At 35.2% G+C, this 59,419-nt stretch overlaps 6 protein-coding genes and 2 non-coding genes across 9 annotated transcripts; 3 read left to right on the forward strand and 5 right to left on the reverse strand.

The window, feature by feature from the left end:
* Positions 1 to 9,067: 9,067 nt before the first annotated feature.
* LOC148209276 (U5 spliceosomal RNA) lies at positions 9,068 to 9,185 on the reverse strand. Its single transcript, XR_015787517.1, has one exon. It is a non-coding gene; the product is annotated as a U5 spliceosomal RNA (small nuclear RNA).
* A 2,013-nt stretch (positions 9,186 to 11,198) lies between these two features.
* LOC148209277 (U5 spliceosomal RNA) lies at positions 11,199 to 11,313 on the reverse strand. The gene has a single exon (XR_015787518.1). It is a non-coding gene; the product is annotated as a U5 spliceosomal RNA (small nuclear RNA).
* Positions 11,314 to 13,758: 2,445 nt separating this feature from the next.
* Positions 13,759 to 15,287, reverse strand: MAKR4 (membrane-associated kinase regulator). Its single transcript, XM_022283562.2, has one exon. The coding sequence runs from the start codon at positions 14,911 to 14,913 to the stop codon at positions 13,861 to 13,863; it is 1,053 nt and encodes a 350-aa protein (XP_022139254.1). The 5' UTR covers positions 14,914 to 15,287; the 3' UTR covers positions 13,759 to 13,860.
* Positions 15,288 to 18,524: 3,237 nt separating this feature from the next.
* Positions 18,525 to 31,632, reverse strand: LOC111010065 (uncharacterized). Its single transcript, XM_022283355.2, has 18 exons — positions 31,319 to 31,632; positions 30,366 to 30,587; positions 29,717 to 29,812; positions 28,634 to 28,686; positions 28,108 to 28,204; positions 27,374 to 27,447; positions 26,431 to 26,548; positions 25,830 to 25,940; positions 25,626 to 25,702; positions 24,814 to 24,880; positions 23,212 to 23,277; positions 22,666 to 22,773; positions 22,442 to 22,572; positions 22,202 to 22,268; positions 22,013 to 22,080; positions 21,844 to 21,934; positions 19,291 to 19,361; positions 18,525 to 19,168 (listed from the first exon to the last, which is right to left on the reverse strand). The coding sequence occupies exons 1-18, from the start codon at positions 31,466 to 31,468 to the stop codon at positions 18,796 to 18,798; spliced, it is 2,040 nt and encodes a 679-aa protein (XP_022139047.1). The 5' UTR covers positions 31,469 to 31,632; the 3' UTR covers positions 18,525 to 18,795.
* A 30-nt stretch (positions 31,633 to 31,662) lies between these two features.
* On the forward strand, positions 31,663 to 36,773 carry LOC111010171 (receptor-like protein kinase At5g59670). The gene is made up of 3 exons (XM_088117475.1): positions 31,663 to 31,738; positions 34,232 to 34,781; positions 36,047 to 36,773. The coding sequence occupies exons 1-3, from the start codon at positions 31,663 to 31,665 to the stop codon at positions 36,603 to 36,605; spliced, it is 1,185 nt and encodes a 394-aa protein (XP_087973601.1). The 3' UTR covers positions 36,606 to 36,773.
* Positions 36,774 to 39,224: 2,451 nt separating this feature from the next.
* Positions 39,225 to 40,565, reverse strand: LOC148209278 (uncharacterized). Its single transcript, XM_088117477.1, has 2 exons — positions 40,115 to 40,565; positions 39,225 to 39,880 (listed from the first exon to the last, which is right to left on the reverse strand). Exons 1-2 carry the CDS (start codon positions 40,563 to 40,565, stop codon positions 39,225 to 39,227), a joined length of 1,107 nt encoding a protein of 368 aa, XP_087973603.1.
* An 8,495-nt stretch (positions 40,566 to 49,060) lies between these two features.
* Positions 49,061 to 52,451, forward strand: LOC111010102 (receptor-like protein kinase HERK 1). The gene has a single exon (XM_022283419.2). The coding sequence runs from the start codon at positions 49,840 to 49,842 to the stop codon at positions 52,318 to 52,320; it is 2,481 nt and encodes an 826-aa protein (XP_022139111.1). The 5' UTR covers positions 49,061 to 49,839; the 3' UTR covers positions 52,321 to 52,451.
* Positions 52,452 to 53,410: 959 nt separating this feature from the next.
* Positions 53,411 to 59,096, forward strand: LOC111010059 (Pre-mRNA-splicing factor 3). 2 transcript variants are annotated; one of them, XM_022283338.2, is made up of 6 exons: positions 53,411 to 54,382; positions 55,584 to 55,868; positions 56,016 to 56,465; positions 56,555 to 56,749; positions 56,825 to 56,985; positions 57,711 to 59,096. In XM_022283338.2, exons 1-6 carry the CDS (start codon positions 53,549 to 53,551, stop codon positions 58,585 to 58,587), a joined length of 2,802 nt encoding a protein of 933 aa, XP_022139030.1. In that variant the 5' UTR covers positions 53,411 to 53,548; the 3' UTR covers positions 58,588 to 59,096. The 2 variants fall into 2 exon arrangements, with proteins under 2 accessions (XP_022139030.1, XP_022139031.1); XM_022283339.2 differs by having other exon boundaries at positions 53,411 to 54,364; positions 57,711 to 59,027.
* The last annotated feature ends 323 nt before the right edge of the window (positions 59,097 to 59,419 follow it).

Consider the following 59,419-nt stretch of genomic DNA (forward strand, 5'->3'; position numbering starts at 1 on the left):
GCTCTTCAAGAGGGGATATTCCCTACCATTACTGCGATGCCTCGACTCGGAAGAGGTGAGGTATGTCATGCGCGAGATTCATGAAGGGGTTTGCGGGAACCATGGAGGAGCTCGGTCCATGGCCGCTAAGGACGTCCGCCAGGGCTACTACTGGCCGACGATTGAGCGCGACACCAAGGAGTTCGCCAAAACATGTGCCAAATGTCAATGCTTCGCGAGCATTTTAAGACAACCCTCGGAGATGCTAACGCCGATCTCAAGCTCTTGGCCTTTCGCCCAGTGGGGGATAGATCTGATCGGCCCGCTACCGACGGGGAAGGGACAGTTGAAATTCGTCATAGTAGCTGTAGATTACTTCACCAAGTGGGTGGAAGCGGAACCTCTGGCGTCCATTACCGAGGCGAAAGTCGTCAGCTTTGTGTGGAAGAGCATAATATGTCGGTTCGGTATACCGAACGCTATCATTACTGACAATGGAAAGCAGTTTGACGGTGCCCGATTTAATCAATTCTGTCAACAGCTCGGCATACGTCACCTCAGCTCGTCGCCTGCCCATCCGCAGTCTAATGGGCAAGTTTAAGCCATCAACAAGATCATCAAGCGTGGTCTGAAGACGAGACTGGAATCTCTGAAAGGTCGGTGGGCATAAGAGTTACCAGAGGTATTGTGGTCTTACCGAACTACACCCCGCCGATCTACCGGCGAGACGCCATACAGCCTAGCCTTCGGGTCGGAGGCTGTTGTCCCTGCGGAAGTCGGCATGCCGACGCCCCGAGTTGAGAATTTCGACGAGCAAGCCAACAGTGAAGTCCTACTCGTGAATCTTGACCTCCTCGAGGAGAAAAGATCTCACTCCCAGCTCCGACTAGCAGAATATCAGAACCGTATGGCTCGGTACTACAACGCCAGGGTAAAAGTCAGAACGTTCAAGCCTGGCGACCTCGTCCTCAAGAAGGTAATGCAGCATGTCGGAGCACTTGAGCCGAACTGGGAAGGTCCATACAGAGTCCTAAAAATACTCCGACCTGGAGCGTATTTGTTGTCCGACCTAAACGGGAGACAACTCCCTCACCCATGGAATGCCGAGCATTTGCGAGTTTATTATCAGTGAAATGCGTGTAATCCGACGTGTAAAATTTCATTCATTAATGAAAGCTAATCTCCAATGACTTGTGCAAAATTTGACTTTATCCGTTAGCGTCGCCTACTACTACCGAGCTACATCAAATGGGGGCCAAGGAAGACTACGTGGTATGACCTATGCTAAACAACCTACAATAATACAAACGCGCGAAGCAATGGTCAACTCGTAAGAACCTGGTTATCCCAAATGCACACCGCCGAGCTGAAGTGTTTGGCTCGTAAGCTGTAGTGTAAGTAAGAAATTACTAAGACTTGAGAAACTCAGACAACGAGGCCAAAGCTAAAATTGAAGTTCGAGTTTAATTAAATTTCTCTAAGTATAGGGACCTCGGAGAGAACAGCTCAAGTTCGGACGAAGTTTGTTTTCATTGAATTTAAAGTTTGATGAAAAGCCGAGGTATTATTAAGGTTTAATTAAATTTCAACAAGTATAAGGACCTCGGAAAGAATAATTCGGATCTAAGCAAAACGACGTCATTTCATTTAAGATAAAAGTTTAATGGAGAGCCGAGGTATATATGCCTCGGCTCAGTACAGATTTGATTTAAAAAAAAAAAGAAGAGAGGAAAAGCAAGAAGCAACAGACGGCCGAGACGATCTACTCCTGGGGAGGGTCGACGGGCTTGCTGGACCCCGCCTCGGCACCAGCAACCTCAGCCTCTTTATCGGCCTCAGCAGGTCGCTCCACCCAGATGGACTCGTATTCTTGCTCGACGGTGGCGATGGCGTCCTCCGAGCAGGCAGTGTCGAGCCTGTTAATGGCGTAGTAGAAGCCCTTGTTTGCAATATCGCGAGCTAGGCCGTCGAACTCGGGGAATTCTTTGATTCTCTTCTCCAAGTAGGCCCAGCTCGCCAAGTTCTGTCGAGCCTCATTCCAGCCCTTCTCTGCGGTCTCGGCTCGGCCCCTGGCATTCTTCAGGTCCGTGCGTGCTTGGTCTATCAAGGCTTTCGACCTATCGACCTCGACCTCTTTCTCGGCTCGCACCTTTTCAACCTCGGCCTGGAGCTCAGAGATTCTTCGCTCATAGGAGGCGTTCGTCTCCTCCTCCTTCAAGTCCCGTCCGCCGAGCTCCAAGCTCATCATCGAGGCCGAGAGGCAGGCGTGGTAATGCAGCTGCAAAAGTTCAAGGTTAGATCGGGAAAGAGAAAGAAAAAGGAGCGAAGAGTAGACACGAGCTTACCTCCGCAGCAAGAGCTATGATCTTTCTCACCGCCTCCGCAGCATCCTCGGGCGTCTGAATAGCTCGTTCCGCCAGGTGAGAGCTCGAGGACCTCACTTTCGTCGCGGCCTCGTGAATACTGAGGCGGGAGAAAGCGAGCTTGAAAGGGAGTGGGAGCTCGGCGCCATGACCCCGACCATGTAGCGACCCCTCCTCTGAGTCGACCACGATGGGGGAGGCGGAGATCGGGAGTTGACCTCCTCGAAGGGAAGTGTATCCCTCGCTCGCTTCTTCCTCACCAGAGGGGTGGACGATCCCTCACCCCCAGCGACAGTCTGTAGGGGCTGAGCTTGGAGGGACTGAAGCTTCGCCAAGTTAGCCAGCCCTGGAGCTGGGACGTCGGCGCTGCTTGTGCGATGACGAACTTGGGGGGGCGCCGGCGGAGCAACCGAGGCGGAGGCCCGCTGCCGCTTTGTACTACTGAGTGCGAGGAATTTGGAAGCCATTCCTGCAAAAAGGACGAGGTTAACTCAGAGACTTCCGTTGAAAGAGTTGAAGTGCCGAGAAGAAGTTACCTTCAGGAGCTTTGCGTTTTTGCGAGCTGCGTTGCCGAGGTTTGGGGAGCTTCTTGAGCTCGCCTGGTTGATCGTGAGGACTGAGGCCGCTGGAGAAGAGGTGGGAGTTTGAGACGAGTGCTTCACCCCACAGCGCATACTTTAGTCTCCAACCTTGGGCTCGTTTGATGATCTCCCAAGACTTGTCGTTGATCCTCGGAACGGGGGATGGAAGAGCTGCAAAACAAGCCGACGTTAGCAACGAGGTCGCTCGAGTTAAGAAGACAAACAAAAACACACCCCTAGCTCGCGCCTAAGACACTCACCTACGTCCCCGAACTCTACTGGGACTTGGCAGGTCGGCTCACCCCCTCCGTCCCTCAGAAGCCACTCGCCAGAGACGAGGAACCAGCACCCCTTCCAATTTTTGTTAGAGGAGGGATTCCTGATCAGCTGACCTACGTTCCGCCGAGCTGAGAGGTAGTACCGACCCTCTCCCTCGGTGGAAGCTTTGACGGTATGGGTCGCTAAGAGCTGGTCCACCGTAAGCCTGTCCTCATCCTCGTCTCGGAGGACCTACCACAGGACGTAGGCCCCGAGCACGGTAGACCATCTGTTAGGGGAGAGCTGAGCTGGGGCGAGGTTGACTGCACTAAGGAACCTTTGTATAAAAGGGTGGAGGGGAAGTCTGACCCCCCTATGTAACATCTGGGGGTAGAAACTGACGAAGCCCGGAGGAGGGTCGTCGAGGTGTTCCCCGATGTTGGGCACCCTAAGCTCTATGGAATTGGGGATCGAGTAAGTTTTGCGGAGCTCGGCTAACTTGCCTACCGAGCAAGATGAAGGAGGAAGTTCAACTACAGGACCGAGGTCAGGGTTCCCCGAGGTCGAGGCTATATTGGGGTTTGCCGAGCTATCCTCGACGTAAGGGTTCCCTGAGGTAGAAGCCAAGGTCGGATCTCCTAAAACGTCGTCTGAACTAGAGGAACTAGACGACCCAGACGACGAATCCCTAGACGAGCTACTCATCGCCAGACCTGACTAGGGAGACTTAAAAGAACTATCTAAAGAAAGAGGGAAAGAGTACCTGACTTGGAAACGGCCGAGGTACACGAAAACTCAAGAGTAAAAAGTGAAAAGTGAAAAACTTTCGCCTTTTATAAGACAGCACGGAGACATGAGGGTCGTTCGATCAGGGAGGGATCAACGGACAGGATCCGCCCACGCCAGGCTGTCCCCACGACGACGTTTGGGTTCCCGAAGCAGAAGCTAGGGCTGACGACATCCATGGCGTCACACATGCACGCGTGGATTCGACCCGTCTCTAGTTAGCTCGGAGGACTTCGCCGAGCCGACCTCCGCCCCGCCGAAGTGGGGGCCAATTTTGGAGGCGAATCCTGGCCTGCCACGTGTCATGATCCTAAAGGTGAGCTGGTTGAACACGCGGGCAAAATGGAGAAGTCAACTCCAAATTACTCAGGTCGGCAGTCAGGGTAGGACCTATAGTGCCGAGCTGAGCTGAAACAAAATTCGTAACAGTGTCCCTTCCGTACCCGGCAACACGCCGCGATTTTAGGGTGTGTCAGAATCCCTGTCGGGCCCAGTTTCTATAAATAGAAATCTTTGCCTTAAATGCAAGGTATGCAATCTTAAGTAGACTCGGCAAGTTAGCTCGGACCAGAACTAACTTGCTCGTCGGAGTGCTAACTTTGTTTTGCAGGTCTCAAGAACTGTTCAAGGGAGGTGCGGGACTATTGGCTATAACTCGTTCTAAGCACACCGATCTGAATCGTGTCTGAGCCCAATCAATTTCGGGCTCAAACATCGACAAATTTTCACATTTCAATCAAATTTTATCTACCAGCATAGTTTTTTTTTTCAGACAACTTCAATTTGGAGTTGGATTTTTCATAACGAAAACATGAGGTTCACAAGAAGAAGCATCATAATTGAAAAGGATGGGCCATGGCTACCTACTTGTGGGACCCTTTTTTCATTTATTCTTCAAATTTCCAAGCCGACAAGAGTTCCAATAGGGTACTCAGATGTTCTTTTTAATTGAATTTAATATCCATATTGACAAAAACGCCCACATTGTCAAATTATTTAAGAAATTGGAAAAATAATAAAATCATTAATCATTCGTCCAGTACAACAGAGGGTCGGAGATTCAACCTCTGATCTCTAAAAAAAATGAACAAGATGTGGTAACATCATTAATAAATTACCTAAAGTAATAAATAATTAATAATTGAATACATATTCTCATTATTTGTATTTAGGTTTAAGTTGGTCTTGAAATTTCTCTTTTTCTTAATTTTACTCTCTGTTATAGATAAGTGAGTGAATATCGATCTCTTCTAGCTCTTCGAACTCATACTAGCTCCTCTGATTGCAGGAATTTCTCAAAAAGAGGAAATAAAGAGATAGGAATAGGAATAGGAAAAGGAAAGGTCCGGAGATGATTTCCTAGAAAAGTAGAGATGGTGGCTCTTGGATTAATTTAGATAAATAAAAAAAAGATGCCCCAACCCACATTGAGACGTAGACAACCACCCTAGAATACACTCCCTGACTTTATTCTATTTTAATTTCAGAACTTTCAAAAATTTTATTCAATAACTTTTAGTCCACTTTCAAATAAACAACTTTTCTTTTTTATCATTATTAGATTATATTTCCACCTAAAAATTTCTTATCCAAGACTTCAATCTATATGGTTTGAATTTGAATACATGCTCACGTATCCGAAGCCATGTTATCAATTTATTAAAATCAAACTAAAGGTAAATATCAAATTAAAGGTGGTTACTTTTTTAAATTTCAAGTTTAAAGATAGATCTTTCGAAAGTTTAAAGATCAAAATAAAACACATTTTGAAAGTTCATGGATCGAAATAGAATATTCTTGAAAACTTATGAACCTAAATTGAATTTAAACCTAGTATTTAAATCTATAATTTTTTTTTTATAATAATTTGAAAATATGAGAGACCAAACCTCGAGGAAATGAATACACGTTTGAAGTTGGCATCTATAAAATTTTATTACTTTATTATACGGATTGTGATGCGGTCATTTACTCTTAAAACTAGAGAGAGAGAGGTCTTTTCAGAATCAGAGCAGTCGGTATTTTGAGGAGAAACCATGGGTGGGTTTAGAGAAGATTGGTTTTTCATTGATGTGGTTATAAATGCTTTCTCATTCTCACAGTTTTTCAGATAATCAAAACATCTCTCTTTTCTCTTTTGTTTTCATGTGTGTGCGTGTATATATATTGGGAGAAAATAGAGATTATATACGTAGGGAGAAAATATAGATCAGACTAAACAATCGAAAAGATGAAAGAGAGTCGAAGGAGTGGACCTGAAGAGAGGTAAGTGGGTCGGGGCCCAGCAACCTGGGCCGGCCATAGCCGACCTGGGGTTGACATCGAGCAGGAGTTCTCAGCCCAATGGCCGAGAACCTCTCCAATGCATCCCACCCCCGTGCAGTCCGATCCGAATCGACTTTGTCCCGGTCCTAAATGCAGCATGAGATCACTCCGTCTATGATCTCCTGAATGCATAATGATTCAACTTATGTAAATCCATATAAACCCTGAAGGGATTGGGTTCGACCTTTATAAAGCTAAACCCAAGGTATGTCTAAAAATTCTACCCTCTATACTCGACTACTCCGATACTAATTTAAGCATTGGAGCCCGTGTGGCAAAAACCACACCGGTCTTAGCGTTATTCTGTTTTCCAGGTCTCATCGATCCCTTATTTCTAGGGGATTGTTGTGAATTTGGCTAGATCCTAAGAGGCCGAATTCTATCATCAACATATATAATATTAAATTATTAAATTATTATTGAATTCAAAAGTTTAAGATTATGGATTATGGTAAATTTAATCATTTATAGGATATTTAACCATTTATATTCAAACATAAAATTATTTATATCCAAGTTCCAGCTACTTCAAAAGTTTGATTATTGATAGAAAAACTCTTGTTGAAAACATTCGGTGATCTTAAAAATTTAATCTACCCAACTCATTACAAAATTTTGCTTGAGTTTATAAATTAGTTAAAATTAGTTTAGATTTGCCCAAGATTTTAAATGTGAGAGATATTAATTTTATGAAAATGTCAATAAAAGTATATCAATGTATATCGATGAAATGTCGAAGTGAAGCATATTTTTAAAAAATATATATAAAAATAAAGAATTCATACCGAATAGACATTTTACACTAATTTATTAAAAAGCATTAGTATTAATATTATTTTGTTGATAAATTGTTTATATTTTGTTGATTTTTTTTAATGTGGATTGAGCCTTGATGCCAATGTCCAACCCAAGAGACATGAAAATGTTGATGAAAAAGATATGGACAAAAATTTAATATCTTGGATTATTTTAATTAAAAGTTTTCCTTTCGTTTATGATCGAAATTGTATACGTGTGTGTATATATATATATTCATTTATTTTATTCAAAGCCTTTTTTTAGATACATATCTCCCTTATTCCTCAATTATTCCTCAAAGGTCATTCTGGGTATCATTTTTCATCAAATAAAATATGACTTCAAGATACTAGTGTCAATCTTAATGTTAAAAATAGGCAAATAGATTCTTAATCTTTCATGATTGATTTGAATCGAATAAATTTACAACCTGAACATATGGTCGGTCACTTAGAATAGAAAATTTTCATCTTACATGATAATCCAACATATCATCCAAGCACGAGACTGATAGACTGATAGACGTATAGACGGGACGTGCTTTTTCACCATTTTGTCTAGGCTTGATCGGGAGAGATTTAGGAGCTCTCTAATTCTCCCTTGGCGCCTTTGTAATGCCTTTTGAATATCAATAATAGAAAAATGGTGTTTCTATGGAAGACTCGCAGAAATTCAAACAAACAGAGATTACAATGTTGATATAAGGATCCAAAATCCATCCCAAAGCAGTGGTAAAAGCTACTGATATATGATATCATATATCAATCAGAACAAAGAGTTGCAGAACTAGCAATCAGGCAAAGATGTTTAGATCTTTTCTACTTTCTTACATCCAAAATCATGTCCATTTTTCCACATCCCTTCAAACCAAGCCCAAAATCTTTACATAAGAACAGATACTTGGACTACAATCAGGTGGGGATAAAGTAAGGCTTACTAGTTTTACAGAATGTCTTCAAGCACATTGCACTCGTAGTCGACATCTTCGACATACCAGTATTCGGCTCAGGGGCATGATTATGGTTGTAGTTTAAGAATGATCCGATAGAAGATTGGACGATTAGTCGCCTACCTAAAGAAAACAAATTATTGAACAGTCTAAACACGAAATACCTTAGTTTTCTCATCTCTTCCTATATAGAAAACATTCAAAGAAATTTATTTTCTGAGAAACAGTTCAATAAGATTATTGAAAATGATATGCAATGGCTCCTATCCATGTGTTAACCTTATCAGAGAGTATTGGAAATGATAATTTCAAGAAAGATTTCTCCTATAAACTCTTTTGACATAACTTTCCTAGAAACTTAGGATTGTTCTTATGAGGAATTTGTGTGAATTACTAGATGTTTTTCACGTTAACTTTGCACAAAAGTTGATCTTTGAAGTGAGTATGAACAAAAATTTACCAAACTAACAATGACCCAATTAACAAATGGTAAACCACAAAAAGAAAACAGATATATCTTGAACACAGAACATCATTTGGAATGCCATTTATCAATCTGAGTCTTAACAAGAGATCTAGATTACGGTTCAATATCATACTGAACCATCAGGATAATGTAGCAATATGGTTATTTTGAACTTCAAAAGCAGTAGTAATTTATCATCCGTTTAGGACTGAAAAAAAAAGAAAACTAAAAGAGAGATTAAAATACAAGATAAAAGCTGTTTATACAGAGGAATCACAGAAACCCAATAAACCAAACTTCACAATCGCAACCAATTACATTTCGATTCTTTCAATTGTTTCTCAACAGAGGATACGATAAAGGTCTGTTAAGTTCCGAAGCAATTTCTTCAATCCCCAAGTTGCTTTGACACTCACCGATTGACGTGAATTCTCATCACTTGAATCGTATACACCATTTTAAGAGGTTCTCATAAAATTTTTATAATCCTAAAATAAATCACAAAACTTAACAAAATCTAGAAAAGTAAAGGATTTCTTTTTACTAGAGTTGTGATGTGGAGACCGCTCCTGAGAGAGGGTCTCCTCCAAAAATAGGCGTATGCCGCTAAGAGCGGCGAGCACACGGTATTCTTTAGTAAAAGGCGAAAGAATAGTTCGCTCTGTGTTCACCGCACGGCTCCGTGACTTCGTTGAGAAACGTTGGTGCCTTTATATAGTGCTGGACAGTCTACTAAGACGCTCCTTTCCGATGTGGGAATTTCAGTTTCTAAGTTTTGTATGAAAAAAATATCCCACTCTTGAGTTTTTCTCTTTTCCAATTCCAACGCCAGTTTTTAACAGTTTCTTTTCTATAAAAAAAATAAATAAATAAAATCCTCTATTTTGGGAATCGAAACAATTGCTTTGGGAGACGACTTTATATCATTTCATTTTTGGTATTGTTAAGTCTATGAAATTTGTAGAGGTTATAAATCTAACCGCTATTGGAGAAAAAAGAATAGAGTGGGTGTTCAGCAAATATTAGTGTATTGTTTGTTAAAGTGACTCCAACAGTCCAAATTAGGGTGTTTAATATCTAATTGAAGACAAGATTCAATCTAGTTTTACTGTGTAATTACTCAAGAAGCTACCTCAAATGGGATTAAAAGACAATATTTTAAAGAGGCATGGAGCAAAAAATGTAAGGAATTCTCGTAAAAGAAATAAGGTAAGACTAAAGATTACATCGTGGATCATGTAGGTGAAGATATCATGCTACAGTGAGTATAATGTTTAGTGAATTGAATAGAAAAATTTACAAATAGGGAGCAAAAACGTGTCGATGAGAGCTTTGAACCAAATATGATAATATTTAGTTTCAAGTCATGTTATGTCAAAGCGAATCTTCTATTCATGGTGTTTGAACTTATTTTTGAATATTCATGGTGTTTGAACTTATTTTCTGTATTCAAAAATTAAGAGTTAAAATACTAAAAATTATTTTCAATACACAGAGGTATGTTTGTTTAAATAAATCCATCATTGAATTTTATAATTCCAATTTTATATGATTGCTTTCAAAGTTTTTTATTTTTTACTTTAACCTTCCACCTTTAAAAAAGTAATCTTTAGAGGAATTGAGTTTAATATTCATGATCAATTTGAGTTCATGCAGATATTGATTTTTGACCAATTAAATTAAAAAGGTAATACCAACAATTTTTCTACTCTGATAGCTTTAACCTCTCAATTTCATTTTTTAATCTATGACATTTCAGATGCGTGAGTTTTTTTTTTTTTTTTAACTTTTACTTTTTACTTCTTGGTTTTTTTAATACTTTTACTTCTTTTTAATTTCTGTCAATAAATCTACTTTTTCTTTTAAAATTTAAAACTCACACAATTTTCAAATATCTGTCCAACTTTCTAATCAAATTTATCTAACTTCTAAATATAATTTTTAATCAAATTTACCTACCTTCTAAACATAACATTGATCTTTAATTTACTAATTCAAATAATTTTCATGTATATATACATGATTTTATTCCGACGTTTTCATCACCATAAGTATATTACTTATATATTTAGTTTTAGTTCATCAATTATAGGCTAATTAAATTACAAGTAAAGTCTTATTAGCTATATTTAGATATGATACAGTGGATCAATTGTTGGCTAATTAAATTACAAGTAACCAGAGATATTCAATGGGCGATTGACAGATACATAATCTACAGTGCAAGTCGAAATACAAATCCAAAAGGAAATTCAACAAACAAGGACTTGCACCTGACAAGACGAATTGGAGACAATACAGGAGTTTGATGGAAGCCTCCCACATGCGATTCATCTTCTTCATGGACAATGTCAAGATCAAACTAAAATCAAACTAAAAAACGAAGAGGACAATGTCAAGATCAAACTAAAAAACAAGGTCAACTCCTCGTAGTTGGACAATTTAGTTTTTTTTTATGTAAAATTGTTTTCTTCTAAAAATATATACACACACACGAGTAAAATCTTATTTACTAATTTTTCCCAAGTATCGACACTATTTCAAACTTTGGTGTAAACAGACCAACATATCATGGCCTAAAGAAGTGAAATATTTAATAAACCTGCAACGCATGCTGCTGTTATAAAAATACTATTTCCATCGAAAAATGAAAATAAAGAAACTTGCATTTCGACTGAGATTGGTGTGGGGACCACTCCCGAGAGAAGGACCCTCCAAAAATAGGCGTATGCCGCTGTGAGCGACGAGCACGCGGTACTCTTTAGTAAAAGGCGAAAGAATAGTTCGCTCTGTGCCCACCGCACGGCTCCGTGTTCGTCCGTTACGCCGGTTGCCCATTTTATAGCGTTGGGCCATCTCCAAGACTTCGCAGCTTCACCGATGTGGGACAAATATTGAGTTCAATACCTTATTTTCATGCGTATTTGAGGGAAACACCCTTGAGTTTTTTTTTTTTTCCCTTTTCTGAGGATAATCTTGAGTTTAAATTTGGAAAGAGGGATGGATTATTCTTTTATTCAAGAATTAGACAAATTCGTTGTAAATAACGTTTCGGTATTTTCGTCTATATTTTTATATGTTAAGGGTGTGATGTCAAGATAAGAAGATGTGAGTTGATATTTGTATTTTATGGTAAAAAATCAAGGAAATATAAAATAATACCAATAAAATATTGTTGATGTAGGCATAGTATAAATATTTTTAACCTATTGATCTATCTCATTCAATCTATTAGGTTGATCTAAGATGATGGTTGATTAGAAAAAATATTTGATCACATTCAATTGAATATGTCTTTTAATCCATTTTTTAGTATAATAACATATGGAGGTGAAAGTTCGACTACACGACTTTTTAATAAGTGATACATGTCTTAACCAATTGAGTTAAGTTTAGGTTGGCAGTACATTGATCTTTAAATTGAATGATATATGACTACTCTTTTAGATGATGTTTTTCCTTTGACAAATAATATTGACTACCTATATTAAAATTTCGGGTTGAGTAAAATGATATGAAAGAGGACGTTTGAGTTCTCAAATGGATAAAAATGATGTAGGAACCATTTGGAAATTTAACATTCAAAATATAGGGAGATTAATTTAACTCTTCACTTAAAAATCACTTTTAAGTCCCTATATTTTCACTGAAATAGCGATTTAATTCTTATTCATTTAAGAATTTTCAAATTTGTAACAATTTAATCTCTAAATTTTAATATGGAACAACTTAGTTTTATAGTTTTCAAATTTGTATGATTCAATTTTCATCGTACAAATAATATTAAAATTATTTGATTTTTTATATATGTAAATCAATAAACTAAGTACTACATATGTGTATAAAATATAAATTACAAGGACTAAGTCACCACATAATAAAAATTGACATTAAATTTTAAATTAAATTTTTTACAATAAACCAAAGCGAACATAGCGATAATTTACATATTTATCAAATCAAGAGGCTGTAAGTTAGATCCCTACATGTTAGTACTCAACAAAAATTACGACAAGAAATTAAATGGTTATAAATTTTAAATTATAAACTAAATTGTTATAGTATAAAATTTAAGTAATACATTATTACCAATTAAATGTTAAATGGTCTAAATGTCAAAGCGAGAATACCTTCTAATGGACGTATATCTCCTCTGTGAGTTCGATTTCTACCTTATATGTTGTAATTAAAAAACATAAAATTAACCATCTAAATCGTTACAAATTAAAATTGTGACGGATAAAAAATGATTTTTAACCTTTATTTTGAACAAATTATACAATTAATTTACTTCCTTCTGCGATACTCTGCAACTGTAGACTAGAAAGTTATCATCTTCAAGTGATTCTTCTCTTTTCCTTTTTTCCATATTCAATTTCTCAGGCGTCTCGTCGTTGCTCTAATTCAGGGAGGCACAGAACTGGGTGCTCCGAGTCCTGATTTTTTCTTTTTCTTTGATTAGAGAACTCTAAATTGCTTCATTATCGCAGGATATTCTTTAGGAAATATAATTATGTCGCCGATTATTTGATTTTCTAGGGTCTGTTCTTGATCGAGGAGAAAGTAGCATGCATTGACGTTGCTTCTCATTTAGTTTATCGATAGTCTAGTTTGCACATTACTAATTGCAAGCTTAGAGAAATCTTCGTCAAGTGGTTGATTTGTTTGATTCTGTCAATTTTGTGAATGACTTTTTACTGGCCAATCTCTAGAGAGTAATTTAGTTTTTGGGTTCATTTGTTTATGCGGATTTCAGCTAGATCAATGGAGAGTGTATGAGATTCTACATAACATTATCTTTTCAAAACTCAGATATTTGTGCGGTGGAAATGTGCATTGCTTGAGAATGAATAATGTATGATTTTCTTCGGTAATCTTGATTCCCGAGACATAAGCCTGTGTATATTCGAGTAAAGGACCCCAATTCTCGACTTTACAATTTCAAGTTGTTCATTTCTAGAATTTTCAAAGGGGAGGCAATGATGGTTTCCCACATAATGGAGATTTTTACATGAGTGTTCAGCGTGAGGAGCTGGGGCTTCCTTCGTTCTGGGATGGGGTCGTCTATGAATTTGGTTGATTAAGTAAAAGAACATATGTGATACTTATTTACTAGAGACTTGAGCTTATATGATAGAAACATTGGAAAGAGTTGCTGAAATTAGTTGAGATAGACATGTTATAGGTTGCATTTCCATAAAGTCCTACATGTTTTACCAAACAGTACAGATTACAGATAGCTACGAACAACATTTTGCATTGACTCATAGCGTACACAAGATAGGAATCTTGTAAGAAGAAAGAAGATGTTAATATCTTATAACTCTGTACTTTCTCATTATCTATCAGTGTCTTTCAGCCCCTGCAAAGTTCTGGTATTTCCTGATCACCAGAAACTGCAAGGCTGGAAGATGATAACAAGTAAATCCCAACTTCACTAACTGTCTTCCTTGAACGGAATGGTTGCTGAGAGTGAGACTGCTTGCAGTGTGCAATTGCTCCCTGAATTGAATTCTCGATCTCTGAATTCACGCTGCCACATCTCTTCAGAAAATACGCGCTTGAATTGTGTGAATATGAAGAGGAAGAGGTATGTAATGATGCAGAAGATGATGGTTTTATATCTGGTTGTCTCTTAATGGTCATTGAGAATGATCTTCTGTTGCGATCACGGTTTTCTGTATTGCCTTTTTCCTTGTTGAAATTGGCAATAGAGCTTGGAATTTGTCCAAGTGGCTTTCTCTTTTCCACTTTAGCACACTTCTTTGAACATTCGTGGGCTTTTGAAGCTGATCCTTCATCTGCAATCTTTGTGGCTGCTGCACAGGACTCATCTGAGCAGCCTGATTTTGTAAACAAAGATTTGATGTAAGCCCTGGAAGCTTTCAGCTTGAGACCAAGGGAAGAATGCTTAAGCTTTCTGGTCCAAGACTTTTTCGAACTTTCACCATTCAAATAAGTTGCATCTGCTGAATACTCTAGAAGGTATTCATCTGGATTTAGTTCCCTACTAATCCGACAAGATTCAGAAGGAGAAATGTTGCAGGATTCAAAGGGGGTACTTGTTGCAGTAGGTGTATTGACAGCAGTGGTTAATGGAGTGCTGTAAAATTCTTCAAAATTGTCTTTTCTGCAATCATAATCAGAATTAGACTTCTGCAAGAGTTTCTCTACCATTTGCAGGCGTGGGGGATGGTGAAGGGGAAGAAGCTTTCCATTGTAGAAGAGCTCATCGGCCGGAGAAGTTGTAGGCTCTCTCCCCCGAGAATTCAAAGACATTTGAAACTCGAACTCTCTGGGACGCGGCGGAGAGCTTTTGGAGTGGCATAGAAAGTTGGTGTATGAACTAACTTCCATGTCTATATAGTCATCATCTGCTGGATCATAAGATGGGATGTCAACAGCCATATCTAGTAAACTCCCTCTCTCTCTCTGGATCTGCTTATATGAAACTCTGCTTTATCAGGTGGTTCAAGGGTAGGAGCACCTTTAAAACTGAGGATGCTCGACTTTATATTAGGTTTATAGAGAATAAAGTATGGGGAATTTATTAATGACACTCTTTTAATGCTTCCAAATATGAAATTAGAACATAATTGGAGCTCACCTACTGGACCAGCATTGACCCATATCCCAATTTTATTAATCCTCAGTGAACTAGTATTTTTTTTTTCCTTTTTTGGTGTGTGGCTGATTTCTCATTGCTTTTCACTATGCTTACTACAAAAGAATGCACTAAAATAGTCTGGTCTCTTTCTTTACAACTCTTCTTTATGGTGATGTAGAAAACCATTAAGAATTTAAAATGGTGAGATTTTGCATCTTTTTCATGGGGGGGTTACTTTCCTTACAAATCAGTGAAATTGGGTGAAATATTTGTCAGCCATTATTAAAGAATATCAGTTAACAATATTTTATCAAACAAAAACTGTACACAGAACATTAGAGCCAGCCAAATAAACAAATAGGGTTAGCTGAGGCATGAAACTTCATTTCAAAGTTGAACTCTGTAGCTTAGAGTAAAAGGGATAAACCACAGAGTTTCCATTCTAAATGCTAATCTAAGATTCTTAGGTGAGGCACCTGAAGATTAAAAAAATAGTTGGTATAGCCATCTTTTTCAACACCTGTCTGGCTTTCCAGACAAAGATCAGTTTTTAGAACCAATCCATACCTCAAAACCTGGCTTTTCTGCTCTCCAACACCATGCTAGTTCCTCCATATTTCCCTGTGGTCCTAAACAAAAAATTAATAAACAAAAACATGATTGAAGACAGCTCCTCTTTCAACCAGAACATTACTTGGAGCTAGAGAAGCACTTTTGTCTGATTTTATTTTCTTTCTACTGAATTCCTGGGTGTGTTTTCTTTTAACAATCTTACCAATCTGCATACACTGATTGATGAGTGTTCAAATCTCATTCGTTGCTTTTCTTTTTGTTTTATATGTTTTGTATCAAATGCTACTTTTAAACTGCCCCTATAAATTTCAGGAGATGGGAAAAGGGCCATTACCTTATGGAGAAGGAGAATTAACAATGACCCGACATTTAATAGTGGAGAAGGGAAATTCCGGATCAATTTCTTGAATGCTGCAGACTTTTTTTCTCTTGTCCTCTGCTTTTAATACAGTCTCCACGTTTTAGCTCTGTCTCTCACTCTCTTCAAAGATAAGTTACTTTAGAATCCTTCCTTTCCAAATTGCAAACCGTTTGATATAATTAGCCGCAGAGGACTGAACATGGACTCCACAACTTGTGCTATGCTAAACAAAGTATGAAACAGGAGATTGTAGATCCGTCAAGCAACAGTCTGTGGGCTCTGCAAATGTAGCTAAGGAGCATTATCATTGAACTTTAATGGGATGGTTCGTGTTTCGTTTTAATAAACTTCGAGCCTGGAAGCTCAAGCTCGGAGTTGTGTAATTTGTGTTTGGATTATACGAAGGAATAAACCGTAGAAATCTGAGTTTGTTTTAATATGGATTTGGTTTTCGAGTTTATAATTTGTAAAAGTACAGCATAAAAGATTAGTTTCATGTAGCTTTTGGATTTGTCAATCTCATAGTTGTAGCCTATGTTTTCGACAAAATCTTCTCCCCATTCTTAGGGTTTGGAAAATATGCAATTTGTTCTACTTTCAGTTTGGGTCTGACTTTTTGGTTATCGATAGTTTCTGAGGTTATGGATAAAATTGTGAGACATTTTATAAATATATTGCATTCTCTATAACAATCAACATCAGTTCATATTTAAAATAAGTTCTTTTTTAGAGTGGATTACAGGAAAATAGGATTCAAAACCTCAAAAAATTTTGTCGAGAATATGTTAATCGAACTATATTCAATGTGGCTCATATTTAAAATATATTAATTCTTTATAGAGTTATAATATTGGATCTAGAAAAAATAAAAAAATCTCATTCTAAATTTCTGCAAAATTATTTCATTAAAATATTGTCCATATTCATAATATCATCTTTTAAACAATTTAATTTTCAGAACCGCATGTTGCTAAAAAACGAACCATTAAAATAAATAAATAAATAAATAAAAACCCACTTGCGATTTCAAAGAATTTTCTACTTTGCCAACTTGTTCTATAAACGAAAAGGATAATTACACACTGCACCTTAATGATTCACTTTTTTTTCACTTTTTTGAGTTCATTACCATAGTTTATAAATTTACAAATCAAACCCAGTTCTAAAGAAATCTATACTTCATACAAAAACAAGCTCATTTAACTCTTGAATTTCACAAATTACACATTCAGTACTATCTTTAAAACAAGCATACGATTAGCAAGACAAGAAAATAAAAAAAAAATATAATTTATAATTATCCCTTTATAAAAAGCAGAGAATGTGAGAGGGCAGCTCACTCGCATCACAGAACAAAACAAAGTAACTCAGATTTTTAATCAAACATCGACATTGAAATTATAGAGAGAGAAAGAGGAGAGAGAGAGGCCACGAATAAGAGCCAGGAGAATGAGATCCAATTGAGACCCACCACCCAGAAAATCCGGATGAAAAGATTTCTTCTTATTGGCTACACAATTTAAACACTTCCTATCAAGCTGGGTTTCATAATATTGCCTTCTCTATCCCACCAAAAAGTCTGAAATCGACGCTTCCACCCAAAATAAATAAATAAATACCTGCTAAATTACAAATTTAGTTCCGGTATTTCAAAGTTGGTCATGCTGATTTAGAAGTCTCAAGTTTGAACCTTCTGGTCAGCTTAGTACTAAAAACTCTTGACGTCTCTCGAATTCGAACCTTAGGTGGGTGCGGTTGTGCCTAAGTATAGGGGAACAAAGCTTCGACTCCCAGTTATCAAGAAAATAAATTGTATCTTTCAATTTTATTTCTAATAGGTCCTTGAACTTTACAAGTGTCTAATAGATTCTTCAACTTTCGATTGTGTCTAAGTCTGGTAAAATTCTCAAATCTATTAGATAAATAATTTAAAGGTCAAAGTCTTACCAGACAAAAGTTTTCATTTTGCCAATGAACTAACTAAACATTTTTTCCCCCTTTTATAATAAATGTCGGGCCAAGTCTAGGTTATCATCCAATGCTAGAATGCAACCCATGCCTTTTCTTCAAACCCGTTGCTCTTGCTCTTAAAAACAATCTCTGTAGAAGAGGTTGCGAATGTTCAAAATGAACGGACTTACTAAACATTTTAAAGTTCATGGACCTACTTGACGCAAAATCGAAGCTCAACCTATTAGACCCAACAACTTTGAAAGTTGAGAAACTAAACTACCTATTTCAGAACTGCCTTTTCAGAAAGATTTGGGCCAGGCATGTTTTCAGCCCACTACTTCCTGTGCCCTACCCTTGAAGGCAGAGGAGGCACATTCATCATCATGTTGTCCTTCAAAAGATAAGACAAATTCCAACTACCATATCAGGAAACCTTTCTGAATACATCAACATTAACAAAAAATCTCACAACCCCACACCAACTAATTGGTAAGGAAACATTTGGGGTCTCCCACTAATGGATGGTTGCCTAAGCAAACTAAAAACTTGTATATTAAGTCTTTGATTTGACTGTTTCCTTTCTTGGCTTTAATATATTACAACATAAATGTTCCAGAATTTTTATACAAGTGAACAAATTAAAAAACCACAAAATATACAGAGAACAATTACAAAGAAAAGATTATGATCCAATTTTAAAGTTTTGGGGGGATGCCAAATGCAACCCTATCTCCTTTTCTTTTTCATAATACGTTAGGTTGGTTCATTCATGAGTATATAATATGACAGACAGTAGCTAATTATTTGTGTCACCTGATCTCAGTTCCTTTTCGAGCTCGTCGAATTCCCATTCACCAATGTCTTCGGCCGAGTAGTCATGACCGACTTTCCCGAATTCTGATTCCAGCTTTGCTAGCTCGGCTGCAGCATCTAGTGTCTGCTCTACCTTGGCAGCAGGTATTTCGGGTTGCGTATGAGTTTCACTTTTTGAGTCTTCGCTATCTCCCACTGGAGATCGGGGAACACTACTGTGCACCTCCTGACTAGATTCGTCTTCTGTTTTTGAAGGGGGAGTTTCGATTTCTAGATTGGGTCTCTCAATAGAGTCGAATTTTTCACGTAGTTTTTCAATATCATCGAACAACTCTTGAACCCTAGAATCATCTTTTCTGCATTGAGGTATAAAGAGGAAAAAAAATTTGGGTAATAATAGTGAAATGTGACATTCAGGAGTGAGGACTGGAGTACTACAATATAATACAAATCACAGAAAATACAATCCAGATCTTACCTGGAAACTTCAGCTTGTTGAGCCAAAAACTGCTCTTTCATGTTATCCACAACACCAAAGGTAGTAATAATCTGGAACAAGAAAACAAATCAAGGTGTAATTGTTCAATATCCAAGGTGAAGTCAACTTTACACTTGACAGGAAAATTGTAGGCAGCAGATATATGTCCTATATTTGGGACAATTTTTTTACTCGTTGAAAACAATGTAAACGAATAAAACAAAAACAAGCCAGAAAGTGCACCGGAAAAAAAAAAAAGTCCTATGCGAGATCCCACTTGAAATTTACGAGTAATGTATAACCATCCTGAATTATCTATATATCAAAAAAAAGAGAAACAACTCAAAACAAAGAGTAGAAACCGAAAGGGAAGCGTGAAGTGCTGTGCAGCATTCTAAACGTCCTAACAATCTTGAACGAATCTTGAATAATTCTCCTATTTCTCTCTACATAAATACCCCACACAAGGCCAAAGCACCTGAAAAACACTAAAACCTGCCTCTATTATGAAGGGATCAGAAGCTCATCCAATAAATCATACAAGACAAGTTACGAACAAAGTTCCCCAAAAAATGGAAGAATCTTGCCGCAAGAGGAGAAAAAATAAAGGAACAAATAACCTTATGATCCTTACCACCAGCTAGTAGTTAGCATTAGGAAAGGAGGCCAGAGGCATACGAAAACAGACCTCAAATTGATGGTGTTAATTCTCCTCGGCCAAATTTATTTTGTTTAATAAAATATATCATCTTTCACACCTTTACTTGGCATAAGTTCCGAACTGAGATAAAATTCTTGATGAAATTAATGGCGTTAATCCTCCTCAAGCTACCAACCATGTGAAAACACATCACATCTTTCACACCTGCTCAAGGGTATTTAACTGAGGGGAGGAAATCAAAATGAAAAATGGAGAAAACCCATTTTTCATTTTGGATTGGTGGATTCTCTTTTGGATTTCTCCCTTCGTCTTCCGAGTAGAATTGATGATTTTATTTTAGAAGGTTTTGGGGAGCCACCCTCAAAGATAAAGCTTATGTCCTTTGAAATTGTGCAGCGAGGGTATTGCTTTGGTTCCTTTGGAAAGAAAGGAATTATTTACTTTTTGAAAATAAAGTGGCATCTGTGGATTCTGTGTGAAATGTGAATATACGTCATATGGCTTCTTGGTGGACTTCTATCCATAAGAATGTTTTTTTATAATTACAGTCTACTTCTGATTATATAAGATAGAAAAGCCATCTTTGGGGAGGGTTCTCTACCCTCTGCCTTTAGGATGTTTCCCCATAGAGAGTCATGGTTCTTGAATATATTCCCTTTGTTTATAATTAAAAAAAAAATGGAGAAAATCCATAAACAGTCCAGAGTGGTAATCATCTGATGGAAAGCACAATAAAACAAAACAACCAGTAAGGTTCATTGTGCAACTCCTTCAGACGAGTTTCACCTCCTCCATAACCACCATTGCAACACCATGAAAAGACGACTGTGAGTCTGACTATCACAAATCCTCTCTTCAAAAACAAGGTCATTAATTTCTCTCCCTCTCTCTCTCTCTCTCTTTTTCCTTAAAACCTCAGTTTGAGTGCACCTCACACTTGGTTTTTTCTCTTTTAATTGGTCTCCGTATCTCTTCTCTTTGGAAGATGTTTGATAAAGCTAAATTTAGTATGCGGTATAAAAGATAAATTTTGTCATAATTCATATAGCTCATAAATTAGCATACCTAGTGAGTTGGAAGAAACAAACTCAAACTCAAATACCAAATACCCTAAGTTAAACTGAGCCAAACCACCCTTTTAGGCCTCTCTCTCTTATTTATGATTTCTCCTTTTTTTTTTCTAAATGAAACAGACATCAGTCATTTTTTTCATTTAAAGGCTTCTATTACTCTTACTTCTTTATTAAACAAAACGAGCAAAACCCACACTGGCCAAAGGAGGTACTCCTACATTTTTTATTATTTAGCTACATTTCTATTTTCAAGTTATTGCTATAGCCTATATATAACTTATTCATTAATCTTCCTTCACTCGATTTGTAGCCCCAAGGAATGGACATAATAACGTTTCTGTTACATTCCATCTCCTATTTGGTGGAAAAGGTTTGATCCATAAGCTAAGATGCTAAAAATAACTGAGAGCAAGATTCAAAAGTCTATAAACTACAATAGCAACAAAACTAGACTAGATTCATAGATTGAGAAATCCATTTCTGTTACAAATGTAAAACAAAAACTACTTATGCTGCCATTCCATCTTTTGAGCATGATAAACCTGACAAAAGTAATATGAGCATAATTATTGCTTATATCTGCCTACTTAAGTAATTATAAGAGGGTGAAAAAGAAGACCATTGATCAGCTTATTTTACTAATAAGCTATATATTAAAAACATCGTTATAACGTGATAACAAAATACCATTGGATAAGCTGTTTCAAATATATTTATATACAATTGGGACAATAGAATCCTTTTTTACACAAAAGCTATATATTCACCAACGTCATCATGCATTGAAATTAAAATAAAATTGGATGATAGAATATATACCTTGGCTTCATAACCTAAATATTCCTTTTCAAGATTATTTGTAGGGCTTAGAAGTTTTGACTCATCATTCTCCAGCACGGATTCCTTTGACCTGTCCAGAGTGATCTGATAGATAAGAAGCCATACTTCAGAACAAATAGAATCTTGATAACAAAACGGAAGAGGTTACCTCTGCCTCAAATTTTTCAAGTTCTCCACAAATTTTTCAATACGGCTGATCGACGGCTCCAACTCTTTCTATATCAGATCATCCACGCAAGGTTTCAAACATGGGGGGTCAGAGCTTATTCAAAAATCATAACTCATATTTCATGTGGCATCTAAGATACATGTATTCTTCAGAGAATATTATAAATACCTTATAAGCAGATAGAAGATCAATAGCCAATTTGACAAAGTAACCTTCATGTCTTTCCAACGCATCACTTCAGAAAGAAAAGAAGCAAGTATCTAAGTGTAACAAAACTCAATGGAGAAGAAATATTGCACGTTGCTTTTTTGCATATTTTCTCAATAGACCACTAGAAAAATCCCTTGACAAAGTTCTAATACTAACCATGTTGAAGAAAAATACCAAACATAGCAATAAAATACATACTTAACCTCCTTCTCCTTATTTTCTCTATATAGGCATTGGATATTCCACGTATCTTCCAGAAAATTAATCCACATATTCAAAACATTTGATTCTGCCTTACACGAGGCAATGGATTTTAACAGCTCATCTTCCTGAAAACATTCAGAGATACATATAATGAATAAAGACAAGAACTTTCAAGAAAATAACATAACAATACATCAAAATTAACCAAAAAAATGCACCCTTGTCTTTATATGTGCGACAATCTTGTTGTTGGCCTCCTCAAACTGCTCTCTCTCTTCCACTATATTGCGCAGGCGTGCATGGGCAGCAGCCAAGGAGATATTAACCTATGCCATATAGTGACAGCATATGTCAGAGTAAACACAAGTATGTGGAACATAAATAAAAAAAATATTTAAAATTCTATGGATACACAAACACGAACTTCATAATCCATTAATGAAACCATAGATGTGCAAATGTAGATTAAGTCCTATAAATGACAAAACCATGATGAACTTTCAATTATCATGGGATCAAAGATATCAATATAACATACACAAAAAAATAAGGCTTTTCTAACATTACATTTACAACAACGATACTCATTAGCTTATATAAAAATCTTCAGGCACCTCAGGCACAGGAATGTCTTATATTATCAATGATAAAATTACGGCATGCAACTTTGTACGAGTAGAGTGAATGACCAGCACAAGTGAAAAGGGGCTCAATTTTACAGTATATCATGGTTTTAACCAAGAGATAGGGGATAGAAGAAAAACCTTTTTCAATTGAGCTTCAATATCATCTCTCTGTCTTTCAAGTTCTGCAATTTCTGTAGCTAGTTCCTGTAAATAATTGAAAACATAAACTCAAATTATCTCCTTACAAAAGTTGAGAATAATCTGTATGGTTCTAATTATGCGTCATCTGTATAGTCTCTATCATATACGTGACACACAGTTCAAAATAGATATGAATTTTGACCGAGAACACACAATAAAATAATGTTGCAAAGTAGTTTCTTTTCTCATTACAATTTACAATCCAAAACACCAAGATACTGACATAAAATTGGAAATTGTTTTAAGTTATTTTTTCAAAAAATAGTTTTTAAACTGTTTTTTTATAATATTTTCCATTAATTTTAATTTTAAAAACTGGTTGTTACAGATTATATTTAATCATTGTGCTCTCTGATTTCAAAAATTATCCTATGAAACAAATTTTATGGTTGTTTTGATTCCCTTTGTCTGGCTGATCTGCTCGTATGGACCCCTGGGGAAAATGGCATTTTTTCCATGAAGTCGCTCACAATCTCTCACTCGGCTGGTGACAGTATTCTACCCCTGGCTTATGAAGATGGATTTGGAAGATGAATGCGCCAAAGAAACGCAGAACGTTACATAAGACCCTCACCCTGGGATGCTGTATCCCAAATACAACAGGCAAAATTCAGTATAGCATCCCCACATGGTACTTAGCCCATCTTGGTGCTGCCTTTGTACAAGGGCTAGCGAAGATCCCAGGCATATGTTCTTCTCCTGCCCACTTCCTAGTTCCTATGAATCTACGGAGCTATCTCCTTGAAGATTTCAGTCCTCAATGGGTCCACAACTATTCCTTATCCCTGCCCTACGCCATATTTTTTCCAGACAGCCTTTCTCCCGCTAGAAACAGGAACTTTTTTTCTCCTCGCCTGAACAGCCTACTTTTCGGTCCTTTGGATGGAAAGAAACAACTGCATCTCCAGCATAGAAAGACCCCTCAACCAGCTCTGGAATTATTTTTCTTGGATAGGAAACAATTTTTTTTATAATATGAAAGGTTATATAATGGTTAAACTCATCTAAAGGATTACAAAAAACTTCTCCAATAGAATAAAAGAGAGTTTAAGCTGTAATTACAAAGAGGTTGACCAATTTTACACTAATATAATGCCAAGAAGAGGATCGAATTTATAAGGGCTTCATGGGGTTTTCTTTGTCTTGAAAAACCCAAACGTTGCATTCGTTCCACATTACCGAAATGAAAGCTCAAGTTATGTTCATCCACAGACCTCTTTCCCAGATTGAAGGGGTGATCTTTAAGAATAAGCGACAGCCAATCTTGAACATTGTGAGGGGTTGTGAGTCAAGCCCTGGGATTATGTTATTTATTACGAGTCTTTGTGCGCTATTAAGTCAAAATCCCTTTGTAATTACACTTCTTATTTACAGACCAATTGGAGAGCTCCTTGGTCCTCCCGTATTTTCCACTCATTTAATGGGAAGTGGTTGTTTCTTATTATTTAATAAAAAAAATCTGCATATTAAAAAAAATCTATTTTTCATTTTTAAAAACTGAAAACTATATTTAAATACTACTCCCAAACAACACCTAACCTTCTCTTTTTCACCAACTTCACTTGCTTTGGTCATACGAACATTTAGTGCTTCCTCTTTCTGCGATCTGCAAAGCAAATGAAGGGAAAAAAATTATCACAAATGCATGAAATGTCGATCATAAAACATGAAACCCTCATGATAAAATAAATAAGAAAAGATAAAACAGGATCTTTGATAACCCTCATACAACCTTCTTCGATAGAATGAAGTCTATAAATTAAAAATAAAAATAATAATAAAAAGTCCAAAGGATGACAAAAGTCAGCCTGAAAGGACCAATAGATTAGATAAATGTACATTCATTCAAAAATAATAATAATAATAACTCTTTAAGAAAACATACATCCATATCCATTCCAACCAGAAATTAGCAAATATAAGAAAAAGAAGAAGATTACAAAAAATGCTTGGTATTGAAAACCTCCAGAGAGGTATTAAGCCTAAATCTATCTCCTACCGCCTCGGTGTTACCCTCCGGAATGATCAAAAACATATTTATTGATAACTTCTGGATCTCCAGAAAAATGCACCATTTCATTAGTCCATAAGATCTATAGTGCTCCTTGGTAATCAGTGGAGAAACCCTAGAACACCCCCTTTATCCAGAGTGTAGGCCCAAGGGCTTAAAAATACCAGTCAAAAGATATTATCTAGAAGAGTTTCAAGTGGAAAAGCATTCGGTAGTCAAAAACAATTTCATGTGTAAAAGTTGAAAACGGATAATACAGAGAATATCAACATACAGAAAAGGAAACGAGCTACATGTATGAATTCAAATTCATTATCATTAAGGAAACTGGGATCTTTACCTATGATCTGTAATGCGCTTTTCAGCTTTCACAGAGGAGTTTGAAAGAGACTCTGACAAGACTTTCAATTTATCAATCTGTATAAGTAGAAAAGTTTACAGCCACATACAACTTATTTCAGCCCATAGGCTAACTTTAACACATGTACAAAGGGTAAAGATAAAAATAAGACCGACAGGTATCAAGGCATCTCCAGAGCCATACCTTTTGAGCATGGATTTCAGGAGAATCTCCATTGTTTAATAATTTCTTCTTTAGCAGCAGTCCTTCCACTCTAGAACAAATTCGTATGTGTGAAAGTGCTGCTTTCAATGCCTGCACATAAATGGAACAGTGAAGTTCCCAAATACTTTTTTTTCCCTACGCATCAGCTTCATGATCGAGAATTACAAGACAGTCCATATTACAAGGTGTAACTCTGTTCTGTAGACTACAGTACATAATGTGAAGATATTGCTTTTGAGAGAAACAAACATTTACCTGGTAACTAGTAAGTATGATAATGGCCAGTTGGAAGGAGAAATAAAATAGAAGGTGCAATCTAGAGACAATAAATGTACTGATATCCCAATAAAATATTTAAGGTTCTTTATTGGATGAACAACTCATCAACAATATGGTAACTGACGCTCACTGCTCCGAAATTCATCAAAAATGAATTTAACTATTTAAGCATATTTATCAGCCGTAGTTAGTCCACTGCTTAGGCACTTACTTTTTGTACTTTTTTATTTTATCAATGAAAAGCTTCATAGTTCCACATAAAAGAAATAATAACAATAACAACTTTTGTCAACAGGCTTACCTCAATTGTTTCTATGGTGGTTTCTTCTGGTGTATTGCCATAACTTGCATTTGCAGACATCTGAGAAGCTGAAATTCCTTCTAGTTTTTTCTTCAAATTGGACAATTCAGTATCTACTCTGTGGCCATAAAGCGACACAAATAATTGAGGAAAGACTATTACATCAGCTTATTCTGACCATTTAACATCTATTCCCTTCTTTCTCATGTAGTGCATGTTCGCAGGTGAAGTAGTGATGATGGGTGCAGTTCAAATTAAGAAAGCATACTGTTCCCAAAAATCATTTTATTTGCACGCAGCCTAGACTTGGGACATTCTTAATCCCCTTCATTACTTATGGTAATGCATATAGAAATTGAAAATTACTTTTTGATAATAGAAACTGAAAATCATTGAGCAGGCATATGGCATGCAGCAGGTAGAATCAAGAAAAGGTAAACAACATAAAACAATAGTACATTATCTTTGAAGGTGGAAATCAATCCTGAATCCTCAAAGCCTAAGGCTTGTAAAGGAAAGGTATATCTAGCATCCAATTGTTATTAATTTTTTTTTTCAATTTGCTCACTATCTATGGGTAAGACAGGATTAATATTTGGTCAGATCAGATGGAATGACTACATGACCTTTTTTTCCTTTGAATAAAAACCATAACATTACCAAAAAATTGTTTACAAAAGGAAGGCCCGAGAAGATTTTAGATACCCACTCGCATAGGGTAAGGAGGTTACAAGGGGCTCCCTAATCGACATTAATCAAACAAGAATAAACCTTTTTTAAAATGAAACAAGAAGGCTAGAATAAACCCTTGACCCCTGAGGCTGCCAAACCCACTAAATAAGCATAATTACTGCATAGCAGAGATAAATAATAAAACATCGGTCAAACAAAAGTTGCAGAAGTGGAAATCATGAAGGAATAAAATTACTCATTTCTTACTCACCTCCCAAGATCAGCACTAATCTTCAACCCTGAAATCGCGCTTTGTGCAAATTGGAGCAATTCCTCCCGCTTCACCTGTATTTAAGATCTTCCGTAAACCTTTGCACAAAGAAAAGAGATGGAATGGGGAAATGCAATAGATCTAGCAGCCTCATCTTACTAATTCACACATCCATACAGTGGAAATCACATGAAGATTATTAGAGTTGAATTTGTAACATATTGATGATTAATAAAAATATGGAAGATTTTCTCAAAAAAAAAGGAAAGGAAAAAAAGCAATTATATTCTGATTATTGAAAGGAAGAGAGAAATAACCTTAAGAAGAGAAAATATAAATTAGGTGCCTCCTCAACTTGTCGTACAACTCTTTTATATCATTACATTATTACTATTACCATTGGTTATTCTTACGCTTCAGAAATAACATCTCTTAACATCAAAATAAAAACAAAGAATGAAAAAAGCTCTGAAGCAATTAGCTACTTCCAAAAGGCCTGAGATACTTGGGTTCTCATTTCTCAAAAAGGGAATGTACACAGCCTAAGAAACTCGTTAGTTACAAACAACTTACAACCTACAAGTACTCGTTTACACTTGAATGATGAAATCCTCTGAGAAACAACAAGAATGCATTTTCATACATAAAACAATTGTAGAATAGAAAGATGGGATCCTTGTGGTTTTCAAAACTTCAATTCAGACTATGTATGTTTAAACCCTTCAAAACTTTACCAATACTTCATCCTCGTAGCTGGAAAAGGATTTTGCCAGATCTTGTATGCTGCTAACTACTGCATTATGAACTTCTTTCCCCCCAATAAGACATAATCTGCAGGAAAAATTGTTAGAAATTTCTTAATCAAAAAACTGATCTCAAGAAATATTGGCATACCGCTTCTTATTCCCATCAGAAACCAAAGAAGTTAAATTAAAAAACAAGGTAAAAGGGCTTGAAACAGTGGCAAGAGCAGATGACTCATAAACTGGAAACCAACAGTCCAATTCAAAGTCAACACTTTGAGGCCAAGAAAAGTAAAGATAAAGACAGTTGGGGCCTGTTGCCTTAATATGACTAAAATATAGAACTCCTAGCATCTCCTACGGATAAAAAACTTAAAAAAAATAAATAAAATAATCCCCTTAACTTCATGAATATAAATATCGTGAAAATTTGAAGATGCATCTTTGGGATGCTTAATAATTAGTACTTCCAGATAGCAATCATGAACTATACTAGTAGCTTAAGTGAGGGACAGACCCAAACATGTCCTGGAGAAGAGACACTTCTTCCTCATTTGGTGCTTCAAGAATCTGAAACACAGAAATTAGTTAATTTGTAGGAATCTCCTTCGTGACCAATTAAAAAAACACAAAAGTTGACACCAGAAATCCAGACCCATGATCTGAACACAGTAAAAAACAACTGCGAATGGAATAATGATAAAATAGCAATCTAACAGTTCAAAATATGATGTGGGATGTCTCACTTGCATTCATTTCCTCCATATTCAATAAATCTAACTGATTCATCAGTCAAGCAAAAAAAAATGTGGAATGGGAACTAAGTTCCCATCGTCGCTCAATAGTACAACTTTTTATATCTCCACCTCACACAAGTATCATGCACTGCCTCTCCATTTTGTATAAAATCTATATAACATTCATAGTTCAATAACTAAAAAGAAAAAATTCACAAACTTGTAGCTTTTGCATAAATTTCCATATTCTACCTTAAGGAAGATTGCATCGATCAGCACTCAGATAGCACAGCTATACATTGAATTCAAAATTGATTTTTGAAATAAAGTAAATCTTATTAGGTGGCAAATATTCGATAACGATAATCAAGCAATGTTCTTAATAATACAAGTCCAAAAGGCATATTAATCTTGAACTCCAAACATCTTTAGAAAACTATACTATCAACTACCCACAAAGCTACAGTGATCCCATTTCTCTCCAGTTTGACTCATAATCATAAGAAATTACCATTGTTGTCAAATGCAAGAATTCCATTTTATTTTTTAACAAATTTCTTATATCATTCAAAGAACTATGTATCTCTTCATCAACAAAGTTGATAATAAATAGCACACCTCTTTTCACACGAATGTTCGATCCTAGTCAAAAGCTAAAACTGGTCCTTCAATTCAGGCCTAATAACCTCTCATCAAAACTTTACTGCAGAAACCTCATAACAATTAACATAACAGCATATTGTTCTCTTTGGTGCAAGTGCATTCAAAATGTCATAGTAAGGTGATACTAAACATGTACAACTCCATCATTTCCCAGTCGCAAGTCACCAATCTAGAGAAAGGACGTCATCAAGTTAACATACCATAGATAATGTAATTCCCTCCAGAGCTTGACTTTGAAGAAAAACATCACAAAAGTTCATTGGTTCCCCTTCAACATCAGGGTCATAATATAAAACCTATTCATTATGGTAAAAAGGTCAGAATGTAATAAACACAGAAGGAAAGAAGTTTCGCAAACCAACTACATTCAAAAAGTATTTTGGAATTTTCAAAAGATAATTAGGTAATTCTGAAATTAATTTTTAGTACTTTGTAAATATTTCAAACTTTCAAATGCTTGTTAATGCAAGAAAAATATGTGATGCTGACATTACAAGTCAATTAACTAAAACCCCACATAAATAAAAGGTCGACTGAATTTATTTTACATCTCTAATTGCTGCACCACCAAATAATGCATGGTCATAGGTAAATAAATGTCCTTCTTGATCCCCATAACATTTCAAAATCAATGCACAGAGTAACTTTAACGTCAAATATAAAAATCCATGAGGTCAGAATCCAGAATTCTAGAAAATGCACCAAAAACTTTTGAAAAATTGCTTGTTTAGTGCTCAATTCTTAACCGTATACGCCAATGAGGTAGGGGTAATCAACACATGTTGTAGAAGCACAAGTATTTATGAACATACTTGAAGTGGGGAGGTGTTCAGAAAAAAATTTACTCACAATAGCAGGCTGTCTCGGGCTCTCCTTTGCATCTTCAAAAGCAAGATGTTGCTCCAGGGTCTTTGCTTTCTCCTCAGAGGTAACATCAGATAATTTTTTAACCTCTTTAAGCACAACCAACCACCTTTTCAACAACAGAGTTCTTTCAGGGCCCCTACAAGACACAGCAGCTTCTTCCAATCTTTGTATAGTCTGCCTGACACTTCTGAAATTCCGTGCCCCCTACATCCAAAAGAAAAAACCGATTGAATTAATATAATTAAATAGCCAATCTCCCTAATAGGAAATCTTAAGCGGCTAAGCAGACGCAGCAAAACCAACAATACTCGGAAAGATAATCCACAACCGTATTAAGTAAAAAATTAAACTAAATGGTCGACAACTTTTTCTGTTCGGATTGAACGATGGGTGCAATTAATCTTTATAATAAAGTAATAGGAAGACAAATTTTTAGGTAGCAGTGCCCAGAAACGTCAGGTCGATACATACTCATATCCATGGGAAGCCCCCGAAACCGATTATCTCTCTCTCTCTCTCTCTCTCTCTCTCTCTCTCTCTCTCTCTCTCTCTCTCTCTCTCTCTCTCTCTCTCTAAATAAGAAACAAAACCATCAGAAATCGATTATTTCCCCGCTTAAAATATAATAATTATTCGCCCTAAGCTACTACTCCGAAATTCATCCCATCCTCGTGTCCGTACGAAAGATTCACCAAAATTCAAATCCATTTCTTAATGCCTCCGCGTGCAATTTCAGCTAACGCTTGCATAAAAATAAATAAATAAATAATAAAAACGCTACGTAGAAAGAAATCAAAGCGAAGAAAGAAAAATGCATAAGAATTCAACGAGATTATAAGAACTATCCAACATTTCCAAATTCCACCGCAGCTCAAAACGACACCAGACCAGGAAAATCAAAAACATAACAAATGAAATTGAAACAGGGGAAGTACAATGCGATCTTGGAGAATTTTGGCACCCTCGGCAACGGCCTGGCCGGCGTGGTGAACGACGGTGTCGGCATAATTCTTGACGACGCGAGTGAGGTTGCTATTGTTCCCAACCTCCACCGCCTTGCTCACTGCCAATCTCAGCCACGACATTTCGGATTCCTTCTAATCTGTATCGAGATTTTGCGAAGTAATTTGCAATGGAGAATGATGAGGATGGAGACAAGACGCTACGGAGGAAGAAATTGATCCCGCATGGAACCCAGCTTTTAGGGGTTTATGTGTTCTGCAGAAAATGGCGCAAAGTGTTCTTCTGAAATGGGGAAGTCAATTTGGCAGAGTCAGCGATGCTGGGGAATCTAAACGCTGTCGTTTCGAGATTACTACCGGATAACCGTAACGGCATGGCTCGAACCCGGCCCAGTTAGTACTCATGCGGCCCAGGCCCAGGCCCAATTCTATGTAAAAAAAAAAGGTCTTATTTTACGAAATTATTAGGATTTTTTCTTTTATGGACGTACTCTTGCACTTTTTTTCTAATAAATACATTTATAATTCTGTTTCAAATTAATGTTTAGATTTAATTTAAATATTGAACTCTTTCTGTTTGTTCCTAAAATATCAAACATTTCCATTTTAATCCTAAGCATTCTACAAAATCCTATTTTACTCATTGTCATTCAGTTTAATTTTAACAAGTACCTAATATAGGTACATATTTTGATTGTGAAGATAAATCATTAGTTCAGTTTCTATGGATTGTTTTAGGATTGTTATTAGTTAGTAGTAACTTATGGGTTATTATTAGTTCTTCAATCGTAATTATTCAGTTCAACCGCCACTTTAGCTTACTTTTCATTAATATAGAGAATACGTTTAAGTGAAAATGTATTTTATTGTTTCTGTTATTCCTTTTTCTCTTTATGATATAACATTATGGCTTGAGAGATCCCATTTTAACAACATTTTTCTTTTATCTCCATCCGTGCTTCGCCATGTGTGTTTCGAGTTTATCTCAAAATTCAAACATAGCACCTTTGCGTAAAGAGCTAATATTGGCAATCATATTAAAATGATTACGCTTATAGAATGTAATTACCTCCTATGAAAATTACAAATTCTTACGCATCTACAAGGTTATGGTCTCGGTCTCGAAAGGTTTGTCGTCTCTGATGACTCAACATGGAATGTTAAAGACAATTAATTTTTTCTTGGTTACTTGATTCAACCGTGAAATAAGTTGTTCAATACATACTCGGTCGTGACACTAGTCTCAGAAATTTGGAAGGGATTGTTATTAGTTACTTCTTGCCTATTATTATGGTTAATGATTGAGTTTTTCAGTTGTAATGATTATTCACTTTTCAGATATAACATTTTAGTGGGCATATACTTTCTTGTTTGTGTCATTCATTCTTCTTTCCATATGATATCACAACATGTTTTATTTATTCGATCAACGTATATCCATATATTTAATTCCTACAAGTAGCTGTCTATATGAAATGGGCCCAATTGTTGGAATAATTAAATGATAAATGGTTAAACTTTTGAATCTCGTTGAATTAGTTAATGCATATGCAACTTGATCAATCAAAATACCGTGAGTTCGAATTTCGACCCCTACATACTATACTAAAAAGAAAAAAAATTAGTGAGAGTTTTTTATTTTTTAATCTATGAGTGTTCGGGGTAGATTACGCACACCTCGACTAATCTCATGAGATAACCGAATTGTGGCTCAAATATCATATTAATATTTATAATATTCTATCTCAAAATCAATTGATAATAAGAGAGGTAGCTTATGTTTATTATAACTCGTTCAATGGTAATTGACATATATCTTCAATTAAAATGTTGTGAGTTCGATCTCCACCTCACATGTGGTACTAAAAAAAAAACCCTTGTTAGATCTTTATTTTATCAATGTGAGATCTTAAACACTTCTTAATACAATATGATTTTATTTAATGTTACTTCATAAGTTACCGAGAAATGAGCGGGTTGAAATTAAAACTTTTATTTATAAGCTGTCGACAAATTAAAAAAACAAAAGAGTTGATTTCATTTAACCACATTATCTTAAAATAAATCAATAAAAAAGAACAATTAAGTGTCATTATACTACCTAGGAAATTACATCAAGTTGGCTTTAGCTTTAACTTATGCTATAGTTTTTATCAACCTTACTATTAATAATAATGTAATTAATTTATTAGTTATATTTATTAATTTTAAGTAGTTGTCATTATTATAAATCTATCCCCAAAAATTGAACCCAATCCTCCATTGGACTCACAAAACATTGAAACAAATAGAGTTCCCTTTCTATCAACAAATATGCTTTCAAATTCACCGGGTTATCTTCGTACATCGAAGAATAGAACGTTATTTTGGTTATTACTGATCATCTTCTTCACATTTCATGTCGTCTCAGTATGTTGCGGTAACTTGTTTCTATCTCGCTATACAATTTTATTCTTTTTTTTTAAACTTCAATCTCTATTATGGTTCTTATCTTTATCTTAATTTTGATTTAAGATAAGAACGTATGTAGGTTTAGATTAGAGAGTTATTTGAGTAAATTAAAGTTAGCATTTCACTATAAAATTTTTCTATACCATATTATATTAAAAATATTGAATAATTATCGGTTAATCTAACTATATAGTTAAATAGATAAGTCTAACTCCTAAAATAAAAATCAAACCTACTAATATTTTAACAACACTTACTTTCTGTTAATTAATTAATATTGTTACAGGGTGATCTAATTAATATATATGATAAAATTTAGAATTTAAAAAGGATAAGAATTAAATTGGAAAGAAAGTAAAAAGATTAGGGATAATTTGCTTACTATTTCATATAAATTTTATTTATTTATTATTATTATCACTTTTTTTTTTTTAGTCTCCCGTGACGATTGGGTGAACATCGACTGCGGCAACGACGAACTTATTTTTGTGGACGAGCATGCAGTTTTTTGGGACTCCGACGATCTATACACCGACGCCGGAATCAACCAAAAAATCCGAATAAATAAAGATCAAGCGCTCGAAATTCTAGACACGCTCCGATATTTCCCTTCCTCGAGCCAACAGAGTTGCTACAAATTACCGATTTATCAACAGAGTCTACGATACCTCGTAAGATCGGGATTCCTCTACGGCGATTACGACGGCCTGAATCGGACGCCGGCGTTCGATCTCATCCTCGACGGCAAGAAACTGACGGCGGTCGAGCCAGCGTCAGCGACGGAGGCGATAATCGACGAATTGGTCTACACATCGGGGAGTTCTGGAGTGATGAATTTGTGTTTGGCGCAGAGGAAAGACGGCGGAATTCCGTTCATCTCTTCGATTCAGGCGGTCCCGACGGTCGACGATTTGTATTCGAAGATGCAATCGAATGAAACTTTCCGCGTCGTTGCTCGGATTAACTATGGGAGAGACGATGAATCGTATGACTCTAAATTATAATCTGCACTTTGGTTATATCATATGTGTTTTACTCTCTCGGTATTTTTTCAATTTATTATTCATTATTTAAATATTTTTAAAAACCTTGATTTTTATTGAAATGGGTGAATTTAAAGAATTTTTAGTTTATTTCGTTGAAATTGTGGGTGAATGTAGTGGATGTAGTAAAAATTGAAATCGTGGGTCCTGTTTGATGAAATTTAAAATTGTAAGGTAACAAAATTATTATTCTGCTCAAATTGATGATTATAAATTGAAAAATTCCCATTTTATGTTTGATAGTTTTGTTTTTTTATTTATTATTTTGAAAAAAAAAACGTCTAGATGGATAATTTTTGTGATTTTTTAGTACAATTAAGATTTGAAAACCGTATTTTATTTTAAAGTAAAATTATCGTGCTTGGTTTCAATTTTGCTTTTAATTCTACTTCTAAACTCTTTAGTTTCCCTCCGGCACTTTAATCATTGATGGATTTTCTTTTATGGCAAATTTAATGGAAACTAGAATGGCAATTTTGAAGCTAATAAAAAAATCAAAGCTAAAATATAAAATTTCTAAACTTTTTTCAAACTTTAAGTGCATCAAAAAATAAGTGTAATTTCTACTCGTGCATCGCTCAACTAATTTAAGTATCTATTTTTTACTAAAAGATCCTAGTTTGTCAAAAAAATTTACTAATCTAACCACCACTCGTATGTTTGTCATCGCTAATAAAGATAAAATGCTGGATAGATTCCCACCTTGTAATAAAAAAAATAAAAAATATGTGCTTAATAAGTCTTTAGTTTAATCCAACTTTTGTTTTAGTATAATATGTAGGGTGTAGATTCAAACTCGACCTTTTCAATCGAAGATTAGTGTCTTAGATTGGATAGCTTAACCCAAACAAATTAGAAAAACACACCGTTCATTTTGATCACTGTATTTTCAAATCATTTTGGTCATTGTACTTTCAAAATGTTCATTTAGTCTCTGAAAAATGACCATTTTGTTTCCTTAATATTATTTGTAATATCATTTTTCTATCACAATTTCAATACACGACGCCACACTTAATATATTTTTTAAAATATAACTCTGACTTTAAGTTTCAATTATGTTTAGATTTTATGCTTAAATTGTGTAGATAAGGACCAGTACAATAATTAAAATAACCTAAAGTTAAAATAAATGACAAAACATTTTAAAACAACAAATTAGTATTTTAATCTAAAATTTAATATTCTTACCCTTTGATTCTTCGAGAAACAGAACTTCCCCGTTCGAGGACGATGATTACGGGAGGACGTGGACGTCCGGAGCGACACCCCCGAACTGCAACAACATATCGGCGATTCCCGATTTCGAATCGCCGGAAAAAAATCCTCCGCCGTTCGTGCTGCAGGAAGCCATTGAATCCGACAACGCATCTTCTCCGATTGTCCTCACTGTCGATTTCCCCAAAACCTCCTCGCAGTCGCAATCGGCTTACTTCGTGCTCTATTTCACCGAAGCGGAGGATTTCTTGAGGGAAGACAACAGAACCATCAACATCCTCATCGACGGCCAGAACGTGTCCACGATTACCACCAGTGTTAGCAAATGTACGGTGGTTACTCTGTATCCGGTTGATGTGAGGAAATCGATGGTGAACGTGTCGCTTGTCGCTGCAAATTCCTCCGGCTTGCCGCCGTTGATCAGTGCGATGGAAGTTTTCACTAAAGTTATTCCTATCGGCGGCGCCGGCGCCGGGCCGGCGGTGCAGTTTACTCTGTTGTCGTTTGTGCTGATGCTTAGTGGTTGTGTATTGGCCAATTTACTGTGATTCTTCTTCCTCTTTTAATTTGAGCCCTAATTCTTTAAATTTTCACTGCGCAAAATGTTCCTAAAATCACGAATAATATAACATTGTTTTTTTTTTCTTTAGAAAATTTTAATTTTAGAATTGTTGCTGATCACCGTTGTTTTGTTTCCTCCAGTTGATTGTATTTCTTTGCTACCCTCTCTAAAAAAATAAATAAATAAAAATAAAATTAATGTTATCTTCTTTGGGAATAAATTTTAATTTATCGGATAAATTTTTTTGATTGATGCATGTTTCATTGAGATCAGCATTTCTCCGACCTCATTTTACAAATATTTCTCAGCTTCTTGATGGAGACTGAAATGTCTATATTGTTCATATTTATCATGAAGCCAACTTCTAGGCAGACTGGTTTGCTAATAAGAATATTAATCTCCCTTTAGGTTTTCACCTTTGTACCGAGCCGTCTAACGGTCTCTATCCGCCTTTGATTACTTGTCTCGTAGGATTCTTACACCCCACCTCATTGCTTGCTCTTGGACCTGGAATGAATTTGGAAATGTTATTCTTTTAATGTTGTTTACCATAAATTTTTTGGAATCGAGATTATAACTCCTTTAGTTTGGAATCGGAATCAGAATCGGATATATAACAGTTACTAGTATACGCCTGTTTTCTTTTTAGCCTATAAAAAATACATTGTGGTGCTATTTTTTTTTAATTATATTTATAATTTTTTTTATTACTATATTATTGATAGTAAATATTTTTTTTACCAAAACAATTTATTTAATATTAATATTAATAAATAATAAATAATTAAAATAAAATTACATCTACTAAAATACTATTTAATTAGGACCATCATCATTTAATATAAAATATTGTTAAATTTTATTATAATAATATTTAATAATAATGTTATCTATTATTATAATAATTAATAATAATGAATTATATTTTAAAAATATTATATTAATTAATAATAACAATATTAAATATTATATAATAATATCACATCAACTCATAAAAGTGATATAAATTTTTATTAAAAGAAAAATTATTAGTAGTATAAATGAAAAAAAGTATAAAACAACTAAATAAAAAGTTCTGAGTCTCATCAATCATAAGAGAGAAATGATAAAAGTAGAAAAATGATTGCAATAAATGAGATTGATAGTATGTAGAAGACGAATGAGATTGGCCCTTGAGAATGAAAAAATTGGGTGGTCCCACAATTTGATTCTCATTCGAACAAAACAATTTGGTAAACATCATGAAATAAAAAAATTAATTCTCATTCCTTGATTACGAATCCTTTGAAGTAAACATGAACTTAATTCTTCTCGCATTTACTCCTATCTCTTCCTTGAAAAAATGTTATCTAATTTGTTCTCAAATTATATTTTTCAATTCTACTAAATTTATGTTCCACTCAGTCATAAAACTTTAAAAAACGTATATAGTTGTCTCTTCTAAATTTCATTGCTTTATATTTAAAAAATTAAGAACAAAACTTATAACGGTTAAATCACATTTATCAAATATATATATTTTCATATTTATGATCTTTTTAGAAAAGGTAGAACTAGAAAAATATTATCTAAAGTTGTTTAATCTGAAGCTCTTTAATTTGGGGAGTTCTCGTCGAGACGCCATCGATAGTTTAGTTTACTTTTCAGTTCAAAAAGCTAACTTTTAAAAGAGAAACAAATTCTTATATTTAATTTAAATAATATGGGAAAAATTTTCCGCAGCCAGGATTCGAACCTGGATTTCAACAATTGAAACTGCCAAAGAGCGGTTGTGCTACTGCGGATTCGATGCACAAAAATTATTTTAAATCTATTAATGAACTATCACTGCTGAATCATTTTAACAAATTAATTAATATTTTATATTAAATCTTATTTAACGCTTAAACATATTAAAATTTATAAAATTTGTATTAAGTAGCTAAAATATTTATCATATGTGTAAATAGAGCAACAAATTTTCAAATTTTTAAATATGACAAAAATATTTAGAACCTATTTTTTATTTTTTAGCTGTTCCTATTTTACTCTTCTAAATTTTCATATATATTAATGGTGAAATCAAAACTTTTATGGTTTAATTATAAGGTATTTTGTCCATAATCTTTCAAAAGTTTATGTCTAATAAATTCATATATTTTAACGGATAAAATTTCCATATTTAGATTCCCATTAAGTGCATATATATGTATATATTAATATATTATTTTCAATCATAAACTCTGGTCTCATATCTGGTACGTTAGAGTATTGAGAAGACCTTTTTTCTAGTACGAGACAATTGGAAAGGAGGCAGTTCTGGTATACAAGTTATCATGCCCATAATAAATACTAGATAGTCAAGTGCCATAAACTTATAATGTATACTCTGCACGACCATACATAAAATAAGAATAACACTTGGAGAGGAGGACAAGTAGCTAAGTCTACCGCATAAACATTTATAAACTACTCTACCATAATTTCTAATCGATAATTCCAATTTTATTATAATAGCATTTAGAAATTGATTTTTTAAAAAAAAAAGTCTAAAATAAAACTAAAACAAAGAAAAGTCACTTGCAACTACATCCTGAATCCAAGCAGCAGAAAAGTTAGAAATCCATCATTCTTCCTCATCGTTGTGCGTCGCTCTCCTCGCCAATTCGTGGGCCACTGAATTATTCCCTCTGTTGATGTGGGCGATCGAAACAATTCCTCTCGTTTTCGCTAATTCCACAGCTTCCTCAACAAGCCAAATATTTTCTGTTAGATCGACGTCCTCCTTCTTCATTAATCGAGTTACTTCGACTGAATCTAATTCAAGGTAAATTGGACTTCTACTTTGCATGTTGATGGATTGGAGTCCTCGAATTATCGCCATTAGTTCTAGGGCTTTGATTTCCTTCTTCTCCCTGATTTTACAGTTTCCAGCCAAAACAATCTCCCCCCTACAGTCACGAAGAATCCACCCTAGGCCACCTACTTCGCGCTCCTCACTCCACGATGCATCTGTATTGAGTTTCCAGCAATTGGTACGGGGAGCACTCCATCGAGCGCCAAGCATGTTGAGATTCTCCCTTCCTCGTGGCAGGTACCCATCATTTTGTTGGCTCCTTCTCGTTTGGGATATGCATGTGCCTTTATCTATGTTGGAATTTATGAACAAGACTATTGATCTGCCTAGTTGTTGTTCATCAATGGTTTCTCCTCTAAAGATGCTTCTGTTTCTGCTATCCCATATCTGCCAAGCAATAACCATGCTAGTAGCCACCTCTTCATCTGAAAGCATGTTCACCAACTAGTTCCAACTGTCCTTGTTCGTCCAATGAGCTCTGTTAACACCAAAATGAGCATAGTAAGTAGGAAGAAATTTACTCCAAATATTCCTAGTTACCTTACATTCCCATAAAAGGAGAAACCATCTCCTACACAAGCCACAAACAAGATCAGTTGAAATTCCTTTCTACTTAAGGTTCATTTTGGTTGGAATGATATCGTGGTAAATTTTCCAACAGCAAATTTTAACTTTAGGGGCAGCTTTTGACTTCCAGAATTTCTTCCACATTTGTCGATGGGAATCCAAATTGGAAGTGGAAGCTAAATTAGCGTTCTCAAGTTCCATTCCCAATTTATAAGCACTTTTCACACTGAACACTCCCCTTTTATCTCTATTCCAAATGACTTCATCTGCCCGACAATGTCTAGGAAGAGGGATTTGGAGAATTGCTTCGGCCTCTTGAGCATTGAAGGACTCCCTGATGAGCTCTTCATTCCAGCTGCCTCTCTCCCTAATCAAAAGAGACACACTGTTGTATTTTAAGGACTCTTGGGCTTGAAGGATCCTACTACTTCCTTCCCTTGGGAGCCAGGGATCAATCCCAATTGTAACTGCTGACCCGTTGCCAATTCTCCATCTGAAGCCTTTGTCAAAGAGCTTTTTCCCCCAAAGGATACTTCTCCACATATAGGACGGGTTTTTCCCCAGTTTTGCTCGCATAAAGTTGCCATGGACGAAGTATTTGCCCCTCAAAGTTCTGGTCACCAAACTATCTGGATTTTTTTATAATTCTCCAACATTGCTTGGCTAGCATGGCTTGATTAAAAACACTAATTTCCTTGAATCCCATTCCTCCAAGATCTTTGCCAATGCAGAGCTTTTTCCAGCTCTTCCAATGAATCTTCCTCTCGCATTTAGAAATTGATTAATCAATAAATACAAGTGTACTTGATATCTATTATTCAAATCCATGATCGCCGACCTCCGTCAAGAAAAGGAATAAAATAACATAAAGCATAACACCTAGTAAAGAGATCAATCTTCAATGAAATAAATACCGCAACTTCAATCGTTTTTATGTTTGTTATATTTTGGTTTTTTAATTTCTAAAATAATTATTTTAATTTTTAAATAAAATAGTAATAACTATCATTTTAACCGATGCATCAATTCTTTGTGTTCACATCTTATAATTGATTTTGAAATATTATTCTATTGTTTCTAAATCAAATGGAAACATGGGTTTGAAATTGATGAAGAGAAAGATTACCTATTCAACAACATTGGGTGAGGTTTAATTATAACAACCAAACTAGCATCATTTCAAAGCCTTTCAAAATCACGTCAACTTTAATGTATAATATAAGTTATGTAATTAATTAGCACTTGGTTCACCAATATTGACCATAGAAACATGTAATTAACCATCTCATTCTAACGACTTTGACCCCATTGGATAATAATATAAGATATTATTAAATACATCACATTTATTGTAATAGATTAATAAATATTAATAGAGCAAGACTCTTTGAAGTTTCAAACAACATACCTCTCATATTATATAAATAAATAAAATCAAGGGAAAATATATTTTTAGTCCTATCTTAAAGTTTCAAAATGAACACTTTTAGTTACTAGTTCAATACCACGTGCAAATGTACGGAGTATTTTCAATCTAACTTTATATTATAATTAAAATTATTAAAAAAGATCTTTAAATTATATTTTTGGAAAATGAATAGACAAAAAGTTATATACTCAAACTGTTTAGATTTCATACAAATTATTGTTGATAATTAATTTATTAATTTACTATTTATAATTAATTAAATACTTTTTCATGCTCTTACACAAATTTTTTTCCAACAAAATCAACATGAGCTCGTAATAGATCAATACATTATTATTATTTTCTAAAAAAACATTCTTAATACATGAAACACATTATAAAAGAACAATAAAAAACAATAAATAGTAACAAAAGAAATCAAACTTTAGCTATACACTAATCTTAATATGAATGGTAATTAAATAAAAAATTTTAATTTTATGGTGTTGTTTTCTAACCGTTTGCATTCTAACATTGGTTAGATCATATACATTTATTATTATTGATAATTAATAATTAATATAATATTTATAATAAATTATTGATGGTATAATTTGTAAATTAATAAATTAAGGAAGGGAGAAAAAAGTCCAAAAATGTTTTTGTGATATCCTCCCATCTTAATATAGTATAGATTAAGTTAAAAGTTTTAAAGTATGTACCTATTTAGTCTATGAAGTTTTAAAATATATATTTTTGTCCCTAAAATTTAAAAAAATATTCTAAATGGTCTCTGAACATCGTTTGTTCGTGAGTTGTCTTAATAAAAAAATCATGTGGCATGTGGCAAATTAACGGGTGAATGTATTATTCAAAATTATATTTTTAGATGAGAGGTAAAACGTTGTCCTAGGGGGCATTTTCTTTATTCTTCATCTCTCTTTATTTCTCCCTCTTCTTCTTTATTCTCCTTACCTTCTTCCCACCGGCCACCGACCACCGCCGTCATCATTGCCGCACTTCGTCGGATCTGGAACGGGGAGAGAGCTCCATCTCTCCAGTGAGGTCGGGCGGTCTCCCTCTATCTTTCGTTCCATATCTGAAACAGGGGAGAGAATGAGAGAATTGTCCCCTCTCTCCGACGAAAGCGACAACGACAGATTGCAGCAGCACCACCAATGGTCGGTGGCTCGAAGGTGGAGAACAATGAAGGAGAGAGGGAGAACAAAAGAAAATGCCATCGGATAATGAAATTATATAAAAATTAATTTTTTTACATCTCATATAAAATAACAAATTATAAAAAGCCAGGTCAAGTATCTATTAACCCGTCACCTCATTTTTCGTTAAGTCAACCAACGGTCAGAAGTTATAAAGGTATCATTTAGAACACATTTTCAAAGTGTAGGGACAAAAAATGTATATTTTAAAATTTAAGAGACCAAATAGACACTTACTTCATACCCGAATGACAAAAAGTGTTCATTTTGAAGTTTTAGGAACCAAATTAACACCGATTTCAAATCTTAGAGACCAAAGTATATTTTTTCCTAAAGTCCATTAAAATAATTAATCACTAATATATATATATATATATATATATATATATATCATATTGGTTTTTGATTTTTTTTGTTTTTAGTTTTTGGTTTTTAATTTTCTTTTTTTAAAAAACAAAAACCAATATTTGATAACCATTTTTTGTTTTTTGTTTTTAAAAAAGACAAAACCAAAACATGTTTGAAACCATTTTTAGTTTTTTTGGTTTTAAAAAGTTAGAACACTGAAAATACATATTAGAGAGAGAATTTTATGTAGGGTAGGGATGACAATGGTGTGGCTGCAAGTGAGGATGCTCTCCGCCTCTCCCCCATTCTCGTGCTCGTGAAAATTTTTAGTTCCCATCTCCACATTGTTCTTCGGTCCGAGAGATGTTCTCGAGAAAAATTATTGGTTTTATAATCGTTTTTAATTATTTTTAGAATTTAAGTATAAAAAAGTGTAATAAATATATATTAATTATTTAAAAATGGAATCGGGGACGGGGACAGGGTCGGGACATGCATTTCCTATTTTCTGGACCCGACCCTACGAAAATTTTTGTCTTTCCATAATGTAGAGACATGAAAATACAAGTTTAAAAAGATGTAAATAAACTTTTAGAAGATAAATTTTAGAGAGATAAATAAAAAGATTAAGAAAAAAAGAGTGAAAGAAAAGTTAAAGACAAAAAGAGAAAAAAAATAAAGTCGAGAGGAAAAAATATGTTAAAGAAAAAAAAATTATAAAGAAAGACAAATATTAGATAGAGACAAATAATAATAAATATTCAAAATATGAAAATTTGAGGGAGAGAAAAATAAAGTTTGTAGAGAGAAATTTAACGATAAAAAATTTTAGAGTGAGAAATAAAGTTTTTAGAGATAGAAGAAAAAACAGTTTAGTATTAGAAAAAAAAAATCAGATTTTGAAAAACAAAAACCTATTTTTGAACCCTACTTTTTTTTTAATTTACGTAGAATTTCAAAATGGTTTTTGAAAAACAAAAAACAGAAAAATGAATGGATTATCAAACAATCCTGTTTTTGAAAAACTAAAAACTAAAAGCCAAAAACCAAAAACGAAATGATTATCAAACGAGTCCTTAGTCATTGGATTTGAAAAACATAATGGTTTTGATAGACAAAGTATATATTTGATTGTTTTCTTCATCGTGTGAACTTATTTTAACTAGCTAATTTAGTCTCTGGTTGGTTTTGATTTTGTTATTTGATTTTACTTTTATTTGTATTCCTTTTATTACACGAAGTAGTAACTATAAATTATTTTAAGTATCTTTTTAGTTAAGTTTGCATGATCTTATGATTTCTCTCCAACGTGATATCGATTCGTTCATGTAACTTTTTTTATTCATATGTCACGATTAACATGTATATACCTTTTAAGTCTTCGCTGTCCTTAATTACCTGCAATAGAAAAAATAAAAATTACCCATTCAATTCAACCTCGTGTAAGGCATTGGGAGTTGACATTTGACTTTTAGTTGAAACTTAAAAGCTATACATTGCCTATTATTATTACTATTATTATTGGTCTAATTTTTAACTACCAAATAGCTGTCTTTTTCAATGACTTTAACGATCACTAAAGTTTAATTTAAAATAATAGATGGTTTTCCAAAATAAAAATAAAAAATAAAATAATAGATGTGTTGTTAACACCTTCGTCACTTATTTGACAATTAACAAATAATTATATCTCTAAGTTTTATTTTAATATATCCTCTCATTATATATATTCATTAAAAATTAACTAAAATTGCACATTTGGGACAATAGATTAATAGTGATAAATTTTATGACAAAATACATTTTTGATCTCTGAAGTTTGAGGTGGATGTTTATTTGGTCTCTGAAATTTTAAAATGAATACTTTTGGTCCCTGAAATTTGAGAAATAGTTCTAAATGATCACTGGTTTTTTTACCATTAATTAATTAATATTAAAATGACATCGCAAATTGTAATTAAATGATTATGTCTAGTATGAATAGCAAACGGCAGCGGCAAAGACATGGTGGTAGTGGGAAAATGATATGAGAAAGAGAGCGGAAGAAATTAGAGGAGGAGAGAGAAAAGGTATCATCATCTACACATATATTATTTAATTAATATAATTTACCACGTCAACAACTACAATAAACCCTTTAATTACAATTTGCAGTGTCCTGTGGATCGAAAATTTGCCACATCCTCAACTGACTTTGAAAATTTAATTTGATTTCAATTTGAAAATGTTCTGTCGATTGTCTTTTACTTCTAAAGACAAATCAAAATTACACTAGTGCTATAAATTTAACCCATCTATTTATTATCTTTTGAAATAAATTTTGTTGGTCACCTTTTTTTTTAATACACTTAGACGCATTTTAAAAACAAACCACTGAAAACATAATTTTTATCCCGATGAGTTTAATGTGATTTTTGAGATGGGAAAAAAAATCAAGTCACTAATAATACTTTTTTCTCTAAAAATACTTTAAATTTTAAGATATCTTTATGAGATAAATTTTTAAGATATTTGGTTTTATAACAAACAAAAAATATTTATGCCTTATTTTGGTTTGTTTATGAAATTAGAATAAACTATTAGAATTTGCAAATATCAAATTATTAAAATTTGTGTACATATTTCAACGGTGAAATAGTAATTAATAAGTATCTTATCAATTTTTTTAATACAATATTGTAGACGGGTTGAGTTTCGAATTCACGACGTTTTAATCAAATATATCTTGACCAATTGAGTTCAAGTTCAAGTTGACGTGTCTTATTCACTTAAATTATACTAAAATCAACATGTACTCCAAACTTTTTTTTGCTTTTTTATAGAACATTTACTCAAAACTTTAAAAAAAAAAAACAAAAATTTAGTTGTCCCATCTCAACCAATTTTCCCATTAAATACATGTGTTAAATTATTTAAGATTTTGACATAATAATTTATAAGAAAATTCTCAGTCATCCAAACACGACAAATAAGATAAAATAAAAGGATGGTTTTTGTGAATTGCCGTGGGAATTAGAACGTTGAAAACATTTTGGTCTTCATTCTGCCTTTAATACCGTGATTTAATCAAACTGTATCGCTGAAGATCATTAATGGTTTTTTTTTTTTTAATTTCTCTAATTTATCATTTAATTCCTAATAATTTATTTGCGTATTTCCCAATGCTTTTTTAAAACTAATAATGGAAACTTTTTATTTTTTAGACTACGTGCTAAATAATCATATTCTGCAATTTTAAAATTATATATATATATTACAGCTGTATAACTCACTTTCCTTTATTTTTATTTGGAAGGGTCAAGATCTACTCGATATCATCTTATATAGGATTCAATAATTATTAAAATTATTATTAAGGTATATGACGCGTTTTTAATAGGTTGAATAACGTCGAATTGAACCTAACTCAATTGATTAGGTACTTATTTTTAATTAAAATATCATGAATTTGAATTCTCATATATATATATATCAAATGACCCGTTGAAATGCTAAATTGTCATATCTCAATTCTCATAAATAACTTCCTTCATATGTCTAAACTCAAATGCATGAGTAATTATAATTTATGGATATTACTATATTTGTAAATTTAAATATTTTTGTGTTTTTTTTCATATGGACCAAATTTATGCTACAATCATTTTACTTAGTCCTGAAATTTTAAAAAAGTTCAGTCATATCCTCAAATAACAAAACTTTAAATTATACTTCTCTGTAGCTCTCATGTATGATGAAACACGATCATGGCACTTTATCTAATTGTTCAAAAATGCATTTCTGTAATGTTGTTCAGTTGGTTACAACATTGCATTATCTTATTCAAATTTCATGTCATAAAAGTACTCTGTATGGTGAAGATTCACGATTTATTATAAAGATAGACATTCATACCTACAATCCATAATAGGGAGATAGTAATATCTCCCTACTTGACCTATGTACTGCCTAATATTTTACATAAATGTTCAAACCTCGTTCGTTCTAAAATTTTAAGGTCATTTTGGTCCCCAACATTCAAAATGTATATTTTATTCTTTAAACTCTAAAAAAAAATCACCTATTTTAGGGTGTTCTTACAAATAAATAACGTGATTTTAAGTACGTATATTCAAGATGTCTATTTTATTGTTTAAAATTTAAAAACGTAATATTTTAGGCTGTTCTTACCAATAGTAATGCAGATACTGTTGCGGTGGTATGTAATATAGCGACATAAATTAGTTGAAACTTACATTGGAAAAGGTAAAACATTATTAGTAGTAAGAGAATCAAAATGATTACTTTTTAAGATTTAATATTAAAAACAAAAACATAAATATAACTCGACAGTAATTTACATTTTCTCATGTCGGATGTTCAAGCTCACATATCCCTATCCCTAATTTGTTTTAGAAAAATAATAATAATAAAAATAAATTTCCAAAAAACATTTATACTTCAAAATAATACCAAATTTGTAATTTAAATATTTAATAAAAACAAAAGTTTTTTTTAACAAATAAAAAAAACAGAAAGGATATTGTAGGAAGCGACACTTGGAAAGGATGTTTGGCAGAAAATAGAAAGAAAAAGTTCAAACAGTGCCGTCTCCGTCCGTATCATTCAAGCACAGCTTTGGCAAAAAACGCGCTATTTCGCTATTATGACATCGACAACTTCTCTTCAATATTCATTATTATTTACTCTATAAAACCAAAAAAAAAAAAAGGGAGTTTAAATCATACCTTTTTTTTTTTTGCCTCACTAAAATCATATTTTAGTAATTGGTATATCATGTATGTATTTGCAAGTTTATTTTCATTTTGATCTTTAAAATGTCGATTATTATTTTTGTATTTTTAGGTTTTGTCTAATTATTTCCGATTACTATTAAAATATCTGATTTCAACCCTATATTCTTAGCAAGTGAACAATTTAGTATTTTTATTTTATTTTTAATCATAAATTCAACTAAATATAACAAAGTATGATTTTTTTTTTTTAAATATCGAAAGGATTTGTATTATAATTTTATAAATAACTATAAGAGCACTTTTAACTCTATTGGACTCTACCTCCAACTGGAATGATGAATATAAATACATATGTTGTACGTTGCAATTGAAAGGATTCAACGAGCGATCTTGACATTATCCTACGTAATCCCTTAGACGAATTGAAATTGGCAAAAATAGAAATCATTCACATTTCACGTATCCTTTTGCAAGTTGAATTGTTGACAATTCTTAGCGGTGACCGCTTTGCAAAAAAAAACATCAATTGCACCAACTTTTAAGTTAGAATCTGATTCTTTGATTGCAATCCAGTAATCATCGAGATACATACAATTTCGAAGAACTAGTATAATTGGATATTTGATGTCGTTCAATTAGCTCACTCTTTCACGTTAATTCAATTTTTGCATATTGGTAGAAATTCAACAAAGTAGCATATCTTTTAGTAAAAAAAGCATTCTCTATCTTTGCATTTGATAACCAAGTTCTCCTTTAGGTGAATGAAGTATGATTATTTTATCAAAAGTTGAGACCTAATCGGGAGATGTTTGGACTTATATTCATATTAATGTAATTTCCATTACCGATGGACAAATATTCTTGTCTGCTGATCTATTTAATGCTGGAATTAGACCTGCTATTAATGTGGGTATTTCCGTCTCCAGAGTAGGATATGCAGCTCAAATTAAAGTCATGAAATAAGTACTCGGAAAATTAAAATTGGAATTAGTTCAATTTGTCAAATTAGAAGCCTTTACGCAATTCACCTATGATCTCGATAAAGGTAATCAGAATTAATTGTTGAGAGGACTCTACTCTTCATTCGCCGTGAACCATGGTAGACTCTCAATTATAGTTTGAGTTACAGATTCAATTGAATGATATTTACCCTCTAAACCTTAAAAAACGTTAATTTTCTAGATAGAGGTGAGGTTTAAGAAGTAAGGATACAATTGAGAAACCACCAGTCCACCATCTTTTGATAGCACATGGCCTAGACAAAAGCTGAAACTACAATCAAAATAGGATTTAAAAAAAGAAAAAAATTCTCTTAATTAATTATTTTGCCGGACAAAAATATTCCCTCAAATCCTTTCCACTGTTTCCCACCAGCACGAAGCTTCTCCGCCATTTTCATACCTAACCATGGCCGTTCCACCAACTGTGGGCCTATGGGCCTTCTTCGCTTCGAGCCACCGATCGCCATAGCTGTCCTCCTCCTTCTCTCTCATCCAGTTCTTCGTTCATTCAAACTACTTTTGATTTGACCCCACTTTTTGCTTATCCAAATCTGCTCCCCTTTTGGCTTTTTCAGTCGCATTCTGTGAATTCGTCAAACATAACGTGATGGGTTGTTTTTCGTTTCGCCGTTTGGTGATTTGAAATTGAAAATCGAACCGATTTCTCTAGTCTTTTATCGATCTGGCTTGTGTGATTGCTTTCATTGACTTGGGGTTTTTTTTTTGCCTAATGCTGACTGATAATTAGAGTGAGACGCTTCTGGGTTGTTTCTTACTCTTTGCTTTAATGGCGGATGATTATGGATTCTCTTTGAGTTGAAGATTGAGGTGATTCCTTTTTTGCTCGTTCACTTGTTTTTCTGAGAATTGCTTCTGGGTTCTTGTTATCTTGGCAATCGGATTGAGTGTTTGCTTCTCCTTTCTTGCATTTGCTTTAATGGCGGATGATTGCTCTGATGGCGGCTTCCTTCTGGGTGATTGATTCTTTCGCTCACTCACTTGTATTTTTGGCTCTCGGATTCGTTTTATTTCAATCCGATTCTTTCAGTTTCTTTTCTGCAATCTGATCATCTTCTTCCCCATTCCAAGTCTCATATTGCCGCCATGAGAGCTGGGAATGCTTATTTTCTCATCCGGGTTCTCTGTGCTCTGTGTTTATCATCATCTTTCTCATCACAATTCACTCCTGATGATAATTTTCTGATCGATTCTGGATCGTCCTCAAACAAAACAGTAGGAAAACGCCAATTCCTTTCTGATGATTTGTTCTCTGGTATTCTTTCAGACCCAAATAAAACATATATTTCCACTACAAGCAAAGTATCTAGTTCATCTCCATTCTCCTTATTCTCACCTCTCTTTGAAACCGCAAGAATATTTGAAACAACCTCCAAATACAACTTCAAATTGAAGAAACAGGGCAGACACTGGATCCGCCTCTACTTTTACCCTTTTGTTTCTGGAAACTTCAACTTGAGTTTAGCCAAATTCTCAGTTTCTGCTCAAAATATAACTCTTCTCAAAGAGTTTCAGATCGAAACCGGCTCGGTAATCAAGGAATACTCTCTGAATGTCACTTCCAGTAACCTTGTTCTCACATTCACTCCCATGGCGGACTCATTTGCCTTCATCAATGCATTGGAAGTTGTTTCTGTCCCTGATGAACTGATTCCCCTGGATGCCCCGACTGTTGAGAAACTTGTGGCAAGTTTGGGGAACAGGGCATTGGAGACTGTTGCTAGAGTGAATATGGGGAACGAAACGGTGTTTCCAAGTGACGATACTCTCTCACGCCTTTGGGTTGCAGATGGTCCGTTCTTGACTCATAATGATCGGGCTATTGTCGGGAAGTTTGTGTCGAATATCACGAGAGTGAATATGACTGCAGGCTCTGAACTTAAGGCTCCTCGTTCTGTCTATGGGACCGCGACTCAATTAGATCCTGAGGTGATGGATTTGAATGTTAATGTTAATATAACATGGTCTTTTGACGTCGATCCGGGGTATGAATATTTGATCCGTTTTCATTTCTGTGATATTATAAGCCCTTCTCTTGGATCGTTGTTCTTCAATGTTTATGTGAACTCATGGAAGGTTAAAGATCATTTTGACCTTAGTAATCTCACTTCAAGCATCCTAGGTGCACCCTATGTCTTGGACACCATAGCCAGTCCAACTGAAAGCTCTAAGTTCAAAATAAGTGTTGGCTCTTCGACTTATCAGCATACCTTATCGAGTGCCATTCTTAACGGGCTCGAGATCATTAAAATCAGCGATTCTCGGGGTAGCCTTAATGAACCCCCCCTTGATTTACACTCAAAGAGAGGTTCCAAAATGAAAGTTGGTCTTATAGCAGGCTTGGTTGCTGGGCTGTTTGTTGCTACTGCTGTTTCAGCCACTCTTGTCATATTGTTGTGTAGAAGAAGAAGGAGATCCATGATCCTTGGTCACTTGAAGGAAGAGGACAACTTTGGTGTGAATGGAAAAGAAAGCAACTATAATATTGGATCTACCGCCTTTTCGAATTCGAAAATCGGTTATCGATATCCTCTCGCAGCAATTCAGGAAGCTACAGATTATTTTAGTGAAAGTTTAGCCATTGGTGTTGGTGGGTTTGGGAAAGTTTACAAGGGAATGTTGAGGGACAACACGGAAGTGGCAGTGAAACGAGGGGCATCGAAATCTCAGCAGGGTCTTGCTGAGTTCCGAACCGAAATCGAGATGCTATCCCAGTTCCGCCACCGTCATTTGGTGTCTCTGATCGGGTACTGCGACGAGCAAAATGAGATGATCATAATTTACGAATACATGGAAAAAGGGACTCTCAAGGACCATTTGTATGGATCTGAACTTCCAAGTTTATGCTGGAAACAAAGGCTTGAGATTTGCATCGGCTCAGCCAGGGGGCTTCACTATCTTCACACTGGCTCTGCAAAGGCAATCATTCACAGAGACGTCAAAACTGCAAACATTCTTCTAGATCAAAACTACATGGCCAAAGTTGCAGACTTCGGACTCTCGAAGATCGGCCCCGAGTTCGACAAGACCCACGTCAGTACAGCAGTTAAAGGAAGCTTCGGCTATCTTGATCCCGAGTATCTAACAACGCAACAACTGACTGAGAAATCCGACATCTACTCCTTCGGCGTGGTTATGTTCGAAATCCTTTGTGGTAGGCCTGTCATTGATCCATCCCTCCCAAGGGAAAAGGTGAATTTAATCGAATGGGTAATGAGGAGGAAGGATAGAGATCAACTAGAGGCGATAGTCGATACTCGTATTGTCGAGCAAATCAAGCTGGATTCTCTAAGGAAATACGTCGAGACTGCTGAAAAATGCTTGTCAGAATGCGGTATGGATCGACCGACGATGGGAAACATCCTGTGGAATCTTGAGTGTGCCCTTCAACTCCAAGGGGATGGAAGATCTCACCATGCTAAGGAATCATCTTCACAAGCTGATCTTGGCAACCACTGGGAGTCGAGCGTATCGACTACTCAATTCAACACGGGAAGCGCAGTCGATATCGCCGGGATTTCAATGAGTAAGGTATTTGCTCAAATGGTGAGGGAAGATATGAGATAGGCTAAAGAGCCACAGAAAAGCACTCTTCTTTTTGTATGTTTGCTTTAGAAGAAGGCACACAAATCAGTAGATTTTGTATAAAAGTGATGAAGTTCAACCCTGTGATATTATATGTATTGTATTATGGTGCATCTCATATTGTTTTAGGTGTGCCTCTGGATTTAATTTTATACATACTTCGTAAAAACAGTGAAAATATTGAATTTGTGCAGATTTCCTATGTTATACTATTCTTTTGAAGAACAAAACAATGAAAAGAAAGCCATGCCTGCTAAACAAAAAAGTTTAATCACTTACATTATCCTTTTTGTTTTCATTAAATATTATTTGAAATCTTAGCTAAATGGCAAGTATGTCCATCGAACACTTTAATTGATTGGTAATGTGTTTGGCAAAAAAGATAGCATGACTTTTGACTAAATTAAAACATGATTTCTGTAAATAATATAACAGACATCTTGTTTGGTAAAATTATCCACTTTATTTTCTTATCCAATTGCTAAACAAATTCATGTTTATCTAAAATGTAGTGTATGTTATCTAAATGGTGATATTGAACTTTGATCAAGTATTTTATGTCATACATTGATCATTGAATTATATAAAAAAAAAATAGTATGATTTTTTTTATACTACTTGTTCACATGGTTAGGTACATGTAAACAAAAATCTCCGTTCTATGATCGTGATGTAAAAGGCGACTCCGACATTTTCACAACATCATTAAAAAAATAACTATAAAATATCACTAATATTAATGATAAGAATACTTATCCTATTAAAAAATAACTAATCGTATATTTATTAATTTAAAGATTGTTAAAAAATACTGTATTTTTGTATTTGTTTTCGGTAATATTCATTAATATCAACTTTTTGTATAAAGGTGAAATATCCATATTTTTGTAAAATTAAAACATTAACATTTTCGCGCGAACGATACCGAAAACCTTGGTTAAAAAAAACGTAATTTTACTCGAGTGAGTGACGGTGGACAAATAATATAAACGTCACGGTTCAGAATGCATAAATAAACAATTAGACCGGTTCACAAGAACCGTTAAACCCCCCATCATAAACACGAGCCACAATCGCGCTGCCCTTCCTGCCCGGATGAACTCTCTTACTCTCTGGAGTAGATAGAGAGCGAAACCCTAGAGAGAGAGAGAGAGAGAGAGAGGACGAAGGCGGGAAAACATTCGGTTCAGAGCCTGTGGAACCCTTGGAAATGGATAGGGTTTCCGAGAAGGAGAAATCCAGCAAGCGTTCTCGAGATGAACGCGATCGAGACCAGAAGCATCGCAGTCGAGACGCCGACGAAAAGCATTCCTCCAAGGATGAGAAGCACCGTGAATCCGATCACCACCATCGCCGGCGTCACCACCGATCGGACCGCGATTCCAAGCGCGAGCGTTCGCATGAGCCGCTAGACCACAAACATAGGCGTGATAGGTCTCCTGACGAGCACGAGAGCTCGCAGGACCACGATTTTAAGCGGGAAAGGTCTTATGATCTTAGGGATGAGAGAGAAAGGAGTAGGGATAGGGATTCGTCTAAGCGAGAGCGGTCGAATGAGCCGAGAGTGGAGAGAGAGGGCAGCAAAGAGCGGGGCAAGCTGCGCGAGGCGAGGCGCGAGCAATCAGATGATGAGTGTGAACGGGAAGGATCGTTTGAGCCAATTCAGAATACTGTGCGTTCGAACAAGAGGAAGGATAGAGGGGGGAGTGAGGATAGGTTTGATGGTGGTGAGAAGAGGGCTAGGGCCTCGGAAGATGGGAAGGATCTAAGGCGGATTGAGGACGGGAAGGAAGTGAACGGAGCTGAGATGGATGAGAAAAAGGAGCGGAGGAGATTTGCTGACGGTGAGAAAGATGATGAAGCAAACTTGAGTGGTAGGGGAAGGAGGGAGAGGAAGCGGTTTGAGGATTGGGTAAACGAAGAGGATAATGGTGGAAATGTTGATGAGAAGCATGCCAATGTGAATAAACACAAGTCTAAGGGAAACGTGGGGGATGGGAAAATTCAGATTGGAGGCACCACCGATGTAAGTTCACTGGGGAATGTAAGTTCTATTTTGCATATGCTGCATTTTATTGTAATGATTTCTTCCTACAATATTGGAATTTGTTTGTAAAACCATTTAATTGTTTATCATCATCATTTACTAAGAAATCGGGTTCTCTCTCATATATGCTTTGCACTGTGCTATACTTTATGTTTCAGTTGGCTATTTAATAAAGTTCCATTTTGTCTTCAAATCGTCAATGGTGAAAGTGTCTCTTGTTTCTAAAAGAAAATTAAATTAAGCAACAAAACGAAGTACATTTGAGGAGGGTTCGAGAGTTCCTCTATCTTTATTAAACATATCAATGTTATGTTTTAAGTGACTCACTTCTGCTGTCTACAGTTGTTTCTTCCCTTAGGCTTAGGTAACTACATGGGCGTGTGTCCATGCTTATATTTCTTCTTACTAATTTCCCCCTCTGAACACGTATAAATTCCCTCTCTATCCTCTTTATTTGATCTTCTCGTGTAAATGTATCTATAGGGAGACCCATCAGATCATAAGAGTAATTGAGTCCTTATCTTGTAGGACTTACAGTAAACTTATATATATATTTTTAATGTGATTGTGTGATCTCTTGGGTTGACATTTCCTTTCTGGGTGGGGGCTTTTTTCTGTTCACAAAAACTCATATCTCTGTGAACAATTGAAGCCTTAGAATTGTCATCGGCAGCATGTTTATTTTAAGCGTTTAGTTTTGGGTAAACTAGGCTTACTATAGTATTATTGTAATGCAATGTGCTGGTTAGATGAGTGTGGGCTCAAGAATTTTATTTGATAAGTTATGCAAATTAAAGCTACACCAGAACAGATTTTCCAAGGTTCAGTGATTATATTTTATTGAAAACAAGAAAAATTAATATTGAAGCAAGGTTTTTTATTAGGTTTTTGGTATATTATGAATTTTTAAAATGTTCTAGCCTTTTAATTTTGAAGTGTGAGTGACTAGTGAGGCTCCGTGTTATTTGATGCTTATTGGATGTAATAGGGGACACATTTTTAAAATTAATTGTCTGGTTTGTAACACTACAGATTCCGTATTGTAATTCTGCGACATTTGTTGTTACCTTGTTCAGATTTATATTGGTATTATGTCTAGATTTATTAATTATACATTATTGATTTTTCTTCCATGATTGTCATGCCTCCTGGCCGTGGCTAGTAGTGGACTTAAGGAACTGACATCATTATATTGCAGGGATCCACGGTGGAACCTATTGATATGTCATCAGCAAGTGTGCCCCAGAGTTTGGTACACCCTAGTCATTCCATTCCTATCAAGGTATCTTCAATTTCTACCACAAATGAAAATAAGGGAGTTAGTATTACCAGATCTCATGAGGTTCATGGAAAATCTAGTACAGATGGGCCATCATCAACTGCTGGGAAAAGTGGAAATCTCTCTCTTGATGCTCTAGCAAAAGCTAAGAAAGCTTTACAGATGCAGAAAGAATTGGCCGAGAAGTTGAAGAAAATTCCCCTGGTATGTTTGAAAGCAACGTTCCTTTGACCCATTTTAGCTATTTTCACCACCCTCTGATGTTTGTTTTACATATATATGTATTCACATATGTTTGTGAGTGTGTATTGGGTATTTCTCTGTGTATCAAGTGTGTATTTGATCTTATAGATGAAGAAAGATGGGGGTTCAAGTTCTGCAAGCAGCTCAGTTGTAAAGTTGGAGGACAAATCTAAACCAGCAGGTGGTGTGTTGGGGCCATCGCCAACTACAAATATTGGCACAACTATTTCTGCTGGGGTAGCATCAAGTTCATCGACCTTACCTGCTGCTACTAATACACATGGCGGTGGTATTAATGTTCCAGCAGGCCTTACCTCTATACCCCATTTTGAAGCTGTCAAACGTGCACAGGAGCTTGCTGCTAGGATGGGATTTCGGCAGGATCCAGAGTTTGCTCCTCTCATAAATTTGTTTCCAGGGAATATAGCAACTGATGTTGCTGTTCCGCAGAAGCCAGTCAAGGCCCCTGTCCTTCGTCTTGATGCACTTGGCAGGGAAATAGATGAACAAGGAAATGTGGTCAATATAACCAAACCAAGCAACCTTAGCACTCTAAAGGTTTGAAATGAACTTATACTCCTTTAAATTTTTATTTTATTTTATTAAATTTTAATGGATTAACCGTGTATGTATTTTTAACTTTGCAGGTTAACATTAACAAACAGAAAAAGGATGCATTTCAGATTCTTAAACCTGAACTTGAGGTGGATCCAGAATCAAACCCTCATTTTGATGAGAGGATGGGTATAAATAAAACTAAACTCTTGAGGCCGAAGAGGATGAATTTCCAATTTGTTGAGGAAGGGAAATGGTCTAAGGAGGCTGAAACCATAAAATTAAGGGTACTTATAGTTTCAATCAAACTTTCTTTTTGTAAAAGAAGGGCTGTCTAATTTATTTTAATTTTCTCATTACAGAGTAAGTTCGGAGAGGCACAAGCCAAAGAGCGAAGGGAGAAGCAGGCACAATTGGCCAAGGCAAAGGCAGCACCTGATATAAACCCGAATTTGATCGAGGTATCAGAGAGAGTTATTGTGAAAGAAAAAACGAAAGAACCAATTCCTGAAATTGAGTGGTGGTAGGTTTTATATCTTTTCTATTCTTATACTTCTGAGTACTTGTTTAGTTTGCCACTTTTGGATCGTGAAAGCAATGGTATGATTGAACGATTTGAACATATTGACTTGGTGAATGCAAAACTTATATTAGATTTTTATCTTAGAAACTTTAGGAACTCAATTAAATTTACATCTTCTCGTTAGGAGGAATACAATATCTTACCCCATCATCAAAAGCCCGAATAGCAACTACATTTGATAACATTTACCGACGACAACCTAAATTCTTTTTAGTACACCAAGAGGCCGCAGAATATTTGATGATCTCTGCTCTTTCCTCCAACTTAGATGTTTATTCTTAATAATCCTGAGACTTCTTAAGTTAAATCCTATAAAGTTTTTCTTAGTAAAAAAAAAAATCCTATAAAGTTGCTTTGACCCCATGTTCCATAATATTTTAGCACTTTGTCGTTGATCTTTTTTTAATTGGAGTGGTTTGTGTGTGTGTGGAAATTTGTTTTCAAGTACGAAGTTCGAATGTCTTTTTCTTTTATCATTTATGTGCCCGTTTGGTACTAGGTTTGCATAGTAGTGGCATGTCTGGGGTAGAATGCCTGAAATTAAGATGTTTGGGAACAAAGTATTTCTGTGCTTTGGTATTATGACGTAATGAAGTGTTGGATCTGACTGGGATCTCGTCTGAGTTCAATGCTAATATTCTATTATTTTCTTTTTAACTATTTAGGGATGTCTCTCTTTTGCATTCTGGCACGTACGATGATGTGGGAGATGGTTTTGTGGCCAATGATAAAATAAGGAAGGATAAGATTACTATATATGTGGAGCATCCTCGTCCTATTGAACCTCCTGTTGAGCCAGCTCCTCCACCTCCTCAGCCCCTAAAGCTAACAAAGAAGGAGCAGAAGAAACTCCGGACGCAGCGCCGTCTAGCAAAGGAGAAAGATAGGCAGGAGATGATTAGACAAGGCCTGATAGAACCACCCAAACCAAAAGTTAAAATGAGCAATTTAATGAAAGTTCTTGGCTCGGAAGCAACACAAGATCCTACTAAACTAGAGAAAGAGATTCGTGCTGCAGCTGCCGAGAGGGAACAGGCTCACATAGATAGAAACATTGCACGTAAACTTACTCCTGCAGAGCGCCGTGAGAAGAAAGAACGAAAGCTTTTTGACGATGCAAATTCACTGGAGAACTTTGTGTCTGTTTATAAGATCTACGACTTATCGCACCCACAGGCCCGGTTTAAAGTCGATGTTAATGCTAGAGAGAACCGGTTGACTGGATGTGCTGTGATATGTGATGGCATCAGTGTTCTGGTAGTTGAAGGGGGAAGCAAGTCCATCAAGAGGTATGGAAAGCTTATGCTTAGGCGTATAAATTGGGCTGCTTCTGTGAAAGAGGAGGAAGAGGCGGATGAAAGTGACGATAAGCCCGTTAACAAATGTTCACTGGTATGGCAAGGAAGTGTTGCCAAATCTAGTTTCAATAAATTTTTTATCCAGGAGTGCATGACAGAGGCAGCTGCTAGGAAGATTTTTGCCGATGCTGGTGTCGGTCATTATTGGGATCTCGCTGTGAACTTTTCCGACGATCAAATATAATCAAACTTCTCAGTTTGACATGATTCTGCTGATGATTTGCTTCAGTGTCTCCTGTCTTGCATGGTTGAAGTTTAGGCAACGCCGAATTGTCCAAAGCGAAGACAACAGTACGGGTTTGCTAGTCTTCCCTGTTTCTATTACGCTCTGACTCGCTTATCCAAGTTTAAGAGAATTTGCAGATTTCACGTATCAGAACTGAATTCTGTATGCAAAAATGTTATAACTGGTGATCCGTTGTTCTTAGCGAGCAGAACTTTGAAATCTTATGACGCCAGGATCATCTCCAGACATAGGGTATCGTGTCGAATTCGGCTATAGTCTTCATTTAGTGTACTTTTATAGATGTTGCGACTCTTTCTGCCACCCTTCATAACTTAGCAATGTTTGACAATCAATCCATTCCATTTGGTAGTTAGATGAAGGAAGGTGGCCTTGAATAATTTTCTACTCAAACGAAAAGGTACTTTTTTTAGTCTTTAATTACTACTATGCCCTGCAGTTATTGTAAACTGTCACTGGTTGTTCTATCTCCTTGTTTATATTTAATTGTAGGTGATGGTTGAAGATTTGAATCCAAGCCTCGAAGCTCAAATCATTTTGAATTTCATCGATTGAGGTAGTATTTTCAAAACTTTTGTAGTGCTCAGTTATATATTCAAAATCAATTTTGGAAATTTTCACAACAATCAAGGTTGGGTGTATTTTGGATTGCTTTTAGATTTTGATTGTAGGCACTTATCAGTTTGAAGTTCTTGGTCCAAAAAATTCTATAAAAATGTTATCTTACAAAGCACTTTTTAGGTGTTTTTAATTTTTTTCAAATATGATTCTA

This window comes from Momordica charantia (genome assembly GCF_013281855.1).
Source record: "Momordica charantia cultivar OHB3-1 chromosome 9 unlocalized genomic scaffold, Mcharantia_2.0 BLBB01000009.1, whole genome shotgun sequence".
Classification (NCBI taxonomy): Eukaryota; Viridiplantae; Streptophyta; class Magnoliopsida; order Cucurbitales; family Cucurbitaceae; genus Momordica; species Momordica charantia.

Bases quoted from the DNA above. Each gene is read 5' to 3' on its own strand.
- LOC148209278 (XM_088117477.1), bottom strand. From the start codon at position 40,565: ATGTGGAGAAGTATCCTTTGGGGGAAAAAGCTCTTTGACAAAGGCTTC. The intron at 39,881-40,114 runs GTTGGAAAATTT...ACATGCTTTCAG, and splicing joins CCCTAAAGTTAAAATTTGCT to ATGAAGAGGTGGCTACTAGC.
- LOC111010102 (XM_022283419.2), top strand. From the start codon at position 49,840: ATGAGAGCTGGGAATGCTTATTTTCTCATCCGGGTTCTCTGTGCTCTG.
- LOC111010171 (XM_088117475.1), top strand. From the start codon at position 31,663: ATGCTGGGGAATCTAAACGCTGTCGTTTCGAGATTACTACCGGATAAC. The intron at 31,739-34,231 runs GTTAGTACTCAT...TTTTTTTTTTAG, and splicing joins CATGGCTCGAACCCGGCCCA to TCTCCCGTGACGATTGGGTG. The intron at 34,782-36,046 runs GTATGACTCTAA...TGATTCTTCGAG, and splicing joins TATGGGAGAGACGATGAATC to AAACAGAACTTCCCCGTTCG.
- LOC111010059 (XM_022283338.2), top strand. From the start codon at position 53,549: ATGGATAGGGTTTCCGAGAAGGAGAAATCCAGCAAGCGTTCTCGAGAT. The intron at 56,466-56,554 runs GTTTGAAATGAA...TTAACTTTGCAG, and splicing joins GCAACCTTAGCACTCTAAAG to GTTAACATTAACAAACAGAA. The intron at 56,750-56,824 runs GTACTTATAGTT...TTCTCATTACAG, and splicing joins CTGAAACCATAAAATTAAGG to AGTAAGTTCGGAGAGGCACA.
- LOC111010065 (XM_022283355.2), bottom strand. From the start codon at position 31,468: ATGTCGTGGCTGAGATTGGCAGTGAGCAAGGCGGTGGAGGTTGGGAAC. The intron at 27,448-28,107 runs GTAAAGTTTTGA...TCTTAAATACAG, and splicing joins GCTACGAGGATGAAGTATTG to GTGAAGCGGGAGGAATTGCT. The intron at 19,362-21,843 runs GTATATATTCTA...TTCTTGTTCCAG, and splicing joins ATTTAGGTTATGAAGCCAAG to ATTATTACTACCTTTGGTGT.
- MAKR4 (XM_022283562.2), bottom strand. From the start codon at position 14,913: ATGGCTGTTGACATCCCATCTTATGATCCAGCAGATGATGACTATATA.